At 45.8% G+C, this 50855-nt stretch overlaps 1 pseudogene across 1 annotated transcript; it reads right to left on the bottom strand.

Moving 5' to 3' along the window:
• Nucleotides 1-27509: 27509 nt before the first annotated feature.
• On the bottom strand, nt 27510-34459 carry LOC144695060 (interferon-induced protein with tetratricopeptide repeats 5-like; annotated as a pseudogene). The gene is made up of 2 exons (XR_013579853.1): nt 34250-34459; nt 27510-29176 (listed from the first exon to the last, which is right to left on the bottom strand). The product of XR_013579853.1 is annotated as an interferon-induced protein with tetratricopeptide repeats 5-like (transcript).
• Nucleotides 34460-50855: the final 16396 nt, after the last annotated feature.

Raw genomic sequence — 50855 nt, 5'->3', positions numbered from 1 at the left:
TTTATACAGCCACTTCACTCTCAGTTTTTTTTTTGTTGTTTCACCTTTATTATTTATTTAATGTCCCCCTATCCTTAAGTTACTAATGTAATAATAATCAATAAATGATAATTACTCAGCTGTTAATTTAAATCTAAAACAAAGCTAAAAGCTGAAATACTCACCAGCCAATTAACTGCCTGCTCTCCTGTGATGTCACTGTTTGTTTTTTCGGTGTTGGTTTGATTCACTGTTTGGGGGGCCTCTGTCCCTCTCCCCGGCTCTTAATTCACTCTCCGCACTGTTATCACCCAGGGCAAGCATGACCCAGACCTCCCTGTCACTTGCCATTTCAATACACCACCCTGCTCTCATGCCCACATGTCCGTCCTTGGCCTGTTGCAATGTTTCAGTGAAGCTCAACGCAAACTGGAGGAACAGCACCTCATCTTCCGACTAGGCACTTTACAGCCTTCTGGACTGAATATTGAGTTCAACAATTTTAGATCATGAACTCTCTCCTTCATCCCCACCCCCTTTCTGATCCCCCCTTTTTCCAATAATTTATATTGATTTTTCTTTTCCCACCTATTTCCATTATTTTTAAATGTATTTCTATCCATTGATTGATCTCTACCTTTTAGCCTATATCGACCCCTTCCCTACACCCCACCCCCACTAGAGCTATCTGTACCTTGCTCATCCTGCTTTCTACCCTTAATGTTACCTATTAGCACATTCCTTAGATAATATCACCACCTTAAACACCTCTTTGTCCTTATGTCTATCTCGACCTATCACTGACCCTCTATCCAGCTCTACCTGTCCCACCCCCACCTTAAACCAGCTTATATTTCACCTCTTTTCTACTTTTCCTTAGTTCTGTTGAAGGGTCATACAGACTCGAAACTTTAACTGTGTTCCTCTCCGCAGATGCTGTCAGACCTGCTGAGTTTTTCCAGGTATTTTTATTTTTATGTCAGGCTGTTGCTTGACTAGTCTGTGATACAGCTCTCCCAATGTTGGCACTTACCCCATGATGTTAGTAAGAAGGACTTTGCAGGGTTGACAGGGTTGCGATTGCCATTGTCATTTCCGATGCCTAGGTCGATGCCGGGTGGCCCACAGCGGGTCTGGTTTCATTCCTTTGTGGTGGTTTGTTACAACTCAGTGGCTTGCTAGGCCATTTCAGAGTGCATTTATGAGTCAACCACATTGCTGTGGGTCTGGAGTCACATGTAGGCCAGACCAGGTAAGGACAGCAGATTTCCTTCCCTAAAGGTCATTAGTAAATCAGATGGGTTTTTACATCCATCATCGACAATGGTTTCATCATTAGACTTTTAATCGAATTCAATTTCCACTATCTGCCATTGTGGGATTTGAACCCAGGTCCCTAGAGCATTACCCCTGGTCTCTGGATTACTATTCCAGCGACAATACCACTACTCCCCCTAGAATTGGCAACAGCCATGGAGAGCACTGTTAGAGACTCAAAGGCAATAAAAGATATACAAAATGGCACTGTCCATCTTTAAGGGCAGGAAGGGCCGGTAACAACAGTACTGCAGTGAAAACCCATGATATTAATGAGAGAAATGCACCCAGACAGCCTGCAGGCGATCGAGAGTTCATAAATATCGAATGCTTTTTCTGCCAACGCAATGGTGACATAATGCGGCATTGTCAAGATAGACTGACAGCATTTTAAAAACAAAGGTAGAACTTGCGGAATCTGTCTCATCAAAGAACCAGAGGAAGCAGAATCCGACGTCTATTCATTATACAATCTAAAAGTGGGTAGAACTGAGCCAATCCAGGTAGTCATTAAAGTTAATGAACAACCCATCAAGATGGAGATCGATACTGGGGCATCAATGTCTGTCATATTAGAACATACGCTCCGACACTTGAAAAAAGGAGTCTATTCTTTAAGTTTGGAAGAATCAGACACTAAATTAAAAATATATACAGGTGAAGAAAAATGAGTGAAAGGGATATGTCAAGTCCTGGTGTAGTATGGGGATTAGTCTGCAAATTTACCCTTTATAGTATTAGCTGGGGCAGGCCCCAGTTTAACTGGTCACAACTGGCCCAAAAAGATTAAATTGCAATGGGCTGAGATTTTTCAAATCAGAACAAGAAATTTACAGGAATTGTTACAAATGTACGCTTCAATTTTCAGTGACGAGCTAGGAAGGATTTGTGGGCTACGAGCAAAAATCCACGTAGGCCCTAACGCAACCCCCAGATTTATCATAGCCAGGTCAGTCCCTTATGCTCTGTGGGACAAGGTTGAGACCGAGATAAACAGGCTGAAAAAGCTGGGTATCTTACAACCGGTGCAATTTTCTGAGCGGGGGGCACCCATAGCACCCGTACCGAAGGTAGACCCAAGTGTTCGTTTAATAGGTGACTATGAGTTAACTGTAAACAGAGTGGCCAAACTGGATAGACACCTGAGACCGAAGGTTGACAAGTTATACTTGAAATTGGCAGGAGACATCATATATTCAAAACTCAACATGAGCCACGCCTACCAGCAGGTAAAGCTGGAAGAAGTTTCTAGGGACTTTGTGACCATCGATACACATCGAGGATTGTATCAATATACTCGACTACCCTTTGGGATCTCATCGGCGTGTGCTATTTTCCAGCGTACCATGGAAAATCTGCTTCAGGGACTGCCCTGTGTCGTTGTTTATCACTTAACCATTGGACGAACTGACGAAGAACACTTAGCTAATTTGGAGGGGGTGCTGAAATGCTTCTCACAAGTGGGAGTGCACTTGAAACAAGAAAAATGTCTTTTCCAAGCCAAAGAGGTAGTTTACTTGGGCCATAATGTCGAAGCGTAGGGCCTGCAACCCGTTAAATAAAAGGTCAAGGCTATTCGCGAGGCACCTGCAACGAGAAACATAACAGAACTGAAGGCCTTCTTAGGCATGATAAACTACTATGGGTGATTTCTCCCAAATCTATCAATCGTAGTGGCTCCGTTATATGCATTGCTTAAGGAAAACCTTAAATGGATTTGGCAAGCTCCACACCAGGAAGCATTTCTGAAAGTAAAGCTATTGTTAAGATCACTGGCCCTACTGGTCTACTTGACTGAAAGAAAGAATTGATTTTTAACTTGCGACGCATCCCCTTATGGAGTAGGGATTGTACTTTCACATCAGATGGCGGATGGTTCCGAACAACCCATTGGTTACACATCTCGCACGCTCAGAACTGCAGAGTGACGATATTCTCAAATTGAGGAGGAGGGCTTGTCTGTTGTGTTTGGTGTTCGGAAATTCCATCAATACCTCCACGGTCGCCATTTTCACATTATATCTGACCACAAGCCTCTGCTGGGATTATTTGGAGAGGATAAGGTGATACCCACCCCCCATCACATCTACTCGCATCTAGAGGTGATATTGGCTGCTTACGAATACACTCATATTCACCGCCTCACCCTGCCAGATAACAACGTGAAGGTTCCAATTCCCCAGGAACTTGTCTTAGCATTAAGTTTTTTGGATTCCTCCCCTGTCCACGCCCAACAAATCCACGAGCGGACAAGCTGAGATCCGCTTTTATCTCACGTCCGCGAGCAGGTCTTGAATGGATGGTCAGGCGAGCCAAAGTCTGATGCCATGAAGCCCTATTTCAATCGCAGAGATGAGCTCACCTGCCAGGATGGTATATTGCTCCGGGGAGCAAGGGTTATCGTGCCCCCGAGAGGGCAAAGGCCATTACTGGCCGAATTACATAGTGCTCACCCTGGCATAAGAAGGATGAAGATGCTCGCGCACAGCTACTCATGGTGGCCAGGGATGGGTGCGGACATCGAACCCCTAGTCAAAAGTTGCCTTCAATGCCAGCAGGTACAAAAGCTAAGCCCTTTAGCTCCATGGGCTCCGGGGCGGCCATGGGTGTCCCTCCACGTCGACTACATGGGGCCCTTCTTGGGCACAATGTTCCTTTTACTAATAGACGCCCTCTCCAGGTGGGTGGACATCTACAAAGTCCGTTCACCCATGTCTGCTGTCACCATAGACCGTTTGCGACAGAGTATTGCAGTGCACGGGTGACCAGAGGTGCTTGTGTTATTAACGGGACTGCATTTACCAGCGGGGAATTCCACAGGTTTACAACTGACAATGGAATAGCTCATATCATATGTCCACTATCAGCGCCATGAGCCAGAGCGGCCCTGAGTGAAAACAGTGCAGAGAGAGAGTGAATAAAGAGTGGGGGATAGAGGTAGAGGCATCACCAGCAGTACCAGGAGCGAGAGTGGCCCTGGGTGATAACAGTGCGGAGAGTGAATTATGAGCAGGGGAGAGAGGCAGAGGCATCACCAGCAGTGCCAGAAGCGAGAGTGGCCTGGGTGATAACAGTGCGGAGAGTGAATTAAGAGTGGGGCAGAGGGACAGAGGCACCACTATCAGCACCAGGATCAAGAGTGGCCCTGGGTGATAACAATGCGGAGAGTGAATTAAGAGTGGGGCAGAGGGACAGAGGCACCACTATCAGCACCAGGAGCGAGAGTGGCCCTGGGTGATAACAATGCGGAGAGTGAATTAAGAGTGGGGCAGAGGGACAGAGACATCACTATCAGCGATTCAAACCAACGCTGAAAAAACAACAGTGACATCACAGGAGAGCAGGCAGGTAATTGGCTGGTGTGTATTTCAGCTTTTAGCTTTGTTTTAGATTTAAATTAACAGCTGAGTAATTATCACTTGTTGATTATAATTAAATTAGTAACTTAAGGACAGGGGGAAATTAAATGAGTAATAAAGGTGAAACAACAAAAAAAAGATAGTGGAGCGGCTGTATAAAGAGTGGGGGGTGGAGCAGCTGTATAAGGACCAGGAGTTTACCTGTGAGGGAGTGGAGCAGCTGTATAAAGAGGAGGAGTTTACCTGTGAGGGAGTGGAGCAGCTGTATAAGGAGCAGGAGTTTACCTGTGAGGGAGTGGAGCAGCTGTATAAGGAGCAGGAGTTTACCTGTAAGGGAGTGGAGCAGCTGTATAAGGAGCAGGAACAGAGCGGCTGTATAGGTGATAGACTGTCCACCAATATTCATTACAAGCCAACCGACTCCCACAGCTACCTCGACGACAGCTACCTCACAGCCCGCTTGCTGGAAGGACTCCATCCCATTCTCTCAGTTCCTTCGCCTCCGTCACATCTGTTCTGATGATGCCACATTCAAAAACAGTTCCTCTGACATGTCTTCCTTCTTTCTTAACCGAGATTTTCCACCCACGGTGGTTGACAAGGCCCTCAACCGTGTCCGGCCCATCTCCTGCGCATCCGCCCTCACACCTTCCTCTCCCTCCCAGAACCATAATAGGGTCCCGCTTGTCCTCACTTAATCACCCCAGCGGCTTCCGCATTCAAAGGATCATCCTCCGCCATTTCCGCCAACTCCAGCATGATGCCAACACCAAACACATCTTCCCTTCACCCCGCCTGGCGGCATTCTGCAGGGATCGTTCCCTATGGGACACCCTGGTCCACTCCTCCATCACCCCCTACGCCTCAACCCCCTCCCACGGCACCTTCCCATGCAACCGCAGAAGGTGCAACACCTGCCCCTTTACTTCCCCTCTCCTCACCGTCCAAGGGCCCAAACACTCTTTTCAAGTGAAGCAGCATTTCACTTGCACTTCGCTCAATTTAGTCTACTGGATTCACTGCTCCCAATGTAGTTTCCTCTACATTGGAGAGACCAAACGCAGACTGGGTGACCGCTTTGCGCAACAGCTTCGGTCTGTTCGCAAGCAGGACCTAGACCTCCCTATCGCTTGCCATTTCAACACTCCACCCTGCTCTCATGCCCACATGTCCGTCCTTGGCCTGCTGCAAAGTTCCAGTGAAGCTCAACGCAAACTGGAGGAACAGCACTTCATCTTCCAACTGGGCACTTTACAGCCTTCTGGACTGAATATTGAGTTCAACAATTTTAGATCATGAACTCTCTCCTCCATCCCCAACCCCTTTCCGAACCCCCTTTATTCCAATAATTTATATAGATTTTACTTTTCCCACCTATTTCCATTATTTTTAAATGTATTTCCATCCATTGTTTTATCTCTACCTTTTAGCCTATTTTGATCCCTTCCCCCCACCCCACCCCCACTAGGGCTATCTGTAACTTGCTCGTCCTGCTTTCCACCCTTAATGTCACCTATTATCACATTCCTTAGATAATATCACCACCTCTTTGTCCTTTTGTCTATGACATCTTTTGGTTATCTCCACCTATCACTGGCCCTCTATCCAGCTCTACCTGTCCCACCCCCCCTTAAACCATCTTATATATCACCTCTCTTCTATTTTTCCTTAGTTCTGTTGAAGAGTCATACGGACTCGAAATATTAACTGTGTTCCTCTCCGCAGATGCTGTCAGAACTGCTGAGTTTTTCCAGGTGTTTTTATTTTTGTTTTTGTTTAAGGAGCTTATCTGTGAGGGAGTGGAGCGGCTGTGTAAAGAGCGGAGCGGAGTTTACCTGTGAGGGAGTGGAGCGGCTGTAGTTAGAGCGGAGCGGAGTTTACCTGTGAGGGAGTGGAGCGGTTGTATGAAGAGCGGAGCGGAGTTTACCTGTGAGGGAGTGGAGCGGCTGTATAAAGAGTGGAGTGGAGTTTACCTCTGAGGGAGTGGAGCGGCTGTATAAAGCGCGGAGCGGAGTTTACCTCTGAGGGAGTGGAGCGGCTGTATAAAGCGCGGAGCGGAGTTTACCTGTGAGGGAGTGGAGCGGCTGTATAAAGATCGGTGTGGAATTTACCTGTGAGGGAGTGGAGCGGCTGTCTTTTGAGCGGAGCGGAGTTTACCTGTGAGGGAGTGGAGCGGCTGTATAAAGAGCGGAGCGGAGTTTACCTGTGAGGGAGTGGAGCGGTTGTATAAAGAGCAGAGTGGTGTTTACCTGTGAGGGAGTGGAGCGGCTGTAGTTAGAGCGGAGCGGAGTTCACCTGTGAGGGAGTGGAGCGGTTGTATAAAGAGCGGAGCGGAGTTTACATGTGAGGGATTGGAGCGGCTGTATAAAGAGTGGAGTGGAGTTTACCTGTGAGAGAGTGGAGCAGCTGTAAATTTGAAAGGAGTGATTTGAAAGGCTGTAATTTGAAAGGAGTGATGTCAGGACAAGGGAGAGAGCTGATTGGTAGGTAATGGGTAAGTTGTTTTTTCCACTTTAAAGCATCATTACCGAAGGTAAGAATCTCAGCATTTTTTTTAAAGAAAAACTAAATAGTTTTCCACATGGCTTAAATTTAAGGAAATAATCTTTAATTAAAAACAAACAAAAAGTGTGACAAGGGAGCTCAGTCCCATGTGTTGTATGGCCTGCAGCCTGTGGGAATTCTTAGACACTCCGTGCAGTCTGGATGACCACGACGTCTTGACCAGCTTTAGCAACAGGCTTCGGAACTTGAGCATCAGCTGGAGACAGAGCGGTGCATCTGCGAGGCTGAGGGTTACATGGGCAGCACGTTTTTAGATATGGTCTCTCCGCAGCTTAAGGAAGTGCAGTCAGAGAGGGAATGGGTGACCACCAGTCAGAAGAAGGGAGGTAGTCAGGAAAGCCCCAGAGTGCATCTCACTCAAGAACTGTTTTTCTGCATTGGAAAACGGTGAGTGTGAAAGTTCCTCTGGAGAGTTCAGCCAGAGTCAAGTTCATGGCAGTGTGGGCGGCTCAGCTGCACAAGGCAGGGAGGTGTAAGAATGCAGGAGCAATAATGGTAGGAGACTCAATAGTGAGGGTTGCAGATAGGTGCTTCTGCGGCCATAGACATGACTCCAGGATGGTGTGTTGCCTCTCTGGTACCAGGGTCAAGGATGTCACTGAGCGGCTGCAGGGCATTCTGAGGGGGCAGGCAAACAGTCAGAGGTCGTGGTTCACATTGGTACCAACAACATAGGTAGAAGGAGGGACGAGATCCTGCAACAAGAATTTAGGGATCCAGGTAGCAGATTAAAAAGCAGGACCTCAAAGGTTGTAATCTCTGGATTACTCCCTGTGCCACATGCTAGTGAGTATAAGAAAAGGAGGATAGAGAGGATGAATATGTGGCTGAAGAGATGGTGGAGGAGGGAGGGCTTAAGTTTCCTGGATCACTGGATCTGTTTCTGGCAAAGGTGGGGCTTATACAAGTCGGACAGGATGCACCTGAACATCCTTGCAGGGAGGTTTGCTAGTGCTAATCCGGGGGTGGGGGACAGGGTTTAAACTAATTTTGCAGGAGGATGGGATGCAGAGTGGAGGTACAGTAGGGGATGATGCACAGTCAAATATAGAAGATAAACTAAGTCAGTCTGGAAGGCAGAGCAAATATAGACCTGTTAAGGCACAAAGGAATAATGCAAGGCTGGATTGCATCTATTTTAACAAAAGGAATCTTACAAGTAAGGCAGATGAATTGAGGATGTTGATAACACATGGGAATATGGTATTGTTGCTACCATAGAGAAATGGTTGAGGGAAGGGCAGGACTGGCAGCTCAATATTCCAGGATATAGAATCTTCAGGCGTGATAGGGTGAGGGGTGGGGTGGGGGTGTAAAAGAGGAGATGGCATTGCACTATTGATCAAGGAGTCAATTACTGCAGTAAGGAGGGATGGTATCTTAGAAGGTTCCTCAAATGAGGCCATATGGGTAGAACTTAAAAACAAAAAGGGGGCAAACACTTTGCTGGGGGTGATATAGGCCACCAAACAGTCAGGGAAAGATAGAGGAGCAGATATGTGGGCAAACCTCAGATAATATATAAAAATAATAGGGTAATAATAGTAGGGGATTTCAACTTCCCCAATATTAACTGGGATAGTCTTAGTGTGAAAGGCTTAGAGGGGGCAGAATTCTTAAAGTGCATCCAGGAGAGCTTTTTGAGCCAGCATGTAGAAAGTCCTATAAGAGATTTCCCATAAAGGTGAAGGGTAGGACCAATAAGTCCAGGGAACCCTGGATGTCAAGGGATATAGAGGATTGGATAAGGAGGCTTAAGGCAGATACAGAGGGCTGAAAACAGTGGAAGCCCTAGAGGAGTATAGAAAGTGTTAGGGGGGTAATTAGGAGAGCGAAGAGGGGGCATAAAAATCCCAAGGCATTTTATAAATATATTTAGAGCAAGAGGATAACCAGGGAAAGAGCAGGGCCCATTCGGGACCAAAGTGGCAATCTGGGCGTGAAGTCGGAGGACATAGGTGAGTTTTTAAATGATTTCTTTTCCTCTGTGTTCACTATGGAGAAGGGCGGTGTAGGTGTAGAAATCAGGGAGGGGGACTGTGGTATACTTGAACAAATTAGCATTGCAAGGGCAGAGATATTAGTGGTTTTTGTGGGCTGAAAAGTGGATAAATCCCCAGGCCCAGATGAGATGTATCCCAGCCTGCTATGTGAGGCAAGGGAGGAGATTGCAGGGGCTCTGACATGAATTTTCAAATTCTCTCTGGCCACAGGAGAGGTGCCAGAGGACTGGAGGACAGCGAACGTGGTGCCATTATTCAAGAAGGGTAGTAGGGATAAACCAAGTAATTACAAGTCAGTGAGTCTAACATCAGTGGTAGGGAAAGTATTGGAAAAAAACCTGAGGGACTGGATTAAACTCCACTTGGAGAGGCAGAGATTAATCAGGGATGGTCAGCATTACTTTGTCAGGGGGAGATCATGTCTAACAAATTTGATTGAATTTTTTGAGGAGGTGGCTAGTTGTGTAGATGAGGTTAATGTAGTTGTTGTAGCCTACATGGAGTTCAGGAAGACTTTTGACAAGGTCCCACATGGTACAATGGTCAAGAAGGTAAGAGCTCATGGGACCCAGGACAATTTTGTAAATGGGATCCAAAATTGGCTTAGTGACAGGAGGCAGAGAGTGATGGTCGAAGGTTGTTTTTGCGATTGGAAGCCTGAGAGGAGTTGTGTACCCCAGGGATCGGTACTGGGACCCCTGCTGTTTGTAGTGTACATTAGTGATTTGGAGGTGAATATAGGAGGTACGATCAGTAAATTTGCAGATTACACAAAAATTGGCGGTGTTGTAAATAGTGAGGAGGAAAGCTTGAGATTACAGGATGATATAGATGGGCTGATAAGATGAGCAGAGCAGTGTCAAATGGAATTTAATCCTGAGAAGTGTGAGGTGTTGCATTTTGGGAGGACTAACATGGCAAGGGAATACACAAAGAATGGTAGGACCCTAGGAAGTACAGAGGATCAGAGGGACCTTGGTGTACACCTTCATAGATCCCTGAAGGCAGCAGCACCGGTAGGTAAGGAGGATAAGAAGGCATATGGGAACATGCCTTTATTAGCCGAGGCATAGAATATAAGAGCTGGAAGGTTATGTTGGAGCTGTATAAAATGCTAGTCAGGCCACAGCTGGAGGACTGTGTGCAGTTCTAGATGCCACATTATAGGAAGGATATGATTGCATTGGAGAGGGTGCAGAGGAGATGCACCAAGATGTTGCCTGGGCTGGAGCGTTTCAGCTATGAAGAGAGACTGGATAGGCTGGGTTTGCTTTTCTTAGAGCAGAGAAGGCTGAGTGGGGACCTGACAGAGGTATACAAAATTATGAGGGGCATAGATAGGGTAGATAGGAAGAAACTTTTCCCCTTAGCGAAGGTGTCAATAAGTAGGGGGCATAGATTTAAGGTAATGGGCAGGAGGTTTAGAGAGGATTGGATGAAAATATTTTTCACCCAGAGGGCAGTTGGAATCTGGAACACACTGCCTGAGGGGGTGGTAGAGGCAGGAACTCTCACAACATTTAAGAAATATTTAGATGAGCACTTGAAATGCCATAGCATACAGGGCTATGGGCCAAGTGCTGGAAATGGGATTAGAACAGATAGGTGCTTGATGGCCAGCATGGACACAATGGGACAAAGGGCCTGTTTCTGTGCTGTATAATTCTATGACTCCATGCCTTACCACCCCGCCTGTAATGCTTTGGCTGAGCTGGCGGCCCAAACTTTTAAATCCAGGATGAAAAAGCTGAACGAGGATTCCTTCAGCACCAGATTCCTGCTCCTGGAACGGTTCCTGTTCGCATACCGGATGACGCCACACACAACCACCGATATTGCCCCCACTAAATGAAGAGACTTGTCCGCACCCGTCTAACACTTATCAGGCCGAATTTAGGGGGGAAGAAGAAGAGAAGCCAAGAGGCCTCGAAGGCTAGACATGATGGCCATAATCATGAAAGAAATTTCACGCTGGGAGGCACAGTTCTCGCGAAGAACTTTGAAGATGGGCCCAATTGGCTCTTAGGCATGACAGGACCTCTCTCTATAATGTGTTGGTAAATGGCCAAATAATTAGACAACATGTGGATCATCTACTGAGAAGTGAGACAGCCCCACAAGAAGAAATGCCGTTATCATTTGTGTTTGAGTCTGCACCGCATGTGGAAGAAATGTCACACGATTTGGAAGTACCAGTGGGGCATGTTGTACCCGAGAGGGTCAAAGACACAAGCTTGCCCACTTCCACTGAGGAGCCTGGTGGACAGTTGACCCCTGAGAAGGGGGTCTTGGAAAAACCAGCCGAGGCCATTGAGCATCGATGCTCGACACGTCCAAGAAGCCTCCTGAGAGACTTGACTTGTAAATAGTGATTCATGTAAATGGTTGAGATCTTGTGAAGCTTGTCAACTGTACTTTCACGTAAAGGGGGAGGGATGTGGTAAAGTGGAGTGCTATGTACCTTTAAGAGAATGTAGTTAATTGACCAAGTGACCAATCGCTGCACAGCGCAGGCTTCTTGGGTTACAGTAATTCTAGTGCTGGAGGTGATTGAAGAAGCACACATGGTGTTAGCGCTCTGTTCTTAGTTCCAATAAAGCACCAGTGTTTGTTCAGTTCATCGGTCTCTCTGCCTTAATTGTTTCAAGCACCAACTAATGTGTTAATATCAAGGACACAGCTAGCGTTTGCCAGACAAAGTGAACCTGATAACCAAAAACATAGAAGTATTTCTACTGGAACCGCAGCCTCAGCAGTTGTTACCCCCTCACCAACTGCATTATTCAGCCTGATGACAGCAGCACCAGCACAGACACACTGACTGGGCAGGAAGTAGTTGATGAGTCAGGGAGGATGGCACTTGCTGAAGCTGTTGCATGGGGAGGAAGCATTTGGACAGAAGGAATTTCCATGGTGACAGCAGGGGAGGAGGGAGGAGTAAACAGCACAGCAGGCCTGGATTCCTGATCCTTTGTGACTTTCTCAGTACAGCTGTGTTCAAAAATATAATAGGAAGAAAGCATTCCAACATCACACAGCATGGAGTCTGGGCAGCAAGAGATCCCTGTGAAAACATGTGTAATCTCCAACCAGTGATGCTGAGGTGGCAATGGGACCTGGATTAAGAGTGGCCCCCGTACTGGGAGATAAAAGATGGTTTTAGTCACTGATGGTTCCATTCCCCACAGACTAATCAGATCACTCAAACAGGAATAAGGGTATGAGTCACATGATCAATGGCCCAAAGAGATTGACAGAAGAGTACCTGAGCTGTGGGTCAGGTCATTCTGATAGGCCAATCAGATCTCTGGAAGTTAACACTGAGGAGGACCCAAAGGTGCACAATTTTAATGGAATAACAGGCAAAGGCTAGAAAAATGAGAGAAGTTGTACTGTGCTATGATTCTTACTGAACAAGTGGGTTACAGAGATCAGTGGTTTTCAAACTAGGGTCCATGGACCCCTAGGGTCTGCAACCCAGGGACAGGTGGCAGATGTTGGCAACTGCCTAAGAAGCTATGGGCAAGAGAACATAAACAAATGGTAGTCCCTTGTTGTCCTGCTCTTCCTTCTGAACTTACAGTGCTCTGGCTAGACTCCTGCTCTCTGTGTTTTGCTCCCACATTTTCAATCAACAGCATTCAACAGGGATCATATGAACTCATTTGTGATCATCTGTGCTCAAAAGTGATCATTTAGCCAACGTTTGACATCATCTGCACTCAGAAGTGATCATTTAGCCATCATTTGACATCCCAGTAGAGATCAACTAACATCATTAGTCATCAATTGACAGCAAATGGAATCACACAGCACTCAAACAACAACATTTGAGATAACTTAGCATCATTTAATTGCCTTCAAAGTGCACAGAAGCATTCAACTGACATCAGAAGTAACCATAGAGCTTGTTCATGAGGAAAAAAACCTAAGTTCCAGCAATCACAGCAAAATTTGATGAAATTTTAGACATCAGTTGATATCAACAATATCTTGCCTCCGGTTTTTCTAAAGCCCAGCTGAAGTAGTATGTTATGCATTCATTGTGTAGATTAATTAACAAAGGGCCAATGCACAAATCACTATTGTTGGCCAAATAACTAGTGGGGGTCAAATCCCTTTTATCCTGCACCTGTCATTTTAAGAAATCCCTTTCCTTCCCACTGACGAAAGCTTCATCTCGTCTTGCCCATGCCAATCAAACCCATCCAGATCCGCTAAGATGCCTTGACCAATCATGTCTCCAAGTCAGTAGCCCACTGGACTCCTGGCAAAGCCATTTCACACCCCTCCTTTTCAGAGTCCTATGGGTTCCGTTGAGTCTAACATACATGTGAGCATAAGCTTTATAGGCATAATTATTGTGTACGGAGGGGACACATATTCAACAATTTTTTGCAAAATTATTGTAATGGGATGGATATCAAGCTGGTTAATACCTCCGCTGTTAAAAATTAAAAATATGGCTATGTTGTGTAAAGTCATTTTTCCAATTCCTGTATATGAGCAACCATATATGTACATGCAGCTTATAATACTTCACCATTTCGCACAGAGAAAAATGCAATGGAAATAAAATAGTTATGCACTTAGAGTTAATTCACAAGTGCACGTTCTGTGTCCTTAGTTTTTTTGTCACAAGCAGTTTGGTTTAGCATTCAAAATAGCCTCCCAAAAGTCCTCAAAACTTCATTCATGGGTGTGACCAATCAGAGATAAATTGTCCCCCTAAGTGGAAGGGACAGTTCTGTAAGGAACTGCTCCTCCAATCCCAGGCTGTTTCTCTCTTGTGCTTGCTTCAGATAGTCTCACCCTATCAGCAGCAAATGTGGAGAGAAACAGCCTGTGATTGGAGGATCAGTGAGAAGGTGAGGACCGGAGCTGCGGGAGCAAGTGAATTCCAAGAACCAGAGCGGCAGTGGGGTGTGAGGCCTGAGGAGCAAGGCCCGAGGACCAGAGCAGCCAATGGCGGCGAGCGAGGCCGGAGGACAAGAATGGTAGTGGCAAGTGAGGCCCAAGGACTGAAGCCCGAGGACCGGAGTGGCAGTGGTGAGTGACGTTTGAGCGACCGTGTGGCAGGGGCAAATGAGGCCTGAGTACTGAGGCCCGAGGACCAAAACAGCCAATGGCAGTGAGCGAGGCCTGAGGACAAGAGCGGCGGTGGCAAGCGAAACCCAAGGACCGAGGTCTGGAGCGGCAGTGGTGAGCAAGGTCTGAGGGGCAGTGTGGCAGTGGCGAGTGAGGCCTGAGGACCAGAGTGGCGATGGTGAGCGAGACCCAAGAACCGAGGCCCAAGGGCCGAGGCCTGAGGACTGGAGCGGCAGCGGTGAGTGATGCCTGAGGGTCAGTGTGGCAGTGCCAAGTGAGGCCTGAGGACCAGAGTGGTGATGGTGAGCGAGACCCAAGGACTGAGGCCCAAGGACTGGAACAGCAGCTGTGAGTGATACCTGAGGGCCAGTGTGGCAGTACCGCGCGAGACTGGAGGACCGGAGCAACAGTGGCAAGCGAGGCCTGAGGACCAGAGTGGCACTGGTAAGCAAGGCCTGAGGACTGAGGCCCGAGGACCAGAGCGGCAGTGGTGAGCAAGGTCTGAGGGTCAGCGTGGCAGTGACGAGTGAGGCCTGAGGACCGGAGTGATGGTGATGAGCGAGGCCAGGGAACCAGAGCAGCGGCAGCAAGAGAGGCTGAGGACTGGAACAGCGGCAGTGAGCAACGCTTAAAGGTGACCAAACAGTCCAGATTTACCAGAATTTACCTGCTGTCCCGTGTCCTGTGTTTGGGCTTCCCAGGATTCTATTTGTTCAGTATTCCTCTGGATAGTGACTGGGTAGAACTGTTTGGGGTCTCCTCTTGTTGCCCCCTCAGCATCTTTGATGTCTTTACATGTGTAGACCAGAGCAGTCAGCCATCATGAGGAGCAGCCAGGACAGGAGAACAAAGCAGGCAGGTGTGTGGTTTGGAGTTGGGGTTGGGGTTGGGGGTTGGTCTTCGATGCAGTCTGCAGGGGCGGCAGGTGAAAGCCCATTCAGGGTCCTGGGCTCAGCAGCAGCTGGCTGGCGGTAGGCCTGGGTTGGGGCCGAAGAAGGGTGGGGTGGGGAGGAAGACATGGGAGCTCTCCCACACCCGACCAAGGAGGCAAAATCCAGGGAGGATGGAGAATGGGGAGGGGATGAGTGAGTGAGGTCTGAGTGAGGATGGGAGATGTAAGCTGGACTAGGTTTTAGATTTTATTTTAGTAGGCTTTAGTCTGCTTGCTTAACTTGGCTATTTTATACTAACTTCACGTGAACAGGTAAAGAAGCCATGCTGAAGCTGTTATCCTTTTGCAACAAACTAACCCAAAACAGTATTATGAAGCAGTCACTGACAAGCAACAGATGATTTCCTTAAAAGAAAGTACCTCAATTACTCTTGTAATTGAACGATAAGTAATTAATAATCAGCAGTTCATTAGAAGTTGGTTTATGTGGTTTCTGTATTTCTCCATTAGCATTTCTTATGAGAGAATTAAGTGCTGTAGCAACTGGGAGAGAAATGGCATAAGCCTTGGACTCCCTTTCAGTAACACATACTGTCCTTGACTGTTGAGTCTGCCTTAATGAATGGGACTCTTGCAAAGGTAGCAAGATAAGAGACATAGCTGAAAGGAAGGCATTGTTCTAAGTTTAAGACAATGGGCAGAATCGCCCCTGATTTGCACCAAGTGCGGTAGCTGGCGGGTAAAATGATGTTTTACCCGCCGGCCGCGATGACGGGTTTTCACGCTGTATTGTCCCAAACCCGCCACATTACTTATGCATTCCCGGGAAACACCCCGTTTCCATGGCGAGTAGGGTCTCATTTGCCCACCACGTCATCACCTCACTGCTTCATCACGCCAGGCATCACATTTAAAGGACAGCCATGTTCAGTCCTTCCAGCCCAGGACTGTAGCAGAGAAGACATGGATCCTAAAGGCAAGAAAACTGCAGCCCTCAGGAACTTCTTGGACACCATGGAGGCCCATTGTGATGTCCTATACCCCCGCTTAGGCCACAGGAGGGGCAGCTACATTACCACTCCGTCTTGGTAGGCGATGGCAGTGGTGATCAGTGCCAATGATGCACACTATACGTTGGCCATCCAATGCAGCTAGAGGATGAAAGCCCTCATCCATGCTGCCAAGGCATGGCAACCATCTCATCACTCTAAATTCACACACTCAAACACATCACACATTTACTGGCATCTCACTCACTGCCAGATCAAGAGACATTACCACCCATTCTCACACACATACCCACACGTCTCCACCTCATCTCCTCTGGAGACTTCCTCCTCAGCCCCCACCATCTTGAGGCCACTTGCACAGATCAGCATGTGCACCCACACATACCCTGGGATACACTCCTTCCCCAGTACAGCTCTCACCCGGCAGCCTCTTCCCTTGCCTGAGTCCACTTCTCCCCCTTCGCAAAGTAACCCCAGCCCTGCAGCTGCTGAAAAGCCTCCCCCGGCTTATGGCTAATCTGGCAGGTAGAGAGCTGCTGTGAGCAGCCCCCCCCTGACTAAAAGTGATGTGGTGCTGTCTGTGAAGCCTGGCGCTGATGACTGCGAGTACTGACTGAAGCAAGATAGGCAAACAAACCTCGAAGTCCAGAGCGTAGTGCAGCCCGCCAGGTGCAAGTCGCTTATGTGCTGTTGTGAAACACGTTGGCGTGTTTTCCCATTGATGTGGGCGGACGATTCAGCAGGGGGGGGGAAACGATTCTGGCGGGCAGGCTTATGCTGATATGCTGATGTATGACAATGAGGCTCCTGATGTCCGATTGCGGGAAATGTGGCCCACCATTGGCGGGCTGAGCGGATGATCGCAAACTGATTTCACGCCGTCGTGAAGCCAATCATGCCATATTGCCTGCTCACGCCACCAAACACGCCCAACACTGGACGGCACGGAAATTCCCAGTCAATGTGCATAATTAGCTAGACCAATGGAGTTAACTATTATCACATTATTGACAAATTGTGGACCAAATAGCCATTAGCAACATTAGCTAAGATGGCTTACAACACCTTTTGAGTTTAAAAAATGGGTAGTGGGAACCATTGCCAGGTACATCACGTGTGGAAGAACCAGTTTAGATTTTCAGGGGTAGAAGAGCGTCCTCCCATCAGCGCAAAGAACATTTCCAGCAAATCTCAGGGACAGATGTGTCTTGAGGCTGGTTAGTACTGGGACTGGTTCAGTAGCAGATTCCCTGCCAGTAGAAATCCCAGGAAGGTGTCATGCTTCTCGGAGGCAGTGACAGTTCCTCAGTCGGTGTGAGGAGTTGAAGTTGTTGTCCGCTTCTCTTGGATTGACCACCCATTTGAAAGCGTGGAATTGGTAGAGTTTCATTGATAAGTAAACTTTTCCTATATTCTTCCTCTATTAGTTAGTTGATGAGCTTCTAAAATTTGTTTATAATCAATAAACTTCGATAGCATTTACTAATTTGGTGTCTGAGTCTTTGCCTGATGGTTATATCTCTGTCGAACTCAAACAGTTCAAAAGGGCAATTTCAGTTCCAGAATTAGACCATACACAGCTACATTAAAATAAGTTTGAAATATCAAAAGACCCCTTTTAAAACTTACAGAGGGGGGACAGAGTAAGTGAGTGGGGCTGAGTGGGGAAGAAGGACATGACTAAGTGAGTTGAGATGGGAGGGCATGGGTGAGTAAGGGGGCGTGGGAGGTTGAATGATCGCTTGAAATCAGTACTGTCACAAGGCTATATATTTTTTGAGGTAATCCCTGAATGTTGCCACATTTAAAATGAAGTGCTGATGAGGGAGTGGAGACCCCTCACAATAGACCTGGAGGACAAGAGGAACAGTGAGGATGAATTGGAGGAAGAAGTATATGAGGCCCACATTGAACCCCCTACTGCCCAGCTAGCAAACACAGAGCTTCTAGCAAAATTAAACACCATATTTACAAACCTAAATACAGAACAACAAGGATCCTGACAAGGCTGCTTACTGCGTTTAAAAGCACCTGTAGGGACAAGTCAGGCTGCACTAGTTTAGCTCCACATGATGTGGATGTAGGAGAGGCTCCTCCCATAAGTCAACATCCCTATTGTCTAGGTCCAGAAAAGCTGGCCCAGGCTCGGGAGATTAACTACATGCTGGAGCACAAACTAATAGAACCTAGCAGCAGTAGCTGGAGCTCCCCAGTTGTGCTCATGCCCAAGTCGCATGACTCCACAAGGCTTTGCTTTGAATACCAAACGGTTAATGTACTGAGCAGAGCAAACTCCCACCCGATACTCCGCCTAGAAGGCCACATAGATAGGGTAGGTAATGTAGCCTAAATTACAAAGGTAGATTTACTCAAGAGATACTGGCAGGTTCCCTTGATCCCCGGGTAAAGCAAATCTCTGCCTTCGTAAATCTGGACGGGTTATACCAGTGTTGAGTCATGCCATTTGGACTCAGAAATGCCTCAGCCACATTCCAAAGGCTGATGAACCAGGTAGTGGCGGGCTTACCCAATTGTGTCACGTTCCTAGCCGACCACCTAGTGTACAATGACTCCCAGGAAACTCACTTAGAACAACTGGAAGCCCTCTTCCAGAAATTGCAATCAGCTGATCTAGTGTTCAATCTCGCAAAGAATGCATTTGCTAAGGCCCAGCTGACATACCTAGGACACGTGGTGGATCAAGGACAAGTACTACCCAGAGCTACAAAGGCACAAGCAGCAGTACAGTTTCCCATTCCCACAATGAAATGGGAAATCATGAGATTTTTAGGGGTGCGTGGGATCCACGGCAGGTTCATCCCAAACTTCAGCATGGTAGCTGCCCAATTGAAAGACATACCAGAGAACAAAAGCAACAGTAGTATGGACCTAGAAATGCCAGGCAGCTTTCGAGGAGCTGAAAGCCATTTTAATAAATGAACCAGTGTGAGCAGTTCCAAATTTTAACCAAGCATTTAAAGTAACCATCAATGCTAGTGACCTCGGGGGAGGGTCTGTCCTCCTCCAGGAGGACAGATGAGGAACAGAGAGACCAACTGGGTATTTCTCAAAAAATCTGAACAAACATTAAAACATATTCCACAGTAGAAAAGGAAACTCTGAGTTTTTTACTGGCTGTCAAACATTTTGAGATATGTGTCTGAAATGGATAGAAATAGACCACAGTCTATACCGACCATTACCCTTTGACCTCTGCAGAGAAATTCAAATTCAGAATGCAAGTTTATTCGATTGGAATTTGTTTCTCCAACCATATCCCCTAAAAATCACTCATATTGAAGGGAAATTGAATGTGATTGTGGACTCTCCAGAACTTAAGAGAGTCAGTTAGAAGTGTTGGGATAATCCAAACCAAGGCTATGAGAGTGAATGGAAGAGATTGTGGTTTTTGTTTGTTTTGTGCTTTTATATCTTGTAATAAAATGAAAGTGAATTTCATTTCTTTTTTTGTAATGGGGAGGTGTCACGAGGCTGTGTCCTTTTATATTTTGAAAATCTGATTTTCAATTTTTGACTGATTAAACATTTTGCAATTTGAACTGACACAGAGCAAACTACTTCAAAATGCAAGGCCACATTCCAAGTTGAAGGTGAGAAACAAATCAATCACCCTCAGGGGAGTGTGAAGAGAGAGACACGTCCTCTAATGCAAACACGCATTGAAACTCACAACTGTCTAAGGAAGAGATATTAATAATGCAAATTACTGGATAATGAAACAATAACAGCCACAGACTGACACACCCAAAACCTCTTGGGAATACACAATAGGTGAAGTATTTCAAGGCAAGGCTGCCCAGCCACTAGAGAGAGATTGCAAGTGATACAGCTGTTGTGAAGAAAGCCTTCAGCAGAGGGAACAGGCTGAAGACTGCTTTCTCTCCCCTCCTCTCTTTTGGAATAAGAGTGTCACCTGGTTTGAGAAGCTAACTCTACCAAAAACCTACCAGCGAACTGAGATCTTGGAATAATTGCAACATCTTCTACATCTGACCCATCCATGAATGCAGCCAACCCTGGCCGCAGTGTTTAGAATCTATGCTTCAAGGACACTCAAATGACACTTAACCGTATATTCTATTATCTTTTTTTTATTGGACTCCAACTACCCTTATTTCTGGTAAGTGTGTGCCTGTGCGTGAGTGTATGTGTGTGTGTGTGTCTGTTGGAATGGCTGCAGGAGGACTGAATGCTTGACGTCACATTTTTATTATTTTTCTGTGTTTAATAAATTTGCTCTCCCTTTGACACAAAAAATGTTGTTTGATTTGCTCCTTATTGCTCACAGCTTAAATAGTTAAATATATTCCGATCTGCAAAAGGCATTTCCTTCTGAAAAGGAAACTTAAAAACTTGTTGAAACCAACTGAGGAGGTGGAATAGAGAGAAGAAAGTCCACACCTTCTCACATTAGTGATTCCTTTTGAGTGCATCTGAAAGCAAATCTTATTAAAATTTTCTGGTAAGACTGCTCCCTTAATGCTATATCCATGCTCCTGCTTTCTCTAGGCTCCAGCTCTCTACAAGCTCCTGCTCTATTCGTGCTCCTGCTCTCCCTCTATGCTCCTTCTCTCTCTGTGCTCCTACTCTCTCCGTGCTTCTGCTCTCTCTGTGCACCTGCTCTCCCGTGCTGCTGCTCTCTCTGTACTCCTGCTCTGCCCATGCTCTTGCTCTCTCCGTGCTCCCACACCCTCTATTCTCCTGCTCTCTCAGGGCTCCTGCTCTCTCCATGCTCCTGCTCTCTCTCTATGCTCCAGCTCTCTCTCTGTGCTCCTGCTTGCCCCATGTGCCTGCTTTCCCCATGCTCCTGCTCTCCTTGTGCTCCTGCTCCCCCTGTGCTTCTGCTCTCTCCCACCTCCTGCTTTCGCCGTGCTCCAGTTCTCACCAGGCTCCTGCTCTCTCTCTGTGCTAGTGATCTCTCAGTTCTCCTGCTCTCTCTCCATGCTCCAGCTCTCTCTCTCTGTGCAACTGCTCTCTTTGTGCTCCTTCTCTCTCACCGTGTTCCTTCTCTCTCCCCATGCTTCTGCTGTCTCGGGGCTCCTGCTCTCCCCATACATCTCTCTCAATGCTCCTGTTCTCCCCATGCTCCTACTCTCCTTGCACTCCTTCTCTCCCTGTGCTCTTGCTCTCTCCCAGCTCCTGCTCTCTCCTTTCTCCTGCCCTCTTTCTGTGCTCTGGCTCTCTCACTGTGCTCATTCTCTCTTTGTGCTCCTAATCTCTCCGCGCTCCTGCTTCCTCCATGCTCCTGCTCTCTCCATGCTCCTGCTCTCTCCCACCTCCTTCTCTCTCCAAGCTCCTGCTCTCACCGTTCTCCTGCTCTCTCTCTGTGCTACTGATCTCTCAGTTATCCTGCTCTCTCCATGCTCCAGCTTTCTCTCTGTGCACCTGCTTTCTCTGTGCTCCTGCTCTCTCTGTGTTCCTGCTCTCTCTCTCTCTCTGTGCTCATGCACTCCCCCTGCACCTGCTCTCTCCATGCTCCTGCTTTTGCCATGTTCCTGCTATTTCTGTGCTCCTACTCTCCCATGCTCCTGCTCTTTCTCTGTACTCCTGCTTTCCCTGTGCTCTTGCTCTCTCTCTGCGCTCCTGCTCTCTCCATGCTACTGCTCTCTGTGCATTCACCAGTTGTCTCTCCATGCTCCTGCTCTCCCCATGTTCCTGCTCTCCCTGTGCTCCTGCTCTCTCCCACCTCCTGCTCTCTCCATGATCGTTCTCTCACCGTGCTCCTGCTCTCTCCCTCCTCCTGCTCTCTCCATGATCGTTCTCTCACCGTGCTCCTGCTCTCTCCCTCCTCCTGCTCTCTCCATGATCGTTCTCTCACTGTGTTCCTGCTCTCTCTCTGTGCTACTGATCTCTCAGTTCTCCTGCACTCTCTCTGTACTCCTGCTCTCCCTGTGCTCTTGCTCTCTCCGTGCTCCCACTCTCTCCACGCTCCTGCTCTCTCTGGGCTCCTGCTCTCCCCATGCTCTTCTTTCCATGTTCCTGCTGTCTCTGTTCTCCTGCTGTCTCTCTGTTCTCCTGCTCACTCTGTGCTTCTCCTCTCTCCATGCTCCTATCTCTGTGCTCCTGCTTTCTCTGTGCTCCTGCTTTCTCTGTGCTCCTGCTCTCTCTCTGTGCTCCTGCTTTCTCTGTGCTCCTGCTCTCTCTCTGTGCTCCTGCTCTCCCCATACTCCTGATCTCTCCATGCTGCTGCCCTCTGAGTTCTGGCTCTCTCCATGCTCCTACTCACTCTGTGCTCCTTCTCATTCTGTGCTTGGCTGTCCCTGTTCTGCTCTTTCCATGCACATGCTTTTTCTCTGTGCTCCTGCTCTATCCATACTACTGCTCTCCCTGTACCCCTGCTCTCTCCCTACTCCTGCTCTTTCTGTTCCCCTGCTCTCACTGTGTTCCTGCTCTCTCTCTGTGTTTCTGCTGTCTCCGTGTTCCTGCTCGCTCTCTGTGTTTCTGCTCTCTCCATATTCCTGCCCTCTCCGCACTCCTGCTCTCTGTGCTGCTGCTCTCTTCGTGTTCCTGTTCTCGCCATGCGCCTGTTCTCTCCATGGTCCTGCTCTCTCTGCACTCCTGCTCTCTCTGTGCTGTTGCTCCCTTCGTGTTCCTGTTCTCGCCATGCGCCTGTTCTCTCCATGGTCCTGCTCTCTCTGTGTTCCTGCTCTCTCAGTGCCCTTGCTCTCTTTATGCTCCTGTTCTCCCTGTGATTCTGTTCTCTCTCTGTACTCCTGCTCTGTCTTTGTGCTCCTGCACTCTCTATGCCCCTGCTCTCTTCATTTTCTTGCCTTCCAACCTCCTGCTCTCTCTCTGTACTCCTGCTCTCTTCATGCTCTCCCTCTCTCTCCATGGTCCTGCTCTCTTTCTGTGCTCCTGCTCCCTCAACGTGCTCCTTAGCTCTCTGTGCTCCACCTCGCTCAGTTCTCCTGCTCTCTCTGTGCTCCTGCTCTCTCTATGTCCCTGCTCTTTCTCTGTGCTCATGCCCTCCCCCTGCCCCTGCATTCTCTGTGCTCCTGCTTTCTCCCTGCTCCTGCTTTCTACTGTGCCCCTGCTCTCCCGTGCTTCTGCTCACTCTCTGTTCTACTGGTCTCCCCGCGTCCCTGCACTCTCTGTGCTCCTGCTCTTCTCATTCTCCTGTTCTCTCCAAGCTCCTACCCTCCCCATGCTCCTGCTTTCGCCATTCATTTTCTCTCTGTGCTCCTGCCTGCCCCATGCTCCTGCTCTCTCTATGCTTCTGCTCACCCAGTGCTCCTGCTCTCTCTTTGCTGCTGCTCTCTCTGTGTTCCTGTTCTTGCCATGCACAGAGAGAGCAGAGAGAGCTCCATGCTGCTGCTGCTCTCTCTGTTCTGCTGCTCTTCCCATGTTCCTGCTCTTTCCGTGCATCTGCTTTCCACATGCTCCTGCTCCCTCTGTGCTTCTGGTCTCTCTCTGTGCTCCTGCTCTCTCCATTCTCCTGCTCTCTCTGTGCTCCTGTTCACTCTGTTCCACTACTCTCTCTGTGCTCCTGCTCTTTCTCCCTACTCCTGCACTCTCCGTGCTTCTGCTCTCCCTCTGTGCTCCTGCTCTCTCTGTGCTCCTGCTCTCTTTCCATGCTCCTACTCTCCCATGCCCATGCTGTCTCCTTTCTCCTGCTATCTCTCCATGCTCATGCCCTCTCTCTGCACTTCTGCTCTCTCTCCATGCTCCCACACTTTCCCTGTGTTTCTGCACTCTCCATGCTCCTGCTCCCTCCCTGTGCTCCTGCTCTCTCTCCATACACCTGATCTCTCTCCGTGCTCCTGCACTTTCTCCCTACTCCTGCACTCTCCGTGCTTCTGCTCTCCCTCTGTGCTCCTGCTCTCTCTTTGCTGCTGCTCTCTCCCTGTGCTCCTGCTCTCTCCCATGATCCTGCTCTTCCTCCATGCTCCTGCTATCTTTCTGTGCTCCTGTTCTCTCTCAATGCACCTGTTGTCTCTTTATCCTCGTGCTCTCTCCATGCTCCTGCTCACTCTCTATGCTCCCGCTCTCTCCATGGTCCTGTTATCTCCATGCCCCTGATCACTCCCTGTGATCCTGCTCTTGCCGTGCTCCTGTTCTCTCAATGCTCCTGCACTCTCTATGCTCCTGCAGTCTCCGTGTTCCTGCTCTCTCCCTGCTCCTGCTCCCTCTCTCTCCGCTCCTGCTCTTGCTCTGTGATCCTGACCTATCTGTGCTCCTGTCCCCTCTGCTCCCCTGCTTTATCTGCACTTTTGCTGTCCCTGTGCTCCTGCTCTCTCCATGCTTCTGTCTATCTCTCTGTGCTCCTGGTCTCTCTGTGCTCCTGCTCTCTTTCCATGCTCCTACTCTCCCATGCCGCCTACATTCTCCTCCTATCTCTCCATGCTCATGCTCTCTCCCGCACTTCTGTTCTCTCTCCATGCTTCTGCTCTCTCTCCATGCTCCTGCTCTTTCTCCCTGCTTCTGCTCTCCCTCTGTGCTCCTGCTATCTCCATGCCCCTACTCACTCTCTTTGCTCCTGCTCTCTATGTGCTCCTGCTCTCCTTTGTTGCTGCTCTCTCCCTATGCTCCTGCTCTCTCCCCATGATCCTGCTCTCTCTCCATGCTCCTGCTATCTTTCTGTGCTCCTTTTCTCTCTCCATGCACCTGTTCTCTCTCTATCCTCCTGCTCTCTCCATGCTCCTGCTCACTCTCTCTACTCCCGCTCTCTCCGTGCTCCTGCTCTCTCTGTGCTCCTGCTCTCTCCATGCTCTTGCTCTCCATCCATGCTGCTACTCTCTCTCCTAGCTTCTGCTCTCCCCATGCTCCTGCTCACTTTCTGTGGTCCTGCTCCCTCTCTGTGCTCCTGCTCTCTCTCCATGCACCTGTTCTCTCTCCATCCTCATGCTCTCTCCATGCTCCTGATCTCTCTCTCCATGCTCCTGATCTCTCTCTCCATGCTTCTGCTCTCTCTCCATGCTTCTGCTCTTTCTCCCTGCTCCTGCTCTCACCATGCTCCTGCCCTCCCTCTCTGCTCCTGCTCTCTCTGTGCTCCTGTTCTCTCTCTCTGTGCCCCCGTTCTCTCCATGCTCGCGCTCTCTCCGTGATCCCGCTCTTTCTGTATTCCTACCCTCCCTGTGCTGCTGCTCTTTCAGAGCTGCTACATTCTCCCCGTGCTCCTGCTCTCCCTCCATGCCCCTGCACACTCTCCATGCTCTGACAATCTCTCCGTGCTCCTATTCTCTCTCCATGCTCCTGCTTTCTCTCCATGCTATTACTCTCTCTGTGCACCTGTGCTGTCTCTACTCTTGCTCGCTCTCCAGGATCCTGGTCTCTCTTTGCTCCTGCTCTCTCCATACTTTCAGCAGATAAACAGGAACATCACGACCTGAAGGTCCCCTCCAAGCCACTAACCATCCTGACTTGGAAATATATCACTATTCCTTGATTATTGCTGGGACAAAATCCTGATACTCCCTCCCTAACAGCACTGTGAGTGTACCTGCACCACATGGACTGCAGCGGTTCAAGAAGGTGGCTCACCACCACCTCCTCAAGCGCATTTAGGGATGGGCATTAAAAATGCTGGCCTGTCTGGTGACGCCCAAGTCCAGTGAAAGAATAAAATAAAATTGCACTGCAATGATAGCAGAATTCCACCCTAATATTCTGGCCCTTCCGAGTTGCCAGCTGACCCTAATAGATCCTGGCAATTCAGACCTTTGTATCTGCAGCTTAATGTTTTAGTATTTTGAATCTATTTTAATTATTTTTATATCCGTTATCCTTCCATGCTCTATTACTTTTCCCTTCACTGAGGTGGTGACATTCTCCTTAAAACATTCTTTCCTGGGTGTTGTCCAAGCTGCTCTGTGTTTGCCAATGAGGGACTCAGATGGTTTGATGAAGAGTTGGTGAAGCTGACAAGTTCGGGGGACAGGGAGACTCCCAGTGACAGAGGCTGAGATGTGAATGAAAGCTCTGGATGGGAGTGCGATCATCGCTCAGCAAATCCTCAGAGCAACAGAATCAAGCTGTTGATTCATTTGAAGGTTTTGCAGGGTGTACAGGGCGGTGGTGAGACCACATCTTGAACATTGTGAGCAGTTTTGGTCTCCTTATTTAAGGAAGGTTATAAATGCATTGGAGGCAGTTCAGAGGAGGTTTACGAGATTAATACCCGGAATGAGCAGGTTGTCTTAGGAGGAAAGGTTAGACAGACTGGGCATGTTCCCACTGGAGTTTAGAAAAGTGAGGAGTGAATTGATTGAAGCATATAAGATCCTGAATGGTATTGACAAGGTGGACTTGGAGAGGATGTTTCCTCTTGTCAGTAAATCCAGAATCCAGATCCTGAAGATGTTGACTTATTAGTGGTACAGTCCCATAGGGACCAGACATCCTCCAATATGTTTAAAACAGCTTCCAACACTGTACATAAAAGAAGCAAAACCTCCAGAGAAAAACTGACCTCTTCCAGGTGCTGCTTTTCCAGTAGGTCTAAATGGGACACAAGGCCTCTCCCAATGTTAGCTTCTTCCAGCACTCGAATCCCCTGGTCCTTCCCAACCATTCCTCTCTCAATCTTCCCCTAATAGGACTATGACGATGTCAAACAGGCCAGGTACCATGGTTCACCCCACAAACAACAGCTGATAAATTTATTGCCAGTGTTAAAGGTTGGTCTGAACATTTCATACAGATCTGATGCAGTTGACCAAACTTTGAAGATCATTGTCAGCAGTAGCACAGATTGATGACAGAAATAAAATTGTAACTGCATTTTCCTTTTGTTGGTTATTTAATATTCAGTCTTTGATATTACAGCAAATTAACATTTCCGGCTGAAAAATCTCTAACTGCAACTAGAAGCCTTTACTTTTTGACCATTTTAATCCATTTTTCTCTACTTTAACTGTAAGCCACACAGTGGAATTTAAGCGCTCACATTGAAGAGGCTGAAAATCAGGGAGCGGCAGGCAGTTTGTTACTGAGAAAAAGAGAGAAAATTATCTTTCATGCGTTATTTCAGCCAATGAGTATGGGGGGAAATATCGCATTCATATAAATGGGGCTGTAATGTGCGTGGGAACTGCACTCATGAATCTTCGTGCATTGACAAAATGATTGATTTGAATGAAAGCATTAACAGTTTATATTAAATAAGCCAGATGAGCAACTGCCAAACTTGTTCATAGATCAGGTAGATTTTCTTCATTGTTTTCACTGATTTTAAAACAGATTTCTCACAGGTGAAAAACTTGACTCTATTGAAATGCTTATTTATCATGATAAACACATTTTTGCTGTAGTTATAAAATGTATTAGGTTATCACTCTTCAATGTATCACTGATTATTTGTTATGCAAAAGAACAAAACACAATTCCATTCTATTACACTGACTCAATACATTGGTTACCGGAATACTTCATCTTTGCAGTTATGCAACACAGTTCAGCAGTAACTTGAACTGTAATCTAATCAGCAGAATTTCAAGCATCATTATGCAAAGTTCCTAATTGGGACTTTAGCTTCAGCTGGGAACATCATTGTTGAGCTAGATAGAAAGACGTAATTCACAAAGAGCACTTAGATATTCTTCATTGTCACAATCAATCTCTAAGGCTTTTTCAAAACATTCAATAGCTTCACACTTCTCCCCATCCAGCTGGTGCATGAATCCAAGAAGACCAAAGGCCTTGCTGTTTTCTGGATTCCTGTCAATTTGTTTCGTTGCAATCTTTCTCAAGTTTGTGCGACATATAAGCCATTCCCTTGAGCCATTTTTGAGTTTAAGTCCTTCCCGAAAATGTGTGATGGCATTTGATTCCGATCTTTTGTGATGCAGTTCAAATAACCCAAACTGTGAATGTATTGCCTGTTTATTATCAGGATGAATACCCTTTAATTCCAGTAGTTTGCTGTAGATTTCCTCTGCTTTACGATATTCTCCATTTATTGAGCAGATGGCTGCAAAATCTAGCTGTGCAATAACAAATGTTAATGGGCGAAGCTCAAATGCCTTTTCAAAATGGTACTTGCATTGATTAATCAATTCAGCTTTCTGTTGAAAAGCAGGATTGCAAGAGTTTCTGCTGCGTGGATTTTTGATCAGTGACATCAGCTTGATTTTGTAACACAAACCGACTTGGTGGTACAAGAAGGCAGAGTTGGGGGTAATTTCCAATGCTTTCTTCAACAGCTCCAAAGATTTTTCCACAGCTCCTTCTCTTCTCAAAAATTTTGCTGCATAACGAATCACATATGGGAGATCGGGGGACTTCTGCAATGCTTGTTCAACTAATGTGAAGGCTTCCTCTATTTGCTTGAACTCTTGTAGTTTTAGAGCCAACAGCACCATGGCAACAGAGTCATTGGGATCAAGCTCCAGCACACGTCTCAACTGCTTCATCGATTGGTTGGAATCAGCATTCTTTGGAGCACCAGAAAACCCCTCCAGACGAAACAGGACAATTGCATAGCCAGCATTCCATTCAATGTCATCAGGGTCTTCCTCCAGAGCCTTTTCAAAACATTCCTTTGCCTCGTCATAATACTTCCTGGTTGATATCAACAGTGCCCAACCCTTCTCTCCATATACTTCAGGGATCATTGCTGTATAACGAGAGGCATTGTGAAATATTTTACAAATCCTCTCCAGCTTGTCAATGTAGGACTGAGCCTCTGTCAGTTGTCCCATGTGATAATATACCCAGGCATAGTTTCCATAGGTGATGATGCTTCTTTTTTCAAATTCATCTTCATGATTCTCCCTCAGAAATCTTTCAGCTTCCTGTAAGTTTTGAATTGCCTCTTCATAGTTTCCTTGCAGACAGTTTACAAAAGCGAGTTGGTTGTAGGACCTGGCTTGATACTTCACAGCACTCTGTATTAAATCTTCTAATCTTTGCTTCATATCATCCAAGTCAATGTTTTCTTTCTGTGGAGCCCACGTGAAGTGACATTGAAGCTGACTGAGTTTTGCTTTCAAGGAATCCATCTTGCTGCAAGAAAATACAAAACAAAACCTATTTTATGCATATATCTCTCTGACATTGTTAGTGTTACAATATCAGTGTTGCAATGGTGGCAAAGCCTGAATAGCTGAGTAGGTGTGCGGGTCAGAGCAGGTGGATATGGAACAATTCCATTGCAGTCTGACGTGCCCAACATCCCTCAGATAGAGGGAAGAACCATTGGAATGCAGTAATGCGCCAAGAGGCAAGCAAAAACTAACAACTGGTTCATGAGTGATTGCTGAAATCTGAGATCACCCCTTAATAGGAACATAGACAAGAACATGTCCCACTATTCAATGAAATTACGGCTGATCCTTATCTCAACTCCACTACCCCTTGGTTCCATAACTCTTCATATCCCCGCCTAACAAATGTCTATCAATCTTACTTTTGAAATTTTCACTGGGAGAGAATGTTCTAGATTTCCATTAATCTTTGTGTAAAGAACATATGTATTACCTCAAGCTTTAAGCAACTGTAGCATAACTTGTATCCTTTGTATACTAGCCCCACTGAGATAAAGGCCAATAATGCATTAACATCTCTGATTATTTATTCTATTTGTCCACCAGATTTAGCAACTGTGTACATATCACCATTGAGACAATATTCTGATGGTTCTTAGCTTCAAAACACATAATCTCATATTTCCTCACACTGAACTCTATCTGCCACTCGCTTAATCCAACGTAGAACCATAGAAAAGTTACAGCACAGAAGGAGGCCATTTGGCCCAACTTGTCCATGCCAGCCGGAGGACACCCAGGTGCCCTTTCTTATCCCACCTTCCTGTACCTGGCCCATAGCCCTGCAGCTTCAGCAGTTTAGGTGCAGATCCAGGTACTTTTTAAAAGAGTTTAAAGTTTCTGCCTCTACCACCAACTTGGGCAGCGAATTCCAGACATCCATTACCCTCTGCGAAAAAAAGCTCTTCCTCATGTTCCCCCTACACCTTCTGCCACTTATCTTGAATCTATGTCCCCTGGTTCTAGAATTCTCCATCAAGGGAAACAATTTTATCCTGTCCACTCTATCTATTCCCCTCATAATTTTGTACTACTCAATCCCGTCACCTCTCAGCCTCCTTTGTTCTAAGGAAAATAACCCCAACCTATCCAATCTCTCCTTGTATCTACTCTTTTCTAACCCTGGCAACATTCTTGTAAACCTCCTCTGCACTCTCTTCAGAGCTATTACGTCCTTCCTGTAATGTGGTGACCAGAACTGCACACAATACTCCAGTTGTGGCCTCACTAATGTTTTATACAATTCCAACATTATATCCTTACTTTTATATTCTATACCTCTGCCAATGAAGGATAGCATTCCATAGGCCTTCTTTACAAACTTGTCTACTTGAGCTGCTGCCTTCAGGGACCTGTGTACTTGTATGCCAAGTTCTCTCACTTCATCTACCCCTCTTAGTATATTCCCATTTATTTTGTAATCCCTGTAACTGTTTGACCTCCCTAAATGTATGACCTCACACTTGTCTATGTTAAAATACATCTGCTACTTTACCGCCCACTCCACCAACCCATCTATATCATTTTGGAGATAATGGCTATCCTCTACACTAGCCACTACTCGGCCAATCTTTGTGTCATCTGCAAATTTCCCAATCGTGCCCCCCACGTTCATGTCCAAATCGTTAATATATAACACAAACAGCAAGGGTCCCAACCCCGAGCCCTGTAAAACACCACTTGAGACAACCTTCCATTCGCAAGGGCATCCATCAACCATTACCCTTTGTTTCCTGCTACAAAGCCAACCTTTTATCCAGTTTGCTATGTTACCTTGAATCCCATGGGCTTTTACTTTCCTGGCCAATTTGCCATGTGGGACCTTGTCAAGTGCCTTGCTAAAATCCATGTACACAACATCCACTGCACTATCTTCATCAACCCTTCTTGTCACTTCCTCAAAGAATTCAATCAAATTTGTGAGGCAAGATCTTCCTTTAACAAATCCATGCTGACCATCCCCGACTCGTCCATTCCTTTCCACATGACAGTTAATCCTATCTCTCAGGATTGATTCTACTAATTTGCTCACCACCGATGTATGACTAACTGGCCTATAATTGTTTGTATTCCCTTTGAACCCTTTTTAAACAATGGAACTACGTTTGCATTTCTCCAGTCCTCCGGTACCTCCCCCGTATCTAGTGAAGATTGGAAAATCATCCTCTGCTATCTCCTCCCTGACTTCCTTCATCAGCCTCGGATACAATCCATCTGGCCCTGGTGACTTATCAACTTTCAAGGGTTTCAACCCTTCGAGTACTTCCTCTCTCTTTATGACTATCCCGTCCAATATCTCGCAGTGTTCCTCCTTGACTACTAGATCTACATCCTCCCTTTCCTTTGTAAACACGGAGACAAGATCTTCATTCAAAACCCTTCCCACAGCCTCTGCACCTACACACAAGTTTCCATCTTCATCTCTGATAGGTTCCTTTTTTTCCTTAACTAACCTATTAGCATTAATGTATTGGTAAAACATATTTGGGTTATCTTTAACTTTACTTGCTAATCGTTTTTCATGCCCTCTCTTATTTTTGTTGGGGAAATGTCTACTTTGTACAATTAGGATCTGGCTTTTTAGTGCTTCCCACTGGTTTTCCACTGGTTTATCTTCCAGCAGTGCTGTCCAGTGCACCTCAGCCAAGTCCCTTCTCATTTCTGCAAAATTTGCCTACCCCCAGTACAAGACTTTTACTCCTCCCTTATCACTGTCCTTTTCCATGGTAATGTTAAATCTAAGTGAATTGTTATCACTGTCCCCGATATGGTCGCCAACTGTCACTTCACCCACTTGCCCCTCTTCATTCCCCAAGACTCGGTCTAGAATTGCATCTCCTCTCATTGGGTTTGTCACTAATTGGTTGAAAAATTTTCCTGGACACACTGCATGAATTTTTCTCCCTCAGTGCCCCTTATATTGTTTGAATCCCAGTTGATATAGGACAGTTCAAGTCTCCTGATATTATTGCCCTCTTGTTCTTACAAGCAGAAATCTGCCGACATATTTGTTCTTCTATCTCCCTTTCACTGTTTGAGGGTCTGTAATATACTCCCAGTAGTGTGACTGCCCCTTATTTATTTCTAAACTCAATCCATAAAGCCTCATTTGTTGACGCATTTAGTATATCATCCTTTCTCACAACTGGAATTGATTCATTAACCATTAGTGCTACCATCCCTCCTTTTTATCTCCTACTAACAATGTCCCTTGCCGTTTTCTAATCCTATCTGCGCTATTTACTGTGCCACCCATCAAAGTGCCGTTAACAAGCTTGGACACATAGCCTTCTACTCCTTGATCCAAGGCATGGATATATAATTATAATGACAAGCTGAGCCTCAGCACTGATCTCTGAGGGTACCGCTATTCATTTCCTACCAATTACAGTACACACCCATTACCCCAACTCTCTGTCTCCCAACTTCTAACCAATTAATTATCCAAGAAAGCTCCAAGACTTGCCTCAAGGTATTTCCAGATCCTGGGATCCTACATTCATTGCTTCCATACCCTATGAATTACCCCACTCCCCATTTCTCCCAGCGTTCTGAGCTCCGAGAAACATACAATTCCTCTTCTCATGTGAAATTTGATTGAGTTAGTTATCATAAATCAGATCCCCTTCACGCCCACACACCCCAAATATCATGCATATCATTGTAAGACATCATTCATTTGATGATTCCTGAATGTGACTTTTATTATAACGTACAGCCCATTTGGACAGTAATGACGTTTGCAACTAATAGCCCCACACTGCCACCCCCTGGAACTTAGCTGGGACTGCTGCATGTATTCTCACTGGGAGGGTGGGCTGTTCCCTGTTGGAGTTAGAATGGGGAGAAAGGGTTGGATTTTTAATTGCCCATGGGGGAGAGGCGGTGTGCAGGTGTGCATTGAGAATCACTTTTGAGGTGTGTGACTGGAGTCTGATGCCTCTGCAATTCAATGTGATTATCCAAAGGAGGCTGGGGGAGTGGGGGGTGGGAGAGCAGGAAAAGCCTCCAATTAACTGGTTGTCGAGCTCATTTTTGAGCTTATTTAGAGGCTTCTGAACAGCAGATTTTTTAACTGGGAGGAACATGCAGTGTCTGGGGCACATCAGGGAGTCATGGGGGTTAATGGTCAACATATTTAAGAAAGAGGGAATATTGCTCAGCTGCTCAGACAGTGACACAGAGTTGGCATTGCTGGTGCTGACAGGGTTGCAATTGTGAACAGTGAGTGCTGACACTCTTGCGAGGGATGTGGGGAAGCTGGCATCACCTGGGGAGCTGAGGTAGGCAAAGGGAGCCCTAAGGAACCATCAGGTCCAGGGGATCATCAGTTGGATCCACAGAGGCACCTGGGCAGCAACAGACCAGCTAGCCAGATTCCTGTATAGAAAAGGCTTCCACTCGAGACTGAGTGTCCTGTTGGTCTGTGATCACAGGAAGCACATCTTGCCAGTCTGTGCTGGTTCCCAGGCAGCTACATTGATGACTTTATCCTTGGAGGAATGTCAGGTGCTGCATCTCTTCAGGACCCTGTGAGTGGTTACTGGGAGATAAGGGTTATTCTCAACAAAGCGCAGCAGCGCAGACAAGAGGGGCTGGAGTAACAAGCGCTGCTCGGAGGATTCCAAAGGCATCCAGGGGCGCCTCATTAGACCTGGCTGCAGCCTTTGTCCTCCTTCATTCCATAATTCGGTGTGTACCTCTTCCAACGCAATGTAGCGAAGTGCAAACCTGCTCCCCCATTGCCCGCATGTGAACTGGCTTTTTAAATAGTCTCGGTGAAACCGCGCCACATGGGTCCGCTTCACTCCCATCTAACAGGCACTGAAAATATGAAACTCGGAAGTAAAATGATGAGGAATCCCTGTAGACATCAGTCATTCTCACATCCACTATAGTGTGTGTCATGACCCGTTGTTCCCCACCCTGCCCCCAAGTCCTGTCTCCCCATTAATATTGGGACATGACTGTCACGATTATTTAACAAGCCAAGGCATGTAATCATGCTGTGTAAAGTGTTGCGATCACTAACCTCATGATGCTGATCTGGGTTGTACCGAGTTTGATTGCAGGTAGCTGCTCAGTGAAACACTGGATAAAACTTGGCTCCTCAGATATTTTTATAGCTTCGGGAATCACATGATTTCGAGGAATTGCTGCTTGAAAGTGAAAGTGGAAATTGAAACTGGAAAGTGAATCTTGACTACAGCCTTTTCCTCACCTGATTAAAGAAACCGCCCATTCCTCAAAACCTGGGAGATAAAATCGCGACGAGAATGGGGGCGCTTCTCAAATGGGGAGGGGGGCGTCTCTATGAAATCCGGTGGTCTCTGATATTGTGGTGATGCTGAGGTTAACGGGGCATGACTGGGGAATCAAAACTCGAGGAGAATGGAGGCTTAGGAGGAGAGATAGGAATGAGGGCATGGGGTGAGAGGGAGATTGGAGACTGGGGAGAGATGGAGATTAGGGAGTGGTGGAGAGAGGATGATCCGTCTCTTCCCTATGGAAACCTGCGCCCTCCTCTCAAACTCTTGGACCAAGGCCTCCAGAGAACCTTCCCAGAAGGAAAAAACAGTTTGGACCAGAACTCTTATTTCCCAGTTTTACTGGTGTTCCATTTTAAGGTAAACAAGAGCAGTTCAGAGCAGTATTCTTATTCCCAAGGTTTTACTGTTTTTTTTCCTTCTGGGTTGGAGTGCTCTCTCTCTCTGTCAGAGTGACACTCAGAATCACAGAATCACACAGCGCAGAAGAGGCCCTTCGGCCTATTGAGTCCGCACCTATACATGAGAAACACCTGACCTACCTACCTAATCCCACTTACCAACATTTGGCCCATAGCCTTGAATGTTATGATGTGCCAAGTGCTCATCCAGGTACTTTTTAAAGGATGTGAGGCAACCTGCCTCCACCACCCTCCCAGGCAGAGCATTCCAGACCGTCACCACCCTCTGGTTAAAAAGGTTTTTCCTCACATTCCCCCTAAACCTCCTGCCCCTTGTGGAAGAATAAAATACATCTAAGGACAACTAAGGGTTAAACAGTTAAAACCATAGTGGAATACTACAGCACAGTTCCCTCTTTTGTTCTAGCAGGTACACCTGCAGCTGCCAGCTAACTGAGCAGGAAAGGAGAAAAGGAGTATCATAAACAAGCTTCCTAGAATCCTTGAGACAAGGCTAGGATGTCTGCCCCCAACATAAAGAGACAGGATCAAGCAATGGTCATCTGTTCTCTAGAGTGTACACCCCCTAGCACTAAAGATAAGGTCAAGCATGGTTATCTATTCTCTGTCTCACTTTTTTATTACCAGATGGGCTTCCCCCAATATCCTGTATAGACATAAATTAGAATAGACTAATTGTGTGTTGCATGCCAAAGACAATGATTCTCAATGTAATTAATTATTGAAGGTTAGACAGTCTTATCACCTTCAAGCTCTTTGATATGTACAACTTTTACTATAAATATTTGTGTACTGTGATGCTTCCTCAGAGTATCAGCTAGCTCCATTGTACGCTGCTGGGCTCTCCGTGATATCACGATTTAATAAAGGCTTCCGAGACAAACCTCCTGGGTCTGAGTGTTCACTCCGTTTTCCGCGACAAATTGGCGACGAGGATGGGATCCGACTGAAGTCCAGTAACCTCTTAAATTGGAGAGGTGATTGAAATCCTGGGTCGTCGGATCTCCAAAAAAAGAACTCTCGCGGAGAACAGGAGGAATAATTCTCCTAAGTTAGGGAAAATACACACTGCATCCTAGCTGAGAGGGGGATTGCAGTGAAAGCATCGTAGCTGAAAGGGGAAGTGCTGGAAAAAGGGTAGCTACCGACCAGACTCAAAAGACCCAAGGAACTGGAGGACTTGTTCAGGAACTCTTAAACACCGGTGAGCGCATAGGGTAGGAAACGCGCCGAGCTGTTAATTGTGTTTTCTCTTCAGAAAAATGGGAGGTTGCAACAGCAGAGCGGGCTCTGCCACTCCCCCTCTTTGCAAAGTACTAAGAACAAACCGAAACCGGTGAAACCGGAGCTTAAATCAGGAACTTTGAAGATGGGCAAGAAAACAGAATGAAAAATGGATGGAGGTATAAAAAAAAAGTAGTAGTAGTATACCCAGGGGTTCAAGTCCCATGGAGGTGAAAAGTAAGTAATTTCTGTGTTTTCTTTTGTGTATATTATTAAGTAAAATGGGAAATATGACATCAAAGAAACCCCAGGTTCCCGCTTTGAAGGGAACCCCAAATGCTTATATGTATGTCCATTACGGTCCTGAAATTGTCCAATATGTTTCTGATTGGGTTAAATGGACTCAAAGTAAAGGAGAGAGCTTCCCACCAGCTGGAACTTTTAATCGGGACAGATTTGAGCGCTTATAATATGTTTTAAGGGAGGTAGATAGTCCGCGACTGAATTTTCTGTAACTTCAAAAAAAATTGAATTGATCTAAGTTACAAGAGCTGTTTGTGCTGAAGAGAGAGAGAGAGAAAGGGTACCCCTAGGGGGTTAATGAGCAACTCACAAGCAGCAGCAGAGAAAATGTGAGCTTTCGTCAATTTGAAGGTCCCTATAGGTGGAGCCTTCAAGATCCCTTTATTCCCCCCACTGCTACTCGAAGCTTCGTTTAGAGTTAAGTTCAATATTATAGGAGTATTGATACATACCTTTATCTATGTGTTTGTTTGTGTGCAATGAAGCATTTGTATGTGAGCTTTAATGTGTTTTCTTCCCTGAATTGTCTTGTGTGTGTGTAGTTGAGCACTTTAGAGTCGAAAGCCCCATATTAGATTAAAGGAAAAGTTTATTCAAATATTCCAAAGTTTTGAGTATAAGGTTTGAGTTGAGATTTCTGGCAAAAATCGTAATTTGAAGGTAGTGTAAAGATAAAACAGGGCTTGCCTTTGTTTGAGATGAACCAACCCTTGTACCACCCCCTTGCAGACTAGTAGGGAATAACCCTCATCATCAGCTTCCAAGCTGATTGGGATTAATACATACAACTTAGTATTCTAAAATTCTGAGAAAAAGAAGTTACTTAAAATTCAGAAGGATTCTAGGAAAACGAAAAGACATAAACACAAGGTCTAGATGGTTCCAATGGATAAAAAGGGGTTTCTTAAGAAGGGATGAATTAAATATTAAAGGAAATCTGCTTTCCAAAAGCACTGGAATTTGAATTTGGGACAATCTTGAGATGTAAAATGCAGTGTAATTTAACAGGTTACTTTTGAATCACTAGGATGCTATCTAAGATAAATAATGTGTTGATAAACATACGGAAATTATAACTTGGATACAAATCGTTACACATGAAAAAGAGGTTGTTTTAATTTTGATAGTGTAAATTACAGTTCTTACAAAGTTTAAAAATTTGAGGTTTGGTTCTTGATAAAGTTTTCAAAAGGGAATTTTCATTTTAAAAGGCCTGACAACAATTGGCACTAATTCAAATGCTGCAAGCTTTTGTGTTTGTAAGTCTGTTCCTAAAATATGAAGCTAAGCTCAAGACCTTGACAAAGTTTGGCAGAAATCCAATTTTTTGGCCGAGTTAATGAATCTGGGATAATTCTAAAAGAAAAGGGTCAGACACAATTTAGTGGGTTTCTTTTAAGACAATAAAATCTTTGAGAAGAAGAGAAGGAAGCAAAACTTGTTAATACCTGATTTCTGTTTTTAAAACTGTTATGAGAATATTTTAAAGTCTCTCCAGGCAACCTGAACAAGATAAGATGGTAGCTGTTGCAAGTGTAATATGGTATGAGGCAAGTAGGAGAATGAGTTAGGGAAAGAGGACATAATGTACAAACTGTTTTAAGGGAAATGAATTTGATAATCTGGCCATCAACTGAGGCATTGGAACTGCACAGGGGGAGATAAGCAAAGATCTAGAGACAGAGATCCCCGTTGAAATGGAATAGTTAATATGGCCTCAAGAGTAAGGAAACATTTTAAACAATCAAGACAATAGAGAAACTGAACTCCAGAGAACCTTAGGATGATCATGGTCAGGAAAGAAAACTTAGAGGTAAAGGGAAAGCTGGAAAAAGGCTAAATAGATGTATTACTGACTATATTAATGTGCCTGCAAGCTACAAAAAGTAAAACCACAGGATTAACACCTTGTTGACAGGCAGAGTTAAGCGGTTCCCAGAGAGAACCATCACTGGAAGTGAAAATACTGAGCCATTGAAAGATAGGATAAGAAGGTGCATTGTTGAGTTGTTTAAGGAATTGAGGCCTGACATGAGACAGCAGCAGGAAAGATTAAACTGGAAGGAGCCTACCCAGATGGATTCAGATCAGGGAACTAATTTCACAGGGAGAGTCATTAAAGAAGTGTGTAATTTTATGAAGATTAAACAGAAATTCCATATTCCTTACCACCCCCAGAGTCCAGGGATGGTGGAAAGGATGAACTGAACTTAAAAAGAAAACATCAATCAAGAGACAGGGAACAGCCCAATATTCTAATGCGCCGTGGTCTATACCAAGCAGGACCGCCAGGTTCACCCCATTTGAAATGATAACAGGTAAGGGCCATGCAATTACCTGAAGGTATTATAGTAGGAGGTGTAGGGCCACAGAAAGGAAAAATACAGGACAATGAAAGGGAATTAAGTAGGTGATTACATGAGTTGAGAGAGGAAATTAGAGACTGACAGATGATTAAGGATATGGAAACAGGCAAATCCAAAGAGCAGCAATGGACCATGCCAGGTAATTATGACAGGTGAGACATGTGCACTTGTAGATATGAGAACGGGAAGTAAATGGAGGCATTACACACAGTTAAAGATACATGACAATTGACCAAGCGGTAACCCAGAGAACGGGAACCTATGTTAATGTCTCCACAGATCTACGATCCTGGCCGTGGGCCTATCAGTACTGGTAACAAGGTCGGGGATCATCACTGATCATCCTGCACCGCAGGAGGAACTTTGGTACAGCATGGACAGTGCCGAATGCGACATGCAACGGGGAATGATAAATGTAACAGTAGAAGAACAAGTGCTTTCAAATTGTAGTAAGGGTTTGCTTCAGATCGAGCATGGGAGGTCCGCCACTACCCAGCCACCTCCCACCTCTACTTTCACAGTCTGAGTAGAGATAATTGAAGCCCCTCAAACCACACCGACTGATCCATCTTGTCTGACTATGCATCCAGGACCGACGAATGGTTTGGTATTGGTTAATCAGAAGTTTTGTATGATAATGTACACCATGAGCTGGTACCCGTATTCTTGAATGTATCCGGTGTCGTTCTGCCCCAATGGTGCTCAACCCATACCCAAGCACTCTATACAGCTCTGAGGCACCAATTGATGACTGAAGCAGTTCAGTTCAGTGGCGAGATGCGATCAGGCTTGGGAGGGAACGGCCTTAAGCGCAGCCTGATAAATGATGCCACTATGATATTCAATATAGGGACATCATTGGTTAATCCAAAGTCTGGCTACCGTGCTCGAAAGTCATGCGGGGACTATCAATAAATTAATTGAAATAGGAAAAAATATTTCGGACAAAGCGAGCAGAAATGATGTATGCAACACCTATGGGCACTGGAACAAGCCCGAGAAAATTTAAGACAGACTAAAGAAGGGGTAGTCCCTTCATGGGTGACTAATGAGCATCTATTGAATCTCTCACAACACAAGAATCATGACTTGACTGGTTGTCAGCTCAGGGGTTTAACACGTGTATGTAGAATGAATGTTGAATGTATAATGATTGTAATATGCTAATAGGCATTGTATTAGTAATACCTGTCATATCTATGTCAATGACATAACCCAGGCAAGATGCCCACCCAGCCATGGGGCCCATTTGTACACCTACAAATGGACTTTATACAAATGCCTAAATGTATGGAATATAATTATGTTTTAGTTCAAGTATGTTTGTTCTCGCGATGGGTGGAGGCGTATCCCACCCGAGGAAATGATGCTGTTGTTGTTGTAAAATTGTTGTTCATTTTACTGCTAAAGTGATAAATGAACTGTTGAAGTCCTTACAATGTAACCATCACCTTTCCTGCCCATACCACCCCCAGTCTACTGGAGCGGTGGAAAGACAATTTTTATAAAAATGATTCATGGTGGTCTGTAATACTAGGTTGGTTCTCCGGTTGGGAAGTTGGTTGCTATACGTTTTAATTGGCTTGGTCGTAGCATGTGTTATAAGGTGTTGTGCATGTGTTGCTTTGCAAATTTGCTGTTTCCAGGTTATTAACAGTGTCTCTACTGGATTAGGAGGAGCTCCAGTTGTCCCTCAATTGATACGCACTGGCCCCCAGCGAAACCCACTGGTGGGGAGAAAAAGTTTACCCTGCCAGAGATCGGCCTTTTCCTTATGCTTATGAGCCCCCTTATGATGATGAAGATACTATTCCTCATTGGTATTAATCTGAAAGATTAACAAGGAGGGATTGTGGAAGAATAAAATACATCTAAAGGACAACTAAGGGTTAAACAGTTAAAACCATAGTGGAATACTACAGCACAGTTCCCTCTTTTGTTCTAGCAGGTACACCTGCAGCTGTCAGCTAACTGAGCAGGAAAGGAGAAAAGGAATATCATAAACAAGCTTCCTAGAATCCTTGTGACAAGGCTAGGAGGTCTGCCCCCAACACAAAGAGACAGGATCAAGCAATGGTCATCTGTTCTCTAGAGTGTGCACCCCCTAGCACTAAAGATAAGGTCAAGCATGGTTATCTATTCTCTGTCTCACTTTTTTATTACCAGATGGGCTTCCCCCAATATCCTGTATAGTCATAAATTAGAATAGACTAATTGTGTGTTGCATGCCAAAGACAATGATTCTCAATGTAATTAATTATTGAAGGTTAGACAGTCTTATCACCTTCAAGCTCTTTGATATGTACAACTTTTACTATAAGTATGTGTGTACTGTGATGCTTCCTCAGAGTGTCAGCTAGCTCCATTGTATGCTGCTGGGCTCTCCATGATATCACGATTTAATAAAGGCTTCCGAGACAAACCTCCTGGGTCTGAGTGTTCACTCCGTTTTCCGCGACACCACTCATCTTGTACTTGTGTCCCCTTGTGAGGAATTACAAATTTGGGTTAGCGCCCCTGTGATCTCCTCCCTTGCCTCCTCATCCGGACCTGGAGATTTGTTCACTTTTAAACCTGCCAACACCTTCAATACCCTGTCACTCCCTATATCAATTTGCTCAAGAATCTCGCAGTCTCTCTCCTTGAGTTCCATACCTTCCTTTTCATTTTCTTGGGTGAAGATGGATGTGAAGTATTCATTCAACACTCTACCGATGTCCTCTGGCTCCACCCATTGATTGTCCCCTTGGGCCCTAATGGGCCCCACTCTTTCCCTGGTTATCCTCTTCCCATTGGTATACTTATAGAATATCATGGGATTTCCCCTACTTTTATCAGCCTGAGCTTTCTCATATCCCCTCTTTGCTTTCTTAATTGCTTTCTTCAGCTCTCTTTCTCATATCCCCTCTTTGCTTACTTAATTGCTTTCTTAAGCTCCACCCTGCACTTTCTGTGCTCCACTAATGCCTCTGTTGATTTGCTCCCCTTGTACCTGCTAAAGGCCTCTCTTTTCTTTCTCATCGTGTCCTGAATATCTCTGGCCATCCATGGTTCTCTGGGCTTGTTACTCCTTTCTATCACCCCAGAGGGAACATGTTGAGCCTGTACCCTCCCCATTTCCTTTCTGAATGCCCCCCACTGCTCTTGTGTAGATTTCCCCACAAGTAGCTGTTCCCAGTCTACCTTGGCCAGATCCTGCCTTATTTTACTGAAATACGCTCTCCCCCAATCCAAAACATTTTTTTGCAACTTGTCTATTTCTTTGTCCATAATAAGCTTAAATTGTACCATGTTGTGGTCGCTATCACTAAAATGCTCCCCCACCATCACCTCAGCTACCTGTCCGGCTTCATTCCCCAGAATTAGATCCAGCACTGCACCATCCCTTGTTGAACCCTCTACATATTGACCTACAAATTTCTCCTGCACACATTTCAAGAAATCCACTCCATCCAAGCCCTTAACACTATGTCTATCCCAATTAATGTTGGGAAAGTTGAAATCACCTCATATAATTATACTATTGTTAATGTTTTTACGCCCCTCCGCGGACTGTGCACATATTTGCTCCTCAATTTCCCACTGTCTGCCTGGGGGTCTATAATAGACACCTAACAATGTGCCGCTTTTTTATTCCTAAGGTGTACCGCAAAGCTTCATTCAATGCCCCCTCCAGGATATCATCTCTTCTTACTGCAGTAACTGACTCCTTAACTAATAATGCAATGCCTCCTCCTCTTTTACCACCTCCCCTGTCGTGCCTGAAGATTCTATATCCCGGAATGTTGAGCTGCCAACCCTGCCCTTCCCTCAACCACATCTCTGTGATGGCTACTATATCACAATTCCACGTGTCAATCCTCACCCTTAACTCACCCGTTTTACCTGTAATACTCCGGGCATTAAAATAGGGTCCATCCAGCCTTGCCTTGCTCCCTTGAAACTTAATGCATCTGTATTCCCTCTGACTTGATTGTTTTACTGTATTATGACGTGTCCTGATAGATGGGTCTTCTTCTCAGCAGCAAAGAATTTCATATTCTATCCCATCCGCAGCTGCAGCCTGAGGACACATCTGCTGTTAAGCAGAGCAGGGTAGCTGTACAGTGTTTTACCCAGGTGATCCTGGCTCTCAGCTTGTGCAGTTTTGGGCAATTTGTGTTCTGTTTTCAGGTTGAATATCACCAGGTTATAGGATTATTATTTGTTACACGGTGTCGGGGCATTATACCGACTATTAGCAGTTGTAAATGGACTATCAGGGAGCTGTGGTATTATATTGGTAGATATGAGGGGAAACAGAGTGTTTTCAGTATTACTATGGCTAATTTAGTGAGTTACGATTGTTTGAATCAAAGTTCCTTTGACATGTGTGGCGATTTGTCCCAAGGGTTCAGAGGTGGAGGATGCTGGCTGGTAAAATTGCAGAGAGGGATGTCATACTGTCTCCACACGGTTTTGCTCTGTCATTGGAGGAGGCTTCTTGCGGGCGGAAAGCCAATAAAAGCTTATCAGCAACCAATTAACAGGAAACTTCCAGAGTAAATCCCTCGGTTCCCAATTTTCCATCACTTAGTTCCCCATCTCCCCTCCCCCAGTTCTCGCTATCCCATCCCTCAGTTCTCCCTCTCCTCTCCCTCAGTTCTCCTCTATCCTTGATTCCACCTCTTCCCTCCCATGGTTTTCCCTTCCTTGTTTTCCATTTTTCGCTGCCCTCATTCCTCCTCTTCTCAGTTGCATCCTCTTTGCCCCCTCCTTTGCCCTCCCCCTCCCTCAGATTCCCCCCTCCTCCTTCCTCCAATTCCCTGCTCCTCTCTTGGATTCGCCCCTCCTCCTCTCTCAATTCCCCCTTCTGCTCCCTCTGATTCCCCTTCTTCCTCCCTCGATTTCCGCCTGCTCCTTCCTCGGTTTCCCCCCTCCCTCCCCTCCCCCTCCCTTGAATTCCCCCTCTTCAGATAACCCCGTCCTCCACCCTCGAACTCACCCCTTCTCTTCCCTCGGATTCCCCCCTTCTCCCTCGAATTCTCACCTCCTCTCTCAAACTTCCACCTCCTCCTCCCTCGCGTTTTCCCCCATCCTCCCTCGGATTCCCCGCTCCTCCTCCAACCCGGCCAATTACCATCCCATCAGTTTACTCTCGATCATGTTCGGAAATCGGGATATTTTAAGTAGGTTAAATGTGTATCTGTGTGTGTGAAGAATAAGGTTTAATGTTTAAGTTTGATTTGTATTTCTGTATTTGTCTGTTAAGAAAGGGAGTTGAGTTTTAGTTTAACTTTAAAAGATGCCTACATTTTTAATGAGGTTTTTACGACACTTGAAGGCGTGTTAAAGCAAACAAGAGTAGACAAACTGTGCTGTTGCCCAGTAACTGGGGTCCTGAGAGGGAGACCCACCCACACACACACAGACAGAGAAACCAAAAGCAGTTTGAGTTCAGTTGGTCATTATGCTGTAAGCTGAAGGGAGCAGTTTAAGTCTCTCTCTAACTGACTTACCAGCAGACTTTGGAGGGAAGTAAGTTTCAGAATGTTTGATGAGTTGCCCTAAAGTTAAAGTAACAGTGAATGTCAAGTGAGCTCTGAATCTCAAGGGAAATGCCAGTCTACTGGGAGAGTGAACTGCAGAGAGAGTAGATTTCCCAAAAGAACCAAACGGTCCCAAGGCCAAGGAGTGAGATAGAAAGGAGGGGCCCCAAAAACAAGTTATAGTCAAAGAAAGGAGAGGAATCTGTAAAAATGTTCTGTTCTGTGGTAGTGAAAGAATGGAACAGAGGGGAAGGCGCCAAGCATCAGGCTTAAGGAGAAGTATGCTGCAGGCAGCAGATTTAAAGCGAGAAGCCTAAAGGTCCAAAGAGACAACTGAAGGTCTGTAACTCTTTGCTGTGGGAAAGTGAAGCAGTGGGGTGCTGTTGGCACAGCAGAGTATTTGAGAGAGAGGGCATGGAAGGAAGTTTGAATGCACATGATGATCCAGGGGAAGAACATTGGAAGGAGAGTTCGAAACCCTGGAGGTCAAACCTTGCAGAAGACGTCTGATAGAAAGCTTTCTTTGGGAGAAGATTCCGAAATGAGTTCTTGGAGAGTGGAGCTTGAAAACCCTTGTGTGAAAGACGGAGTTCAGTGAGACTGCTTGGCTTGCGGTGTGACAAGCATCTGTTGGGGGGTGAAGTGGGGGTGCATGGGAGGGAGTTGAGGAGAGATCTGTTTTGGGTGGTATCTGTCACTTGGTTTCAGAGAGTGCTATGTCTGACCACAGGTTACCTTTTGGATTACATGGGATGTGTACTTACAGTGAACATTAGAGTATAAGATATCTTTGGTAACTTGTGTTATCCTTTCAAAACTGTATTTATCTATGAAGTTATAGGTTGTGAGCGAAGGAGTATTGTACTATAGTTCCTCATTTCTTTTTTAATAATGCTTTGTTCTTTTGTTAAACGTTCATCAGCTGACTCCTGTGACACTTCTCAGTAGCCATGCTCCACATATCTAAACAAAAAATAAAAGTTAGGATCTATCATGCTGGGTTCCATCCTGGGATTAGGCTTATCCAGTAGTAACATCAGCTGGGATCATAACAATCATTAGTAGGGTGACAGAGGGGGTTATCGACAGTGCTATCAATTAGCACTTGCTCAGCAGTTACGTGCTCACTGATGCTCAGTTTGGGTTCCGCCAGGGCCACTTAGCTCATGACCTCTTTACAGCCTTGGTTCAAACATGAACAAAAGAACTGAACTCCCGAGGTGAGGTGAGAATGACTGCCTTTGACATTAAGGCTGCATTTGATTGAACATGGCATCAAGGAGTCCTAGCAAATCTGGAGCCAGTGGGAATCGGGGGAAAACTCTCTGCCGGTTGGAGTTGTACCTAGCACAAAGGAAGGAGGTTGTGGTTGTTCAAGGTCAGTCATCTCAGTTCCTGGACATTGCTGAGGAGTTCCTGAAGGTAGTGTCCTTGGCCCAAACATTTTCAGCTGCTTTATCAATGACTTTCCTTCCACCATAAGGTCAGAAGTGGGGATGTTCGCTGATGATTTGCACAATTATAAGCACCATTTGCAACTCCTCACATACTGAAGAAACCCATGTCCAAATCAGCAAGACCTGTGACAAGTAAAATTTGCACCACTTAAGTGCCAGGTAATGACCATCTCCAACAAGAGAGAATCTAATTGTCGTCCCTTGACATTCAATGGCATTACCATCACTGAATCCCCCACAATCAACATCCTGGGGGGTTACCATTGACCAGAAACTGAACTGGACTTGCCATATAAAAACTGTGGCTACAAAAGCAGGTCAGAGATTAGGAATCCTGCGGTGAGTAACTCACCTCCTGGCTCCCAACGCCTGTCCATCTTCTACAAGGCACAAGTCAGGAGTGTGATGGAACACTCCCCACTTGCCTGGATGAGTGCAGCTCTCGCAACATTCAAGAAGCTTGACAACATCCAGGACAAAACAGCCCACTTGATTGACACCTCTTCCACAAACATTCACTCCCTTCACCATTGATGAACAATGGCAGCAGTGTGTACCATCTACAAGATGCACTGCAGAAACTCACCAAGGCTCCTTGGACAGCATCTTTCAAACCCACGATCACTACCACCTAGAAGGACAAGGGCAGCAGATAGATGGGAACACCACCACCTGCAAGTTCCCCTCCAAGTCACTCACCATCCTGACTTGGAAATATATCACGGTCCCTTGATTATCACTGGGTCAAAATTCTGTCACTCCCTCCCTAACAGCACTGTTGGTGTACCTACACCACAGAGACTGCAGTGAATCAAGAAGGCAGCTCACCACCACCTTCTCAAGGGCAATTAGGAATGGGCAATAAATGTTAGCCGAGCCAGCGACACCCACATCCCATAAACGTCGATTAAAAAATTTGCTCAAATCTCTGCACATCAAAACGAGAGTTCGTAATTCAACATCAGTTTGTCTCTATCTTGCAATCTTCAAAAACACTTCAAACCAAAAGTATTAGCAATCCCTTCATGTTTTCGGACATGAAGGGGGGAGTTTTATGGAGGTCATGGGGGCCTTGGCCGCTGGCTGGAGAGTTGGCAAGGGACCCACACTGCCTCCTTGTCGGAAGGGCTGCTAGATTACCAGCCAGTCAGGTAATTAACAGGCCACCAGTGGGTCTTTTACGGGATCAGGACCCCGGGGAGCAGAAAGCAGAAAGTATCGGGAACAGACCCAATGAGAGCTGCTGGCTAATCAGAGTTCAGCAGCTCTCGTGCATGGTGTGGGAAAAACATCCACAAGGAGACCTGGGATCGCCAAGCAACCCAGGCAAAGCTGAGTAATGGCAGATGGGATTCGTGGGGGAGGCTGGATGTAGGGGGTCAGCAGAAGGGCAGAGGTGTGGCTCTCAGCGGGCCCATCCCATCATACCTTCCTGATGCTGGCTCCCTTGATCAGGCACTGAATGCCTTTGAACAGGGGACTCCCCCCGAGAGACCACATGCAACCTGCACTGCTCCCAGTGTTGTGACAGACCCACCGCCTTTGCTGAATACAAACACCATGGGAAGAGGCCGTTAATTGGACATTAATTGTCAGCGGGATGGGAAGTCCACCACCGATGGGCCTTCCCGACACAGACTTAATCAGGGTGGAAGTGGGAAGGTGGCAGAGCCCCTACCCGTCACCCTTTGTTGGCATCTGGTTACAAACAATGTCCGATAGATATGCAGAATGGGTCATTAACTTTAAGAGCAGTAATGACATAATGCAGTGTTAGTCTGAGTCTGCCCTATAGGTGACCCCACCGCAACTATTAAACAAAGCAGAGAATATAAATATGACTTTTAACAGCATTGTGCAATATTGTTAATTTAATAGGAAAATATCCTTTAGCTATATATAACACTGTGCAGATGATAACACTGATTTCAGTGATTTTGTCAGCCCACAGTAACCTGTTCTGCACATTGCACTGTATGAACACAGTAACAGTAAATTCATATTTGGAGGAAAGATTCAATACTTGTAACCCAGATAAACTGCAAAAGATCTTCTCCATTTTGTCAAATGATTAGAAGACTTTCTCCTGTCTGTGTGCAAAATATTATTCAATATAATTATTTCATAGAAGGGAAGCAACTGGATACTATTTTGTCAGTAATCTGACAGGGTAGATGATCAATTGACCCTTGAGCAATAAAGTGGAATGATTGAACAACATAGGCCTTTACTGTCAGTGAGAAGCAGTGGAATCCTCAGGTGTCTCTCTACGATACAACTTTTAAGAGACTAGAGGACAAAGACTGAATGGCTCACAATTGTTTCTGTGTTTTCTTGATTGATTAGTCTTAAGACTGTGCTGATTACTTCTTCTCACCACAATATTTTCTCAATATCTACGATGCAACCAACCTTATCATGGCATCTCATTCCTCAAAAAATTCTAAAAAGCACCAAGATAGTGTGGGATAATAGGTAAGTAGACTAAAGGACAAGATTAAAGTCAATGGAAAAGACTCTTAAGAATCTTGTGCTGTGTAAAAAGGGTTACTGATTCACTATGAGTCTGTTATGTACCCCTGTCCTGGCAATTTCATCCCACAAAGCCTGCTCACAGTAAAGTTCCATTAGCAATAAAATAAACAGAACTCCAACCATGATATCACCCTATGTTTGCAAAAGAATTATGGCTGACAAAGGCCATCCATTCCAGCTCGTCTCATCCATCCAGAATGCCATGGGAACATACGTATTAGGAGGAGGAGTAGGCTATCCAGCTTTTCGAGCCTGCTCTGCCATCTGATAACATAGCTTACGTTACACTAATGACTACAATTCAAAAGTATTTGGCTGTAAAGTGATTTGAGGTATCGTGAAAGGTGCTGTATAAACGTAGGTTTTATCTTTATTTCATTACACGTACATGCAGTAGACAGGGTGACTATAGCAATGGCAAAATTGAAGGCCCTATGCTAATTCCTTTAGGATAATTAATCACTCAGCAATCAACTGATGTTCGAAAAGTGGCTACAAAGAAATCATTGCTTCTACAATTCAACTCTGTGGCTTACACGATCGTATCATTCTGAATTTTCTGGCAACAACCCACAATATACCATAATTAGCATCTGTCCCTTTTATGCTAAAGGCACTATCCCCAGATTTGTCAATCAGATGTCCACAGGGAGAAATGTAGGGTGAATTGCTAATCTGAATTTTTCAGGGAAGAATGAGACATAGTACATAAGTTCAGCACAGTCTTAACTCAAGAGCTGGATTGTTTCCCTTTCCCCCAGAAGCTGTCATACAAATTGTGTTGTACAATGTGAATTTGCAGTCTAAAATAGAAAAATGTAAGTTTTGGGAAGAAACTCCAACAGCAAAATTGACCACCTCACACCTCCAACCTTTGCCAATGACACAGCTGCCACCCCACTTCCCAAACCCAAATCCCCCCCACAACAACCTCCAAACTCACAATACCCCTCCAATGCCCCCAGTCACCTCCACCCCCAAACATTTCCAACCTACTGCCACCTCCTCCACCAAAACCACCAACCACCCACCCCCAAACACTGCAAACATCCACCATGGCCCAGCGCCCTAATCCTTCCATCCTCAGAACGTGCAATATCACCAACACCCCCAAACTCCCACCACCCAGAACCACCCACACCCTTCAAACACCCACAACAAACCCCACACTTCAACCCACCCAACCTCCCCACATCCACTATACCTTCAACACCACCCCAACCTCCCCCCAACCTGCTATGACCATCCCTCCCTGCCTCTGCCCACCAAGCATCGAATTGGCTCAAAGCAAAGTATTCACTTACCATTTTTCAAGCAAGAAAACCCCCACTTGCTGCTGTTGCTGACCCTCAAGTTTTGTTTCCTGGCAGGCTTTTCAAAGGGAAAAGGGAATCATGATCTCTGCCCGAAGGTCGAAGCAGCAGTAGCAGCTAGACAGTGAAATTGACCTGAAAAACTGGATTTTTAAACAATCGACACTCCCGGGAAGAATGTTCTGATTTTTTTTATGTCAGTCTTTCAGGCCTGCAGCTCTGCCTCTGGCTGCCCAGGCAGGGGGACAACAAGAAATTGCATTTAGAGCAATGAGCTGGGGGCCCCCCAGACCCTGGGACCTAGTGTTTGGCATCATCTGCAACCCCTTCTACTAGGCCCTGGGGACAAGTACAGCACAGGACAAATGGCAACAGAACTTGAAGAAAGGCTAGAGTGATGAAAGCCATGGTGAAAATCTTACCTCTACCTGAGTATTTTGACCAGGTGGAAGGCTTGGATAAAGACGAGAAGAGGTAGAACTGGCACTGTAGGTTTACGAGGTATGGGACAGCTTCAGGATTAACAGTGAAGACTAATAAAGAACAGGTCAGTACTCTTCTATATGTCACACGCAGTAGTGCAGATGATGTGATGGTCAAAAAGGGCATAAATGAAGAAACAGTGACACATAAAGAGGCTATAAAATCCTTTGACACATTTCTTCAGTCTTCGAAGGAACGATGTTGTAGAAAGGATGAAACTCAATAAACATTGAGAGTGCAAGAGCAGATTCTTTCATTAATGATTTACATTGATTGGCTGAGAATTGTGAATATGGAGATGTGAAAGATGAATTAATTTGGGGTCCCATTGTTGTAGGAGTCTTAGAGGGGCCTTGATCAGATTTTCTGCAGTCGAGGGAGGATTTGACACTATCGAAGCCTGTGCAGTTAACAAGGTAGTAGGAAGTTCAAAAGCAAAATCATCTATTTATTCGAGGTGACAAGGAGATCTCATGGAGACAATCGATGGACACAATGCAGTTTGTTGGACACAGAAGTAACGGGGTAACTATTCAAAAATACCGAAAGAGTGAAGACTAGCCTCCGTCACTCAGTGTTCTCGCTGTGGTGCGAAAAGGTTGCACTGACATGAAGAATGTCCTGCCAGAAATGTAGAGTGCCATTCCTGTAAGCGGAGAGGACATTTTAAATCTGCATACTGCAGCAGCAAGCTCCTAACGCAGGAAATCATGTAGAAACCAATTAAACATGTAGTATTC

This window comes from Cetorhinus maximus, chromosome 20 (assembly GCF_964194155.1).
Source record: "Cetorhinus maximus chromosome 20, sCetMax3.hap1.1, whole genome shotgun sequence".
Classification (NCBI taxonomy): Eukaryota; Metazoa; Chordata; class Chondrichthyes; order Lamniformes; family Cetorhinidae; genus Cetorhinus; species Cetorhinus maximus.
This window is presented reverse-complemented; position numbering and strand designations above follow the sequence as displayed.